General features: G+C 35.2%; 2 protein-coding genes across 2 annotated transcripts in view; one reads left to right on the top strand and one right to left on the bottom strand.

Annotated features, from left to right (window-relative positions):
* Nucleotides 1-6455: 6455 nt before the first annotated feature.
* On the bottom strand, nucleotides 6456-54193 carry LOC129262575 (laminin subunit beta-1-like). The gene is made up of 49 exons (XM_064099621.1): nucleotides 53591-54193; nucleotides 52875-53105; nucleotides 52209-52322; nucleotides 51651-51867; nucleotides 50849-50980; nucleotides 49245-49423; nucleotides 48713-48818; nucleotides 47836-48097; nucleotides 46349-46478; nucleotides 44786-45091; nucleotides 43761-43870; nucleotides 43049-43269; nucleotides 42681-42817; nucleotides 41917-42132; nucleotides 41331-41471; nucleotides 40569-40859; nucleotides 39626-39831; nucleotides 38729-38855; nucleotides 37928-38069; nucleotides 37009-37189; nucleotides 35878-36071; nucleotides 35092-35379; nucleotides 34188-34340; nucleotides 33393-33649; nucleotides 32224-32544; nucleotides 31498-31647; nucleotides 31053-31149; nucleotides 30374-30614; nucleotides 29703-29947; nucleotides 28821-28946; nucleotides 28101-28289; nucleotides 27436-27889; nucleotides 26633-26783; nucleotides 26100-26291; nucleotides 25506-25623; nucleotides 24643-24749; nucleotides 23791-23969; nucleotides 22993-23140; nucleotides 21327-21476; nucleotides 20816-20964; nucleotides 18531-18719; nucleotides 17585-17851; nucleotides 16803-17001; nucleotides 13299-13475; nucleotides 12345-12421; nucleotides 11583-11677; nucleotides 11187-11317; nucleotides 10567-10786; nucleotides 6456-9980 (listed from the first exon to the last, which is right to left on the bottom strand). The coding sequence occupies exons 1-49, from the start codon at nucleotides 54110-54112 to the stop codon at nucleotides 9826-9828; spliced, it is 9390 nt and encodes a 3129-aa protein (XP_063955691.1). The 5' UTR covers nucleotides 54113-54193; the 3' UTR covers nucleotides 6456-9825.
* Nucleotides 54194-65342: 11149 nt separating this feature from the next.
* Nucleotides 65343-65649, top strand: part of LOC129260603 (aqualysin-1-like) — an 8729-nt gene continuing 8422 nt past the window's right edge. The window contains exon 1 of the mRNA XM_054898565.2: nucleotides 65343-65488. Coding sequence (XP_054754540.2) covers nucleotides 65381-65488 — 108 coding nt within the window. The 5' untranslated portion in view covers nucleotides 65343-65380. The remainder of the gene's footprint in view (nucleotides 65489-65649) is intronic.

Here is a 65649-nt window from a genome sequence, read left to right as displayed (position 1 = left end):
CTTTTGCCAAGGGCTAATTACCCCGTTAGTTATATCCCCTATGTCCTAACCTAAGTAAAGCTTTACGCTGGATAGGTTTACCTTAAAAAGCTTCATGTTTACTTTGGCTAAATTTCCAAAGCTAGTATCACATAATCAGAATTTCATTTTAAAATCATTTGAAAATGCCAAAGTTTTTTGGCTCGCTTCGCTCTCGCTGGCGACTTTTTACAAATATTGCCACATTTGCTATGTTGTGCTGCCTCAAAATATTTATTTTATTATCCACAACTGCTTTGAAGTTAAGTGTTGTGTATGCATCCGCGGACTGATAATGAGGTGGCCATCTGCAATGTTAAAAAATGTCACGAGGTTCCGGGGGCTCCGCCCAGGACCAGTGAAGGCACCAAGAGGGAGGCATGGGGGGCATTTGCTCCAAGTGAGTTGGCTCTCACTTGCCCCCCCCAAAAAAAATTTCGAGAAAAAAAAATGTAGAGTAAATGTTGTCATAAGCATCCTTCTAAAGCTGCAAAGTGCTCGATCAAAACAGCATTTACGTTCTTTAAATTTTAAAGACTTCCTCATCCATTCACTGTTAGCTTCCAACAATTTTTGTCAACATAAATCTTTCAGGTCACTATATAAAATTTAAAATTTCGCTCGGGCTACGCGCTCGCAGTTACTGTTCACATGGGGCTTAATTGTCCAGTGGTTAAGTCAATATACTACTCGAAATTAGAATTTTCATTATTCGTTTTAGCGAGATACACATCCCGCGTATTCATAATTTTCATTAATAAAAATTGTCAGCATTCGCTACGCGCTCGCATCAATTTTTTAGTTAGATAGCCATCCAGTTTATGATAACGAAAAGTGCTTAGAACGTCCAGTTATCATCTCAGGATATCAAAAATTTTCAGCTCACGCTCGCATTATTTATTTGATGAGATATCATCTTCATGACCCAATGCAAACAGCTAGTCATTAACATGTTCTTTTGCCTCCCCCTAGGTTAAAAATCCCGGTGCCGCCACTGCCCCGGACCCGATCCGCACAGCACTGGCCCCCAAAAGTTCTACATCCGAGAACACAAAAAGAAAAGATGAAAGAAAAGGAAGATGTAAGATATGATGTTTTTTTCAGAATACCATGTCAAAATCAATCTCAAAGTTAGATTATCATGAAAGGTTTTTTTTTTCTCGCTCACTTCGCTCGCTCGGGACTTATATTAAGCAGCTTTTTGCCGCGCACGCCTTGCTGTGCCCCCTCTTTTTTGTGCTTATCACGCATTGAGCTTAGTCCTAATGCTTGGGCACAATCATAAAAAATCCTGTTCAGACCATGATATGACCAGGAAATTTTTGCTCTTGCCCCCCCCCCCCCTGGCCACCGACCTGTTACGCCCCTGACTGTGTTGATAATGATAATATCAGTCTTTATACAGAACAAATTGCATTCTCTTGGCACATTGCGATTGGGAGAAAATCCAGAAGTGGGTATGAAAGTAGGAATAATTAATATCATTAAAACCTAATGACAATAATGATGAAAATGATAGTGAAAATGATGATGGGGAAATTCAAAATGATGATTATTAATGTAATGACCTGTTTAAATGGAGAAAATATGCATATTGATGTTTCCATTCCAAAATTCATCTTAGCCCGGCTTTACAATGAACAGATTTGTGATTAAACTTGACTCTTATCTGTATACACACTTGACATTAATCAGAAAGTTACAATTGATCTGACCTAATCACAACTCTTTATAAGGCATGCCCCTGCATTACATCAAGGAATATAACATTTTCATGTGCACTATATGCATATTTTTTTCTCTGTACCACTTCAAGAAACCATACATTTTGGGTAGGATGCATACATGAGTATTTAATGCTCTTATTCCATCACCTCATCATTCTTGAATTTCATAGAAAGTTTGACAACATAATTCATAATTTAAACCGTTTTATACTTTTGGGGCTATTTCTTCCGTAAGTTTGGCATGTTTTTTTTTTTTTTCAAAATGCTTGCATCAGGATACGTTTCATTTCAAGAGTTGGCACCCAGATGTAAGATTCCCAAATTAAATCCATATGGTTGCTACTGTGAAAACATTGTTTGGGGTGATATCCAACCCATCCAATCCAACCTACATTTACTCCATACTTAGCAGAACAACCCCCTCTCACTCTTTCCCTCTTAGTACTTATTTTTCCCTCTTAGTACTTATTTTTCATTGAGCTTTGCTGTGTCTTTTGCTGAATGAATTGTGATAACATCTTATTTTCCTTTTCAGATGGAGTTTTACTTGGTTAATATAAAATTAATTCACCAGTTAGCCTATCATGATTTCTTTATGAATCAATCTTTATCCGACAATTTTGCATATAATAAGTAGAAGAATGGGACAAAGACCATATCTGTATTAGACTAAATGAAAGTTAGACCAACTGAGTACCAATAGTAGACCAAGTGGATTCAAGCCAATGTAGCAAGGGAGTGGAGGGGTGATATAGAGATTGTCAGATATAACAGGTGAGTGAAATGAGTCTAACTGCTCTTGATTTAGATACCAGCATACAGTTGTCATACAATCTAATAAGCAAATCTGGGTCATAGGATATAAGCTTCAAGTGAAAATGTGCTGTACCTTCTCATTAAGATATATGACATTGAATTGTCATTAAAGATCTTACATCATTTATCTCCTTTATTCATTTGTTCATATTTCCCATGTTCGAATAATGACTTATTTGAAAACTAGAGCGCATGAATAGGATCGGGTGTGTGTAGCATTAAAAAAAGATGTTGGAAAAGTTCTCTTATCAGTGGTTCCAAATCGATACAATCTAAAAAAAGAAATGTTAAATTAACAATTAAAAGGTTGGAGGAGTGACAGCCTTCTCCAATATTATATCCAACCTTGCATAAAGCTGAATCCAACAATGTAAGTTTTGGTTCGAACCATTTAAAGTGGTAAATGCAATGATTTAAAATTTAATTTTTTTAAGGTGTAATATTTTGATAACAATGGTCTTCATTAGTAAGTGAGGAGAAGAATACCAAATCACCAACAATAATACACTATAAATGAGATTCTTAGGTGTTAGAAATACACTATGAAGTTTGAACAGAACACCAATGGGTGTTGAACTAACATTATGAATTCATCACTGCTGTAAAATGTTTAGTGTAGTCCTCTCAGAACGACTGATGAAGTTTTAAACACAACTGTTTTGCAGTTGAGTGACAGAATACGACAAGATCTCAATAATCACATTCCTTCAAATTACATGTAACTCATTCAGATAATTTTTCTTTTTTCTTTTTCAGAACAACATCTTCACGAGCAAGAAATCAGAAAAAGACAATCAAGAAGAGAAAAATAAGCTTCTTGCTGTCAAATTGCATCTCAAAAACATTAAATTATATTTCTGGGAATGAGTGTCTCTGCTGATGTATAAGATTTTACCCGTCAATCGTTATCATACCCAAGGTTGATCACTATCTTAGTTATTTAGTCACAATAGACAAGTATGAAGGATAACCGACGATCGTGGGCCAATGACTGTGGTTCATCTTGTGACTGGCTCCAACATGATAATCCGAGGGGCTCGCTGAAATATGATAATAAAATCATAACAAGAGACGCACCCTGAAAAGGAATAAGGTTTATGAAGTATGAACTGTCAGACTCAAATGTGGAAGAAATGCCTTTCTGGTAGTTTGCTTATCAATTATTATTTTTGAAAAGCTTGAATTTAAGATAAGATTAAGTATTTAACATAAAAAATGATTGAAAACATAAATTCTCTACTTTTTTATTGATGCATATTAATCATGTTAATGCTCTAGCTCATTAACTTTATAAATTCTTAAAAATCATATTTTTATCATTTCAGGGTATTAAAAATTCACTATCGAAATAAATACTTTAGTATATCTGAAATATTGAAGCAAAGAAAAAAATGTATAATTTTGACATCAATGACATTGAATCATGGCATAAAATCATATAGATTAATACAAATTAATTTAGCACGTGAATCACAATCTTTATCTAACAGAGCCTCACTTCCTCTCAAATAACCATAATTATCCCAACGTCATTCTAAGATTTAGTAAAACCATCCTCTTTCCGGAAACAAATCAATATATATATATATATATATAGCAATCACATTGTTCATCAAGTTCTAATGAAGTAATAGGTATTGTGCATTCCTCCAAATCGTAGACATGAGGGGGTTTTAAATGGACTTATTTTCGACTAATTCAATTTCCTGCCAATTTCTCAATTGTTCCAGACAGGCATAATTATCCACTTCACACTTCATCCCCTTTTTGGCAGATTTCCTGATTTCTGCATCTCAATTCCAACACCTTGAACATTCTTAAAGAAGCAGTCAGGCGTTTAGCTTTATATTTTATTGCCAAATCAAGATGGAATTCCAATTAGCATGTGAATAAACTTTTTATATGAAGTGTAGCCGATACTTCCTGCTCATATCTATATCTTTTAACATTTTAATAAGCTAATATTTATACACGTATACTGAAGTAATACGAAAGTAATTCGAACCCCTCTCTTATTTTAATGAAAAATTTCTGAAAATGCCCAAAACTGTATTTCTCATGAATACTTTGAGTAGTCTTTAAAATATAATCTTCTTTTCTCCCCTTCATCTCCACTGCCTCTCCTACTTCCTCTCTCCCTTTCACAGTTTCACTCCGCCCCCCCCCCCTCACCTCCTACTTTCTATACTGCTCTTCCTCTCTATCTACCCTTCTTTCTTTTGTCAATCTTCCTTTCTGTTCTTATTTTCTAAATGTTACTTCATCTCCTGACGCTCTATCACTTTTGGGTACTTTACCTTTATACATGTCTTTAAAGGAGAATGAAACCCTTGAAACCAGCTGAATCCATATCAAAGAGAAAAATCAAAGAAACATATTGTTGAAAGTTTGAGGAAGATTGAATGAATGATAAGAAAGTTATGAGCATTTGAATATTGAGATCACTAGTGCCATGTAGATCCTCCCATCGGCAATGCGACCAAGATCTGTGATATCACACACGTACAACTCCCTCATTACTTTAGTACTTATTTCACGTATATTCTCACTTTTATAGAGTCTATCACAAGGTGAGGTGTTCTCTTTATGAGATGACAAGTACAGAGGTTTCACAACATTATATCATTGATGAATCGTTTGTCATATGATTAGAATGAGCAAAAAGATATGTTTTGGGGTATATTTTCAGTGTCCAAATGGGAGAGTTGTACGTGTGTGACATCACAGATCTTGGTCGCATTGCCAATGGGAGGATCTCCATAGCATTAGTGATCTCGACATTCAAATGCTCATAACTCTTTTATTGCTAGTCCTATTTTACTCAAAGTTTTGTTGATCTTATTCTTTGATTTTTCTGCTTTCACAAAAGCTAACTTGCTCCAAGAGTTTCATTCTCCTTTAAGGCAGGATAACTACTACATGTACCTAATCATTTCATTACTTTTGTTTAGGGTAGTTGAGTTTAAAGCCATGGTAATAATGTACTGTTTATAGCCTGAAATGTCTTAACATAAATCATAATTTTCATCAATACATTATGGCTGATACATTACACGAATTAGTACGGAATAAGATGACATGGAGTTAAGAAAAATACAAATTCTGAAAAAAATGATTTTTTGGTAGTTTGCTCAAAGATTTTATTAAGACTAAATTAGATATTCAGCACACTTACAAAACAGACATTGCTGCCGCTTTAATATCAAGGTGAAAGACAAATCTTTTCAAGGCTTTGTAAATGGAATAAAAATCAAGGTGAATATATAATGTTCAAGGCAATGTTACATATTAAGTACTGTATATCTTCCTTATTTCTCCTCCTCCTGCTCCTTTTCATTTTTCCTGCTGTTTTTCAGCAGTAAATAATCTGTATTTAAACTGTACTTAACAACTAAAATGCCTAAATGCTTGTCTTAAAAAAATCTAGTAAATATATATTTTTAAGTTTGGTTTTTCATCATATCAACATAAATTACACTGGGTATTCATTCACCAAATACTAGTAGTAATAATCTAGGTTTTGAATATGTTTTAGTCCCCAACTACGGTGGTGGACAGATACAGAAACATCACAACTTTGGTAGGTAAATACAAAGTATTTGAACTCTGCAGTAAAAACTTGCCCCCCCAAAAAAAAAAAATTAATAAAAATAAATGAAATAAAATAAATAATCATGTTATGAAATGAGGAAAAAATGATATGTCTGAATATTTAAGTGTAAACGCATCAAATCCAATCACCATATATCACCATCCAGAAAATAACAAATGTATAATGTTGCTAGTTTATTGAACATTGCTTTCCTGAGAAGCAAATATCCTTCATTGACCTTTTGTAACCCGAAAATTCTATCCTTCTTTTCCTTCCATAATCTTTACATTCATGATTTTATAATACTTTATTACTTACCAACTCCAGATGCCCATAAGTCATTCTTTATTGTTATCAATACTTTCATGAACTCTATTTTACTTTAAGTACACTTTTGGATAGAAGGATAACTGAATTAGAAACATGATCAAACCTTTACAGTGAATTAACCCTGTTTGGAATTCAATGATAAAGGAATAGACCAATGTTGATCTGGTGCTGCACAGTGGCTGCTGAGCCAACGATCAATAGGGCAAAATGAATTTTCAAAGTATTTCTACTTTAGATAATATATGGATTTTCATTTAAAACCAAGAATTATTATTTTTATTCAATTGCTTGTACTTAAATATGGAATACTGACATATGATGGAATATTTCATATCTATATCATTGATAGGCAAGGTTGTATATAAACGGCTGAAAACAAGCTGTAATTCAGGCAATGTAAAAAGCAAACAATTGGAGAGAATACATAATCACTCCCAAAATCAATACATACAGCACGTCCCAAAACAAATGTCCCTCTGATAGGAGGCTGAATTACTTCCAAACTTGAAATTATTCTCAATTAAATGTGTGGATATAGGAAGCTCATCTCATCTTCTAACTTCTATAAAAAATTATTTGGTCTCGCTTCAGTGGTTTTGAATACACAGTCTATAATGTAACAATGGTGCTTTTCAGCCTATTCCAAGTTTACATGCATGCAGCACTGCTGTATGTTCTGCACTTTCGAGCATTATTAACTCCCACTGATCATTCTGACCAGGGAATTTCCTGACCTGACCAGGAAAATCTCTATGATCTAACCAGGCTCATCAAATCACAACATTGAGCATGTTCAGAAGTGTTTGACAGTTAATTTCATGTTTGACAATGAGAGATGCACGATGATGGAGACAACAGGTCATGTCTGTTTCATGGTTATAGGTAAAGTCAACCCCAGAAAAAAGTTGATTTGAATAAATAGAGAATAATCAAGTATGAATAATGCTGAAAACTTCATCAAAATCGGATGTAAAATAAGAAAGTTATGAAATTTAAAGTTTCGCTTATTTTTCACAAAACAGTTCTATGCTCAACTCAATGATATGCAAATGAGAGAGTAGATGATGTCACGCACTCACTATTTCTTTTGTTTTTTATTGTTTGAAGTATACAATATTTCAATTTTTACGAATTTGACAATTAGGACCCCCTTGCATGAAACACAAAATGTTAAAATAATGGAATTACATCTGTTCGGGGAGGAATGAAACTTTGTTTAACATGACGGTGACGAGAAAATCAAAATATTTCATATTTTATATAATAAAATACAAAAGAAATAGTGAGTGGATGATGTCATCAGTCTCCTCATTTGCATACCTAACAGGATGTGCATATAACTGTTTTGTGAAATTAAGCGAACCTTCAAAATGTTATAATTTTCTTATTTTACATCTGATTTTGATTAAATTTCCAGCGTTATGCTTGTTTGATTTTTCTCTTTCTATTCAAATCAGCATTTTGTTGGGGTGGACTTGTCCTTTAATTCAAAGAATATTGCATTCCTGTTTTCATTACCTTTTTTTTACTTAAAAGCTACTGAGGTCAAGTTAATTCAATGTACTCTTTTAAGGACGTTCCACAGTTATGTTTGTGCGCATTATGATCTGCGCATAGTTTACACTCTGCGCGCTGACGTCACAATGGATGAACAGGTGATTAAATAGCTGCGGGTATGAGCTGATTTTTCTCATCTTCTGCACTTTAACTGCAGATCCGATGCGTTATTTCATGAAGCTAAAAAATGTAATTATTTCATGGACCATTAAAAAAAAAATCTCTACAATTTCAAAATACTTTACTCTGCAGTGCTGCCAAGAATCACGAATATTACCCCGAGTTTGAAAAAATGGTAGAGTGGTTTTGATTTTTTCTTCACATAGACACAAAGCATTCGGCGCATTTTTGGTGTTTTAAAAAACACATTTGCTCTAATAAAAATGCTGATAGTTTAAAAACAAGCACATGAACCCCTATTTTTTAATGTTTATACCTCTTATGTATACGATCTTCTACAACACTGCAAATTTTGGTGAAAATGACATGGATTTCGAATAAAGTACAGCATTTATTGTACTTCTGTAGTTTGTTACTGAAATTTCACATTTTTTAGATTGGGACTTTGTTATCTTTTACGCCATTTTTAAGAACTGACAGTGCTGTTAAACTTAAAATTGCAAACAAATAGCACTATAAATAGATTCTCCATTCTAACGATACAATTATTAACTCTCTTGCAAAATTTTATGACTTTTTCATGTATTTTGACTGAGTAATAGAGGTTTAAACTCATTGTAGTAATCTTGGGCGGTCTAAAAATTTCAAATTCTTTTGAATGCGCAATTCTTAATAACATCAATTTGGGTGAACTTTGAAGCTCTATAGCAAAAAATCAAGCACATGGACCTATGTTGATTTTTGCATATTTCGAATATCAAGGTTCTAAAGTATCTATGTGCAAAGTTTGGTGAAAATGACATGGATTTCACTTTAACTGTGGAACGTCCTTAAATGATTTTTTTCCCTCTATTACACTTACGCAAAGTGTAACTTGTAGATTCCCCTTCATTGTTCAGCTTATTTTACTCATCCATCATTCACAGTTTCTTTCAAGTTGGTGCACTGATTCCCCTTAATCATCAAACAAACTTCATTTGTTATGTTTCTTGTCCTTCTGAACATGCCCAAGTTTATGATTTGAGGAGTCTGGATAGGATTAGGGAAGTGTCCATGCTCAGATCCTGGATGTAAAAATGGGGGTTATCATCACATAGACAATACAGAAATACATCAATGCTGCGAACTTGGAATGGGCTAAAATGCACCACTGTTATGTAACAAAGTGTATATTCAAAACCAATAAAATTTCCATAGAAGTTAGATTATGAAATGAGCTTTCTAATCCCGTACAATTAATTGAGAATACTGCCACATTTTGGAATTAATTTGGCCCTCTGTCAGAGGGACATTTTTTTGGGACGTGCTGTATTGAATGATTCTAGACACAAAATTTCCATATATCATGTGCAATAAAATGCACATGATATCTTTGATCAAACAATAAACAATTATGCTGAAATAATAATTTTTCTAAAGGTGTTGATGAATAAAGAAGCACATGGTGCACTGCAACATAAACAAAACAAACATGGGAGAGACAAGTGTACTTGAACAATCACACTCATAACATAACAGAATGTTTGGAAAAGTAATTAAGTGCTATATCATAGAATATAAGTATGAGTGTGATTCTCCTCCGGGGAATTTCATGAGGTGTCTTATAACAGATATGGGTGAAAACCAGTGACAAACAGCTTCCGGAAATACTCTCCTGTTTGATCTTTAGATAGGAATAGGTCTAGGGCATCCCACAGTGTAACCGCTACTCTCTTCATGAGTCGTGATGCTGATAGGTACATCATTGATTACCAGTGATAACAGGCAACCAGTGAAGGATGTTCTGATGATTCCAGGAACAAGAGGAATGTTAGCAGCATCTAAGAATTAAAAACAAAATATATATAAATAAATATAATGAATAGTACTATCAAAGCTCTTCAAATGTTGTTGGACAGCAATCTCTCTCTCTCTCTCTCTCTCTCTCTCTATATATATATATATATATATACATGTATACTGGAAAGCTTGTCTGAGTAGCCATGTTTTCAGTGAGATTTTGAAGGTGCTATTAAGAGAGGAAATATTATGGATGTCTTGTGGGCATCATTTCATAGGAATTGCCCAGCATATGAGAATTAGACACTTAAGTTATAGAATCCCCTACTTTGATTGAGCACATATTCAACTAGAGTAGCTGGGGCAATAGAACCGAGCAACATGATTTCAGACTTCACATCGTTAGAGTGTGAGCACATTACATTCTTACTACATGCTTCAAGCTTTTCTTAGCTGACATGTTTTCTGATATAATGATTTTTGTTTTTCTGTCTTTACTGAGGGTTGGGTTTGGGCATTTTCTTCTTAGTGGTACATGTATATTTCAAAAGTGTGGATACCAGTTAATAGCATACATCAAAATATTAACATGAAATGAGTATTGATCCATCTTCACTGGCTACTTACCAGAGATTCCTCCAATGTAGAGTGGTGTGTCATTGATGACTGCAAAGGTATCACTACTGACTGGTAGACTGTCTGTTGGGTTATCATCAATGGTCATCTCAATCAAACCCCTACGAACGGCCAATGTGATGGTGTGTGGGTTACCATCGCAGACACTGGTCATCTGAGTTGACCAAAGGATAACAGACGATGGGGTTCCGAGACCAACTACTGCTCTGGCCTATTGAAGCAAATAATCAAGGTATACATTTTGTCAAAGTTAAGGTGGAATACTATATCTTAGTTCATATACAGTGTATTTTCAAAATGTTAATTGTGCATTGCTTTAAAGAATAAATCGTAACATTTAAATATATTCTTAAAAGTGTTTTGTGTGAAAAGCAGTATTTTCAATTTTTATGCAATGTACATGTGTGCAATACAATACTAGATAAAAAATGTTTTTTATCAATCTTGCAGCATTTTTTAAGAACAACAATGTTAAATGTTGCAAAAATAACAGTTGGCCTCTGTGCTTTAAGCTGATGCAATTAAAAATTAATTGAATATCTCACCAAAACAATTTTACAAGAATAAAATAACAAAATGAACTAAAAGATAATCTATTACTCATAACTTACTGTTCCATCCACTATCTCCAAAGTGATGAAATTTTGAAGGTCGGCTGAAAGGGCAAGTAACAATGAATTTTCATCGGTGGTTGAGATGGTCATTGAAACTGACCAAGGACTGACCAATGTATAGGATGACCCTATAAAAACAAGAGAAAAATCATCAGAATAATATTTACATGTAAAAACAATATACTACATAGGATATACATGAGGGTGATTCACCCTCATGACAGACCAAATTGCCCCCCAAATTGCATTCTTTGTGGTGACTATTTTTACGAGATCTGCTATAGACGTTAAGAATGTTTACAATATTCTTACAATATTACATTTATTTATTTTTCATTATTATGATTATTATGATTTCTATGATTATTATCAAATATAGATCCATGCACTTACTTAGCAGGAGCCATCCACTGCCATCAAAATGACTTCCAGGACCGATTGGGTTAAAACGACATTCTGTGATGTTTGCTGAATCGCTGACTGGAGAACTATTACCATGAACAATAAGAAAATAATATTTACAGTGCACAATCTATCTTGCATTGTACCAGATGAGACAAATCCACCAAATAGTGATATTTTAGTTGACATTTGAAGGACAGATTGCATTTTACGTTTCATAAAATGAATCAGAATCATATGTTTCATTTCAAATAAAAAAGAAAAAAAATAATTATGTAAACACAATTTGACCTGAAAGGTTGAACAACAACCACCTAACGTATGTTTATTTGCAAATTTTGAATTATTTCAATTAAACTGGAATAAAACTGTTTTAAAGTGTCTATTTGCCAGCTACAAACCAATTCACACAAATTGGAATACATATATAACACATTTGAAATATCTATCATGTATGCTAATTTATGGGATTATATGGTTTGTTATATACACCCTTTTCCTCACCCTTTTTTATTGTATTCTAAATATCTGTTTTACCTCCAGACAAAACGATCCTAATAATTCTTTCAGTAGAACTTCTGTACATGATGCACTTCTTCCAGTCTTAACCAAAAGAAATTAAATTGCTTGACAAATCAGAAAGGAAACATTTTTTTTTCTGTCCAGCATGGACAGATAGATGGATCCATGGATACAATTTCCAGTCTGAAACTAAACTGATAGGACCAGATCTAATTTCAAACTATGACTTACTTGAGCGGTATTTGTACCCGAGATGAAGACTCTGTACTGATATTCAATTGTCGAATACAGCCATTGAAACTCCCCAGCTGTTGAGAAAAGCATAGATTTTGATAAAATACTAAACTTGTACGAATGTATAAATATATGTATATGATATGAATTGATGCCATGCTTTACAAATTATAAAAAACACGGAGCATGAATCAGAGAAATTTGAGATTAAGCCTACTGGAATATTTAGAACAAACATTCTAAAACTTTATAATGAATATCACTTTTGCTCATCCAAGAAGAAAGAGCTGCCTAATAACTGAAACGGTAAAGGACATAATCTCAGTCTTTATCTCTGATTTTGGTCTTCTCCATTTATATCTGGTTCTAGTTTCCTTGATACATCTACTTCTTTCTCTCCTTTCTTACTACTATCCTTCGAGGTCACAGCTGATGTGCCCAGAAATGTAATATAAAAATAGCAATTGAAAAAAAAAGGAAAAAGAGCCTGCATAATTTTCTCACTAGTTTTTAAATTACTATAAAAAATGAGCATTTTTCAGTGTTGAAGTGTGGAAATTCATGTGAATATTACACAAACCTGGTGAAACACTCATATTTCCTACAAGTAATACTCTTTTTTTTCTTCATAAATCACCTTTTATTGATAAAGAAGGGAAACAGCTACATGTACAACAATAAGCCATGGTTATATGTTCTTAACAAACATGATACAGGGCAATATAAAATGAATACAGTATGGTAATTTACATAAATAAACATAAAACAAAAAGATAATATGCACATATCAAACAAGTGTAGAGTCCATCAAAACTGTCCAATCATGCACAACTGATCTGGGAGAACACAATCATGTGAAAAATATAAATTTCACACAAATCATGAAAATAGTCATCAGCAAACTGACAACTTAAGATTGAAATTGATGAAGAAAAGATATTGTTCACTCACAGTACGGTTGAGTGGATATGACCCTTCTCGGACCTGTGGTCCAAGTCCACCAATGTAAAGTGAGGTCCCTACTTCAAGTCTAGATGAGTTATTAATGAGACCATTGTCTAGACCATTATAGTCCTTGGACTCTGGAACAAATAGTACAACGAATCCATTGATCTTCAGAATGGTTGCCTGGAAACAGATAGTGAAAACAAATTATATTCATTTTCATATGATTTTTATCATTTTGAATTTGTAAAATATTCAAATTCTTATATATTTCAATTATATTCATATTGTGACTACTCATATACATGTATCTATAAGGACATTTCTTCATATACACATCACTTTAAAAATGAAATCATTGAGATTATTCATACAGACAAAGAGAAGAAAAATTGTGCTTACTACATTATTACTTCGATGGTTTGTATACAGGTCATGGAAAACATAAATGATAATCTGCTGTTTAACTCTTTAAGAGCCATTGGCAGCTATGCGTGCCCTTAGCCCTCTAGTGCCATTGGCACGTATACGTGCCCAAATATTTTTTTTTGTTTATCCAATTTTACAGCCAGAAAATCAACACCATATTCTGTGTTTTTAATGTTGTTATACTGGCAATTAATTCACAATTCATTTTATCATATAAAAAATAGTGGTTTACATAGACATTTTTTGAGTAAAATTGTATTTTTGCATCATTATTTTGAAGAGTTGATTTCGGATATTGCCGCGATCTGAATCAAGATTTCCCCTATAGACACGTGTGATATAACGGTTGTGTGTAGCAATACACATACTTCTATGGGCAGAGCAAAGGCGAATGTGCGAAGGCATTCAGCTCGGAATTGACCAATGACAGAGCGGTACGATGTTCCTCACCCAACACTACTCGCCCATTCGCTATTGTTACATGAATATTCATGAGCTATCGATCGGGTGTTTTGCAGGCCCGTATGGTAGTATTCTTGTGTCAAGGCTTTTTCTGCCTGCAAATGTGCACGGTTTGGGAGTTTTTTTTTGGGGGGGTGGGGGAGGGGGCGGGGGAAAGGTCTTATACTTTGTTTTTAGCATTCTCACAAAAATGTTCTCGTTATAAATATATGAGTAAAGAAGGCTGTCATTTCCAACTCTCGTCTGCGCACTGCAATAATCACACTCATTATTTATTTATTCATTTATTATTGTTATCATTATTATCATTATTAGTATTACTATTATCATAATCATTATTATCATTATTTTTATTGTTATTATTATCATTATTCTTCTCCTTCACCTTCTTTTTATTATTATTAATGTTATTGCCATCAGAATTATCATCATCATCATCATAATTATTATTCAAAAATAATTGTTGTAATCATATCAATTGCATTCCTTCTGCAGCCAAACTCTCTCTTCATAAACTTAAGATCAGGTAAATAACGGTTCATATTCGTTTGTGTTTTTATAGCCCAAATCATTAAAAAAATGATTGTTATGCTTATCAATATCATATTCAAACTTCTCAAAAAAAGATGAATCGTTCAATATTTTCCTCGAATTAAATAGGAAGAAGCAGAAAAATAAATGTAATAATTAAAACGGCCGATAATACCGCTTTATTCGTCTCAAGATTTTTTTTTTTTTAAGGTGGATGTTTTTCCTTTGCTAAATCAAACCATTGGTCAGAGAAAAAGTAAACGGAGTTTATAAAGTGATATCAGATGTTTTTAGGAAAAGAAAGAAAGGGATACATTAACAAAACCGATTAGACCGACCTGTTAGTTGCTGCATCATTGACGTCACTATCAAAGGGATTTTAAATCGACTTTAGAGAGTAGAAATGGAAATGATAATGATGATAACGGGTTGAATATTACAATTCTTTATACCACGCATATTATTGTACACTATGTTATCTGAACAAATTATTTCTTTTACCATGGATAGTGCTACGAGCTGGGGAGGCCCTGGGCGGATGCAGGATTTTTCTGTAGGGGGGCAAATTGTTTTCTCTTTACCTGGGTCACCCATAAGAAATCAATACCGGAACCTTTGAAAGTATTCAAAAGTCAAATCAAAAGACACGCGTGAGCCCCGATTTCTATGAACATCCTGTGCTAAATTACTCTTCTTTTAGATAATAGGTCAGGAGGGAGCGCGGATTAGAGATTCCTCATGAAAGAGAGTCTGGGCATCTATTGTTCATGACTTGGTGGCATGAACAAAAGAATGTACTCACGTAGAATGTTAACAGGTGGCTACTTTGGTCAGACCAGTAATACAGAACAAATAGGCCTATTTTATTTTTGAAAATTTGTATTGATTTTTTTGTTTGTAACTGATCTGCATTCCCTCTTCTTTGATTCACAAAAAAATTTAAACTTTTTTTTTCTTACTTCTGTGCACTTTGCCAAGAACGCCCATATTATTTTGTGGGATTTTATACCCCAAACTTGTAAGTATTGAATCTGTCCGACCCCTCTTTATCTATATTTCAATATATCATCTTTAGTTCTTTTATACTTTGTCTCCTTCTGACTGGCAATAACTTTGTTTTTTACACTACGAATAAAAAAAATTACAGAGTCTTATTTTGAAGACTACACGAATGAAAGGGTATGGTTGGCCGCACTTTGAAGATACATGGCACTAATATATTATTGTGTGTGTTTGCGTGGGGATCGCAGCTGTGCTGTGATTGGTCACTTGATCGAAGACAATGCCTTTATACATACTCTCTCGTACTTCAGAGGAAATAACTTGAATAGCAAAATAGTATTTCATTCAAAAGAGCATACTTTTTCGTTATTTCTGTTTGTTCAATTTCATAAATAGATACGTCATTTGAAAGGTTAAACATTGAACTTTCATTTTATCTTCGTAATTTCTTGGTATCTCTACAATTCCTCAGGTTATTTACTCTTTGAAATGTTCATGAAATCATTATTTTCTAGGTTTTACTTATTGAAAAAAAAACGATGTAAAATATTACATATTTTCTCATTTTTTCCAAACGCGAATATGAAAGATAATAACACGATTATAAAGCCCATGAACCATGCATCATTTCATGTGTAGAAAGTTTTATCATACAACGTACGGGTAAAAAAATATGACCGTTTTAAAATCAGTCGCTGCTCACGTTTCGGTCAATTTAGGATTCCATCGAATACCCCTGGCAGTCAAGGGGTATTCGTATTGGCACAGTAAGAGTTAAACAGTGTTTGGAGTTTGAATTTTTATTTGTGGATTGAACTTTATCAATCTTTTGAACTATGAACCTTCTGATAACATAAGTACACACCAATCTTTGCACTTCTAGGACACTAAAAAGGATATTATTACCACAGCAATGTTAAATGGCAAGATGGATATGTTCCCAAAATGAATCCCAAATATTGTTATTATCAGTATGCTTTTTTGCTACAATTTGTTGCTATCTTCTGTTACTATGCTTTGTTGCTAGAGTTTATTGCTATAGCTCGTTGCTATAGTTTGTTGCACCATGTTTCAACAAGCCCTTACCGTTCTCCACTGAGCATCATTGTATTGGAAGGCTGAAGTCAGATGTTTATATACCCTGCTTTGATCAAAGATGAAGAGATTGAGGAAACCATTCTGCATGACCAAGGCCATAAACTGATTGGGTCGACTGTAATCATTGGCTACATACAGCAGGATACCGTTGGAAGACAGGGCACGGAATTCAAATTCAATGATAAACCTGTCAAGGGTCAAAAGTCAATAGTAAAACAATCGTTGAAAGAATATCAAGGTAATACCAACAACAGGTACATAAATGATACAGGAATGATAAAATACTGTCTTGTTGAAATAATGCTTATGGGATGGTATGAAATAGTGAATAAATTGTAAAAGGTGATAGTTTCATTGAATGCAATCACATAAATGAATGGTAAAAGATTGCTGAAATCTGTAAGATTTTCAGATAGATTTATTGCTGAATGAATATCAAAATGTAAGTAACAGGTAAGGAAATAGATACTAGAAAACTTGTACAGTGATCGCCGCATATTGATAACAAAAAATAACTAATAAAAATACAAATGTGATGTAAATTATTATATTTTTCAAGTCACTAATCTAGTTAGATTGAACGGTTTATCTTAAACAAATGCTTCCAACTGATTCAAAATTATTCTTTTAAAATTAAGGGGAGGAAGATGATAATGAATATATCAAATTTTTAGCCATCACTACTCTCCAAAGAGATTCATCTTCAAAACTGAAAAAAAGCAAGTCTGTACTCTGTGAAAAAGGTAGCTAAAGGTCATGAATGGACTCACTTTGATTCAAAATATTTTCTCTGCTCACTGTTCAGCGCAATACCAAGATAGCTCTCCCTCGTCAATCCAAACCTGACTACCCCCTCTGATGGGGGGTATGTTATCACCTGGATGGGGCTAGCACACGCCCCTGGTAGACCATCATCTGTGGGTGGAGGTGGGGTAGAGTAGGGGAGTGGTGGTAGGGTCATGACCTCCGGCTGCACCCCTGTCAGGGTGACTCCCAGGGACCCAAGGACAGTGTTGGGATCGTTGAAGTGGGGTGAGCTATTGAAAGAACACAATCATTCAGAATATTTCACTTCAATTGATATTTAAAGTAATTTAGGAATTTAATGTTAAAACACATATTTACAGGATATAAAAAAAAGAAGTAACAAATACCCCAAAACACACATATAGCTTTGTGCATAAAGAGAATATGATTGAAGACATTATCAAATTTCAGAAGAAAAAGGATAAAGATGAAATTTACAGAAAATCCACTGATAGAGGGTATGGGAGCACTAAATGTTTTGACTTGATCTTTCATGCCACTATTACTCCACAGACAGAAGAAATAGAGATAATATTGTCTAGTGGTTTGATCATTTGACTCTCTGTCATAAGGTTTAGAATTCAAATCCAACCACAGCATTTACATCCTTTAAATCAATCTTTGCCACATTGCACCAAGTACTTATTAACCATAAAAAAGACAAAATTTTCATCCAGGTGAGAAATAACTTAAGCAACTTGTACTATTTTTATAACTGTAAAAAGAAACTAATTTTATGTCCATGCAGTTGATAAAGCAAGAAGCAATGACAAGAACATCATCAAAGAAAATACATTGGTAGACCAGAACAAATTCCTCTGACGATTCAATATTCAAAAGAATAATATTTCACTTCTAGGAATAGAAAGGAGCATGTAATTAAGGTAACTATAATGTAAATAAACTCACACGTCATTAATGAGAAGGTCAACTATGTCGCCCTCTAGAGACTGACGGACAGGAAAGTCTCCACCAATCAGGCCAGGGATGTTCGCTGATAAACCTCCAATGAATAGGAGGCCCTCTATGTCGATGCTTGGAGAAGTAAGCTGTACAGCTCCGTATATCATTGGTAGATCGTTCACCTTCAATGATGCACTGAGTGAATGCATAGATATAATTATAATAATCATGATAATAATAATAAAGCCCAGATACTTTATAAATATATTCTAATACACTGACTACAATTATATAATATTGACTGGCCTTGAGGGGAACATCAAATATGTCGCCCGCAACAGAATCATATTGGCCCGAGTCTTTAGACGAGGGCAATATGGTTCTTTTAAGGGCGACATATTTGATGTTTCCCGAAAGAAGAGCCAGTCAATATTATTATGATTACCTAAGGCTGTACAATGTGTAATTCAAGCTACTATTTGGAACAATTTATATGCCTGATTGCTCATCACTATTTCTGATTTCAGGTTATTCACGACCTTAGCGAAGTAACCCTTAGTAAGCAATTGTGATGTAATTGTGACGTACATTGCAGTCGCGCATCATGCATGGCGTGCACATACACTCAACGTGTAGAAATCTTTTGCTTGGGTTACGTTTGTGTATGCACTGGCCGCGCACTATATACAATGCGTTGGTTCATAAACTGGTTCCAGCCAGATTTCTCAAATACTGAAACTAGCCATCAAAATCAGCTCCTAATGCGCAAGCGAACTAGCAGAAATATGGCCAATATTGCCCTCTATTTTGTACAGGATTCCTATGGGCAAAGCCCAGGGAGGGCAACATGGCAAATGTTCACCTCGTCGGTCTCGGATTGAAAGTAGCGAGCGAAATATGACTTTTATTTATCTCCTAATCAAACATGCCAAATCTAACAAGAAAACTGCTCACTTTACGTGGTTTGATTTACAGGATGCATTTGGCTCAGTGCCTCATACATTGATTGAATATGTCCTTAGAAAATATTTAACTACAAACAAGCTTATTGATACTACAACTCAGAAAGGTTTCATGAAAGGGGTTTCAGGTTGTGTTGATCATATGATTGTACATGAAGTAATCAAACATGCCAAATCTAACAAGAAAACTGCCCACTTTACGTGGTTTGATTTACAGGATGCATTTGGCTCAGTGCCTCATACATTGATTGAATATGTCCTTAGATAGCGTATGGGCCTTCCGACTGTTGATTGATAAAATGCATTCGTTTCGTGTGCAATTTTCTTTGTCCAGCGGTTGGTGGATTCATGTGTTGACCAGCCCAATACTTTTTTTTTCTGAGAGTGTATGATGTGTGGAGGGAAACAAATATCCATTTATATGTATCCAAGGAAGGAAGAAACGTTGTAATCTGGTCATTTGCCTGTGTCGGGGTATATGTGCAATCATTTGGAATTTATGTAATGCCCTGGAAGTCACATGTTGTTTTTCTTTCTCTTTCTCTCTCACACCCCCCTCTCTCTCTCTCTCTCTCCTCTCTCTTTTACTCTCCCCCTTTCTCATTCATTCTCTCACTCCTATTTTTATTTCACCTTTGTATGTACCATCTCTCCCTTCTTTTATTTCTATCTCTCTTTTCTCAACTGCTTTAGTTCTCGTTTTTCTTCTACATACTGTACTTCTTTATAATAATTTCATGCTTCTTTTACTATTTTGATTTGGGGTAATTATAGTAATGTATTGTATATGCTATTATGTTAATATAATATATGTTATTTATGTATGCCCTGCTTGTTCTGTTACTCAGATATGTCCTGGGCGTTCCTTTCTTCTATGTTTGTATATATTTCATTCCTTTGTTTGAACGATTTGAATGTTAATAAAGTGATGAATTACTACTTGTATAGGTAATAATGTATAATATTATCTCCTTGATTACTAACAGCTAACTTAGAAACAAACCTTCCTCTAACATCTAGAAACAAGAGAGACTTTAGTTTGAGGAAAGCACACAAGGCATATGAACAAAGTGAATGTCAAAGGCTTGCTGCCCAGTCTACTCAATACTACAGGAGTAGTCTAAGTCAGTGTTGTTTTATTAATGAAAAGGCATAAATCTACAAAAACTTATTTTCAAATGTCTTCTTTAAAATATATTTTCTTCAATAATAATAATGATAATCATACCAAGGTTCCTTTACCCCATGAAATGTCTTAGTGCGACAAATAATAAAGTAAGGCTATATGACAGAGCTATATCAAACTGCTGAAAGATAAATGTAACTTACGTGAGTCCATTGAAAGAGATGGTGATATCTTGCCACTGGCCTGTATTGAGTTGAAGTCCTCTAGTCTGCATTGGATCTGATAAACGACCACCAAGATTGTACTGAACAAATACGTTTCCATGGTACAGGGTGACATAAACTAGCTTGTTCTGAAAGATAAATATACACGAAAAATACCACGTTTAGAAGAGCAGCAGCAGCTAAATTTGGTAAAACAGAGGCTGAAGATAAAGTCCAATTGTAGTAACAGTCCAAAAATGAATGATTACAGGAACCAGCAAAGTGACCTGCAGAACACCATTAACATGAATTAAATACTTTTTTGGTGTCACCTTTAAGTGCTACGGTTCATGGTGGATGGTTCATGTGCGATGGTACAAGTATTGTATGTTAAGCCTTCTATTTGCCTGCATACAACAAGCTTCCTTGTCATATAATACAAACTGGCTGACATATATACATAAATTAAGAGAATATGAAGGTTAATAAGATGACAATAAATGCTACTTACAAAGCTGACTGTATCATAGCCATACAAGAGTAAACCATGTGGTTGAGTGGTCTTGAATCGAAGCTGAATCGTCTCTATGCCTAGTGGGATGATGGAGGTACTTAACGAAATGTAAGCAAAATCACCAGCAAAACCAATGCCTCGTACAACCTATGGATTATAAAGAAGAATGTGGATTACTTCTCATCACACTCCCTAGGGAGTGAAGAATGTAAAGGCAAGCCTGATAGATTTCAGTGACTGGGGTAATCATCACAAAATCCAGTCATTAGTAAATTTTCCTGTTAATTAAAATAAATGGTTGGTCATGTGATGTCGGTCAATCATTTGATTTGGATCCATATCAACAATAATTTATATTATTAACCGTATCAGACATCTTAGCAGGGCAACTTTAAAACATTGTTGCCTGCTTAAGACTGGGATCAAATGGCCGGTCAATAAATTTTCAATTGTTTATCCACGGGCCCAATTTATTGCCCGCTCAGGAAAGTCAATGAGAAAATGCGTGGTAATGTAGCGGGCAATAAAGCAGAGCTAACATCCGGGTATTCTACGCGTTTTTGTACGCGTCCTTGAACCGCGCAGTGCTATACGTCATAATGGTAATCAAGTTGAGACAACGCTGGATACTGCGTCCCTTGGCCAGGGACGCGTCATTTCAATTACGTCACAATGGTAAAGTTCAGAGGCCCAGTCTGCTCAACACGACAAATTAGATTCTCATTCTTAAACTTTAAAATATCTAAATTTGAACAATTTTTGCTCTAGATGTCTGATTTGGTTAATAATAGCAATATTGACTGGCCTGGGGGCGAAAGGACATATATCGCCCTCACTAAATTGATATCACCCTTGTCTACGACTCGGGCGATATAAATCTAGTTTGGGCGATATATGTCGTATCGCCCCGAGGCCAGTCAATATTGCTTTATTATTATTTAGATGTAGGGTCTTAGAGGACCAGATATTTTTTGACATCTTGCGAGGTTGTTTCAAAGAGACAAAATATCAAAACTGATTTTTAACGTGTATGCCTATGAAAACCATCCAATATGGAAAATATTGGATGGTTTTCATAGGCATACATGTTAAAAATCAGTTTTAATGAATATCATATTAGAATATTATAATGAAATGAATATTTTGCCCCGCCCACAAGATTATCATTGGTTAATAAATGATTGTGCGCATGAAGCTATTGTTACGTCACAATGAAATTGCATTGCGTATTAGTTGCCAGGAGGTGTGGCAAGGAGCGAGATTGCGTCAATTTACTTAATTCAAATGCGCTTGTACTATACGCTAGCGCATCTTTACAGGGATTTCTTTTTTAAAAATATGACAATACCCAGTCGCCATGCTCATGATTTACAAGATTGACATAAAATGGTGAGTAAAAACAATTTTTTTGCTTTATTAATTTATATTTGCTTTGTGGGGGTATCTAAATGATAATAATACTGGATGACCAATTTTCGTGGGATGCGTAGTAATATTATTACTCGCTGAAGAACAATATTGAATTCGTCCCCGACTCATCCAATATTGTTCTTCAGCTCGTACAGTATTTCTACGCATCCCACTCAAGGCCATCCAATATTCCCTAAATATATAATAGCTTGCTATTGATTTATATGTTTGATAAAACAGGGATTAGACTGACCTCTTCAGGGTATCCATTGAATGAGATTCCTTTGAAAGGGAAGGAAGATGTATTGGTAATCTCTCTAGGAACTAACTCAAGGGAAGCACCATTAGACAAGGAAAGGTTACGTAGGTTTCCTGCAAAACTAAGTCTGGTTGGGCCACGTCTGAAAAGATGATGAACAAAATAATAACCAGAAATAGAAAGAAAAGCCTAGAAGAACATGAACAAAAAAATACTCTTGTGTCAGATATGCCTATTTTTAATACTTTGATGATTGGCAACGTATCAGGTAAAGCTTATCATGTTTGATTCATCATCAACCAAAACATAGGTCATACAGTGTGACAAGTTTATTTGTAGTTTGCAATCCTCTATATTTGTTGGCAGTGACTTTGAAGATTTATTTCTTTTTTGTTTTGTAATCATCATCCAATCATATTTTCCATCAAGTATAATAAGAATCATTCATTATCAGAGATTTATTCATGCAAAAAAATCCCATTACTATAAACACATAATTAATCTTGAACATGGTGATAAGTAATAAATTCCTTCTTTTCCACCCTTTCTATTTTTTTTTCTTCTCCATCTTTCTCTTTGTCTTTTTCTTCTTCTTCTCCTCATCATTCATCATCTCCTTCTTTTTTTCTGTAACTTCTTATTAATGCACAGTTTCACTTTTCCTTCTTTTAATTTTAAATTCTATCTCAGCAACTATGAATTTTGACAGGTTTCTTTTCTGAGGTAATCAAGAGTTGGTTTAATTTTTCACAAATATTTCAAAATAAGATATAAAAAGAAGCTGTTATTTACTTGATGTTGCTCAGTTGGACAGGATCTGCTCCACTCAAGAAGATCTTTGGAGAGAATTGAAGATTGGGAAATGAGAGGGGCGCAAGGGAACGTCTGGTTGATGCTTCTAGTAAGTCATTACTTCCATTGGCATAGCGTATCTCAAAGCTATAATGAGAACTGTTGTAGCCAGCTGTCACCTTTTAAGTAAAGAATCAAAGAAAAAAAAAGTGGAAAATGAGGTATGGTCAGACCTGCTACAGTGACCATATACACCATATACAGGTTCATTGCAATTGCTGAAGAGTCAATGCATGTTGTGCACACTTTGTTATTTCCAGATATATTGTATTGTAATTTCTTAATTGTCTCATTATCAATGTTTCATTTATCATATGAAATTAGAAATTTAATCATTTTCTGTTCTAAAAATATTATATGTCATTTTGCTCCTTATTGGATTTATTACACCACTGCAGTAACATCATTACTTTAAAATTATTTCTACATATATAACCTATCTTAATATAGGAGAGACAATCATAAAAACAAATGAAAATATATGTGCATACGAAGGATTCAAGTGAGCTTATGACATCATTAACTCAGCTGTTACCATGCAGTGTATGTTACATGTATGTATAGCAACATTTCAGGAGAAAAAAATATAATTTGATAATTGCTATAACATTTTTATTTTCTCTCAGATTTAATGAATCTTGATCTTATCTTTAAACTGTTTAATGAACGATAATTATATATTGGATGGACCTGTCCTTTTATTTGTTCTTCACCATGTACAATAAATCTCACTTTCTTCATATTTTCTACTTTATACCAAGAGAAAACATAGATCAATACTGTTTATCTTACCTTGTACCACTGCCCATCGTTGTATGTACTAATACTAGGTACTGAATACCTGGTATTTCCTGCTGTGTTCATTTCAAAGATCACCTGACCATTTATCATGAAGATACCTTGATTGACAAACAAAGAACACAAGAACAACGAGTCCAAAATGATGACTAAAAACACTTAAAATCAAACAACCTTTGTAATTCGTTTTCAATACTTATTTCATGAGAAACTGGGTTTTGTACCACAAACTACACATTTTTATCCAAATTCTATACATGAAATGAGTAATGAAGCACTCGAAATTATAATGAACCATATAAAACCTTACAAATATTGAATTATATAAAACATTGAATGAAAATAAGAAGTTTATCATCTCATAAAATGTTGCTAATGAGCTATTCAAACAAAGTATAGATTTGGGCTCATCACAGTCATGCTTCTGTATAATATTGGTAGATTACTTTATTATTTATTAAAAGAGAAAGAATAGACTCAAATGACATGTATCTTAAAACATATACAGTTGTGCTAAAAAAATAGTGCACCCCACCACAAAATAGACCCCTTCATGCCAAGTGTTGAAATTAGACAATAACACTACAATGTTCAGAGCCCAGAGAAACAAACTTTATTGAAAAAAATGTAATATTTTAAAACCTGATTTCACAATTAAATATCTAAAACATGGCAGAACTTGAACACTGTAAATATTTCATTTTTTTGGTGGGGATCACCACTGTATGACTCGAAGTAAGAAAGTCTTTTTCCTAGAGTTTCAAGGCTAGAGAGTTTACACCTACATTACTATTCTTTTTTTCTAGCTTGAGAACAAGCACCAATAAAATGTAAATAATCACAAATAAAATACAAACCAATGAAAGAAATGAGATCTGGTCGAGTAATAGCAAAGAGCACACCCTCTTTCAATACGGTCCGGAATTCCAAGGTTATCCTACTTTCATTATACACATCAAAGTTCTCTTTGGGGACCTATGGAGACAGATAACAAGGATGACGAAATATTCTGAATGGTTCATTGTGATTGATGAATATTCAAAATTTATACTTTAAGAAACACAATAGTACTAAGGTCTGTTAGTAAGGGATTGATAGATTGTGGAAAAGTTCCAATTAATCACTTTTAGTGAATGTGCTCTCAAGCAATTTGAATGCAATCTGGATCTAGTGATCCTTTATAAAGTAAAGCTAAAAGAAGAACCATACACATTGAGGTAAAATAAGAAGTTGTCTTGCCTCTAACCATCTAAAATAAGGAGATTATTTGCTTTGTTTTCTACATAAAATAAAGAATTTTATATTTATCTACAAAAGGACTAAAGATCAATATAAATCTAAAAGAAGTTTAAAGAAACCATAGAGAGTACATGGATAATGTATAAGACTTGCATCACTGCAATATATATTTGACCAAGAGAATAAGAACAAAGATATGAAGAAGTCTTTACCCTGTAATAGCCAGAACCATCAAAGCTAACCCCTGGTACATAGTTGACCTCTGGCTCTGGAATGGTCACTGGTGACCCACAGCATGATTGAGATCCCTCCTGACTGGTTGGTCGCCACATGTCAAGTTTTTGACCATCAAAAGTTACACTTCCAATACAGCCTTCAAAGTCATAACTTGTGACTTCATCAATCTGCAAAAAGGTATTGAAATCAATTAGAAAACAGATGTATACTCATGACGTTATCAATGTGGCAATGTAATTCACAGAGGTTGTGATCTATACCATTTTCTTTGTGCTCACATGGGTATTCTGTGCATATTAAGTAAGATATTTTAAATATGCTTTATAGTAATAAAATTTTTCCAAATTTGATTCACATGAATTAAAGCTATGGCAGATAGTTGATTATGTTATTAAAAAAACGGAATGCCTAATACACTAATATACCCAAAAAATAAATCAATCTTTCTTCATTGCTCAGAAGTTCATAACCTCAAAAAGGAAAATGCTGACATGATGACCATACTTACTTGATAACCTGTTGGGATACCACCAATGAAGAATGTTGATGTTTGTTCAAGTATCAAGTATCCATTATAGACTGATAGAATCCTTGCATAGTTGGTAGATGACCCACCAGTAGACAGCAGTGTTACGGTTAGCTCACCACCATTACCATACCTGTCAATAATAATTCAATTTTACTAAGTTTGGGTGTTGTATGATACAATAATATAAGTTTTGATTGATAAAATCAAGCACAACTATAGAAAGACAGCAATGCCATAATTTGTCATAGAAAAGTAAAAGAGGACTGTCGATTGGTCATATTGATAATGGATGCTTATGTACATGTATATCAGCTCCCAAGCTCATGATATTCTAAATTAGGCCGTTTTTATCTTTCATCATGGAAGAATTTCAATTAAATATAACATAGCATGCACTATTCTTAGAGTGCCATTAGTTTCCATATCCTTAAAGCAACATAATGGGGCCCAACAATCAACTAAAAATGCTGCAAAAGATGTAATGTGAATCTGATAGAAACTGCTTGAATGAATTAAGTGCTATTCAGTAGCACACTTCCGTGCCACTAAATGGAATGTGTGTACTAATGTTTAACCATATCTACATTATGAGGTCAAACATTAGAGCAGTAGGTTTTTACTGTACAAAAAATTAACTTTACTTTGCACAGTAAATTCAATGAGAATCAATGTTCACAAAATTGCAAGAATGCTCCCCTATAGTGAAGTTAAATGAATACCGTTTAGGAAAATCATAACACTTCAATGAAGAGGTTGTAATGGAAATGTGAGAGTGTACAAACCTTGTTGCAAGTATGCGGTACCAATCTCCACAGCAGACATCAATAGGACTGCTAACGGTCACTACATCCTGGCCAGGGGTTGTCACATCCCGATTCACCCGGAACTTAAAGTTGACCCTGCTTGCGATGATCTCAATACTCATGAAGACATTATTAGTAGGATTCCCCATGAAGAAAAGCAATCCATCCCTTTGCTCTGGTTTCACATCAAGCTGGATCTCATTGGAAAGTGAGAACGTGTCAACCGGTGTGACAATGGTCAGTGGACTTTGGGCACCGAGACGCACTGGCTGGTCTGAGTCAGCGATGGTGGTTTGTGCTTGCTGTAATTTCTCTCGTAGACGGGCAATCTTGTTGGTGATGCCGGAGCGCAGGAAACCGGTGTGGTTTCGGAGAGTAAGAACAGTGTCCACGTTGGTACTAAGAGTTTCAACGTCACTTTCTATTTGACTCACTGTGAATAGAAAAGAAAAATGTTGCAAAATGAATTAAAAACTCTTCAAATGATTTTTGCCATGCACTTTCCCCGCCCCCCCCAAAAAAAAAAAAAAAATCAGAGCGTATACCACAACCTTCACTACTTTCATCACTATTACTCTTATTCAACAAATAAAAAAACTGCATACAAAGTCTTCAACATCAGTAACATACAGAATTTTCTTTACCTCTTGATGGTAATCCTGTGATAAGGGTCGATGCATTGCGGATATTGTCTTGAATGAATACAATAGATTGCTCCTCTTCGGTAAGTCTCTCTGTCAACAACGCATTGCTTTCTAAGATGGCATCCCCTGCAGCGATTGTTTCATTGGCTACCTCCATGCCTGAATCAATGGCTGGTTGTATTTCAGGATCTATGAGAGAGAAGTCAAATAAGAATTTATAATACTTACCCAGGGAGTGGAGTATGTGTGTATTCATATCTACATTTTATGTATTTGTCTGTCCTAAAACTGTGGAAAATGTATGCAAGAAAGCCAGTTTGAATGTGATGACACAAATCTATTAAGTGTTTTGATACTGATGATGTCATGAATGTTATTTTAGTGCAGAACATGGATATAATTTTTATGTAGCTTTCAGATAGGCAATCACTATCATTAAGAGTTCAAAGGACCCTTTTATCAATGAAAAATACAGAGAAAGGCCCTAAATATTTCCAAATTTAAAACTGAAAATTTGAAAAAAATGAATTCTGAAGGAAAAAAAAAGGTCACTACACTTACATACCATTTGAATAATAGATAATACCCCAATATAATTCCCATTATTTAACCTTTACCAACGCTGTAGGTCGGTTTTACAGGAGAAATTAGAATGTAAACACAGAAGAGGTCCCTCATGGTAATTAAAAGAAATAATATTATTTTACAAAATAAACTCACTTGCAGCAATCTCTGAAAGTGTGTTGACCTCAGCTTCAAGATTTGCTACTTCCTGTCTGATATTATCCCATGATTCAATAGCAGATTGTAATGTTTGATTGGCAGAATCCAATGATGTCATAAGAGCTGTGAAGAAAAGTAGGGTTTCATGCAGCTACACTTTAAATTTATGACTAAAGCAAACAAAAAGAAGACTTTAAAACTATTGATAAATCAATTACATCAAATATTAAATGTTAGTTTTTTTTAAAGACAGTCATACGTCCATTTCTAAAGCAATATCACACTTCACAATGTCATATCTTAACTCATGCAGGTAATTTCTAAGGTTTCTAGGACAACTCATCCTTTGCCCCAATGTAATTTTTCACTAGGTGACTCAAATATAACATTTTAACAAATAATACAGTTTTGGTCGGAGACTAGATTCCAAATCCTATGAGTGTGTTAAATAATAACCAGCAATAGTACATGAGTAAATCTAGTCTCCTATTTAAAACCCTGCTTTATGCAGTATGCAAGAACCAAGGGTTTGTGCCTGCAGGCTAGCATAACCAATTCAATTCATTTCAATTCAATGTTTTATTCAATTCCAATAAAGATCAATACAAAGTATAGAATAGAGTAAACATAAATACAATGTACAGCAATGATAAGGCAAGAAAATTGTGAGATAAAACAAGACAAGATATCATTTAAACTGGGTGATCATAAAAACCTATCAAGGTTTGTCAAGATAAACACCCTTATATAAATAAAATAAGTCACAATAAAACTACTATGTAGTATAAATGCTAATTCAAGTGCCAATGTAAAATTCAATGATTGAGATCATTTGACATTTGGTATTTAAACCAATCACACAAACACACAAGGGCATACCTTGAGTATCAACCAAATTGCCATCAATAGTATCCACAAGATCATTGCTTAGTTGAAGTGACTGCTGTGCCTCCTCACTGAGTATAGCTACCGGCCTGGTGATGAGATAGTCCCGTGTTGATGCAAGGGAATCCGTAGCATTCTGGTTAGTAGCTTCAGCCTCTTGGAAAGTTGTCACAACACTACGATAATTCCTCACTGTGTCAACCGCTAGTTGACCCTGGGGCTGTGCTGACTGAAAAAAGCTGTTGAAAAGGAAAAAAATATAAAGTTTAAGAAATCTTCAGATATTTTTTTAATGAACAACAAATAAAAATATTGTACCACCTTGTAACATAATGAAAAAAAATGTATAGCTGCCACGTACTAGAAAAGAGTTCTAGATGATGAAAATGAATCAAAATATATTGAATATGTCATGCTGATTCAGATCAAAATTGCTCTTAAGACCTGAAATCGTTAATATTTCTGATATGCGCCAAGGAACATATAAGAGATAACAGCAGTTTCATAATAAAATAAAACATTGTACTTAAGTAGATAGATTTAAGAATGATGTCTCAAATTTCATTAAAAAATCATTTAGAAGTGACAAATGGTCACTACACCTTCACAATTCTAATGTCTCTTCACCACCCCATCAAAGCCCTAATTCCCCACAAAAGTCATACCTGAGCGACTGTGCCGTATTCTCACTCAGAAAGAGAGCCCTGGACTCGGCTGCATTCAGAATGATCTCCAGATTGGCCTGTAAACCCTGAACGGCCCCTAGTTGACCTCTGACCCTAAGGTTACCATCGAACCAACCATTGATCCCTCTGTCATCAATATCAACATCCATGGGGAGGTTTGCACTACCAGAAGAGCTGCCGATGTAGATGGCATTTGCATCCTGAATAGCTTGGTCTGCTTCTAATTCACAAGAAACAATATCACAAGAAAGGATGTAATGTAGAAATATTTTTGATCACCATCATTTGATATAGGTTTTTAAAAGAATTATAACTGATGCACAAACTATAACAAGTAAATACAATTCTATATTATGTTGACATAATAGCACAATTAAGAGAATTAAAAAAAAATGAACTGAACATGACTGTAGCAGAGTCTTAATCCTCATGTTATATACATGATTAATTTTTCAACAAAATTTTAGCTAATGATATTTTCATATCATCCAGTGTGTTCTGGGCCAATTTTTTTTTATAAATACTTGGCCACCTAAAATAACTTGGGAAAAACATCATGGCATTGAAGCAAATTCAGTACTAATTGGAAGATACATCCCTCTTTCATAAAAAATGTTGCATAGCTTCAGCTCCAAAGTTTCAAAGTTGTAATGTTTACCTCCAATAGCTTGCAAAGCTTGTATGAATGTCTGTATGATTCCTGCAAGTTGAGTCTCAGCCTGGTCTAATAGCCTGTTACTGTACGCTTGGTTGGTCTGCACAAGAACAACATAAAAAAGAATGTACATAAATAAATTTGACAATAATGATTATCATATAAACAAACATAATTGTTATATTAATATTCATCATTATTTTAATTTTTTTTTTCAGTTGATCTTCAAAAAGGCCCTACATTTATTGATTTATTCAACCATTCTTTTATTCATTTGTTCATTCATTCTTTCTTTCATCCACCCATCCCTCCCTTCATCCCTCCCTCCATCCATCCATCCATCAATAAATCCATCCACCCATCAATCCATAAATCCATCCACCCACCCCCCACCAACCCCCCATCCATCCATCCATCTTTCCATCCAAAGACAGCAGATATAACGTACCTGTGTGTGGTTGATAACTATATCTGTTTGATCCAGGATAACTTGGACAGCTTCTAAAGCAGTGTAGGTCTGTGATATCAACTCTCTAGTAGCTTGAAGCTGAGACTCTGCAGATGATACCAGGGTCATCAGACGATTCAACTCTTGCCCCTGCAAGATTTACAAGAAAGAGAAAACAATTATATTAACACCAAAATTAACAGCTAAAAAATCAATAATGCATTATATTAGCTCATGTAATGTTCTTAGCAACTTTGGTTGACTAAATGAAAAATTCCTTTACTTGCGAATCACGATCTCTAGATAATAAGCAAAATCTCTAAAAAGTATTGAATTTAGTTGCCAAAATAGTTTATCAAAAAGCAAAGAGACAGAAAAAAGCAACATTCTACCTGCCAAGGGCTTAGCCATCAATTAGTAGCAAGAATGCAGTGAATAATTATCCACTGTGATAACTATTCAATATGAGACTGAATCTCCATTAAATGTGCACATAGCCCACAATACACCTGTAAATAATGGGTTCTGTAAACAGGATTTTTTTTCTGTGTGATAATTTTTTTTTCAGTGTATAAATGAAACTTTGAAATAAGAAATATGTGCTTCATAAAACCTGCTGCATCAAACTGCTTTACAAATTTTATTTGTATTATTTGTCATTATTTGAATCAGATCCATCAAAGAAGTGAATGAAATATCAAATATAGAATAAAATTAGACACTAACCTGTACCAAAACCATAGTGAGAAGGGAATCAGCTTCCATGGTTACATTCCTAATCCTTCCTAGCTCAGTCTCAATTAATCCCATCTGTCCAGATACGGTCAGCATGGTCACATCATCTCTTCTGACCAGGGCATCAGACATGAAGATGGCCGCACTGGAGTTGTAGTTGGTCAGTGTAGTGATGTAATCTTGGACAGTGGAACTGGCAGAGAGAATGTCGGTCATTGTCTGAAGGGCTGCTGACCGGTAGATGGTTATCTGGTCAAGCTGGCTGGAGGCCTGCTCATTGAGGATGACCATTAATCTTGATAGGTTTGATGCCTGCGGAAAAGGACAAGATGAACATATTCAAAACATATTTAAAATACTTGCTCAGATTTGTCAGATCAAAGCTGAGCAACAGACCTCTGCATCATTTTATGAACAATCCAATAGTCAATCAAATAAATGTCTGTGTAGCAAGAGATAGATCTCCTTGTTACAAAAGCACAACAACTTTTGACAAATCAAATACTTTAGTTAGAGCAAAATATGATGTATTGAATATTTTGTAACTTATTGAGAGGTGATGTGTCACAAATTGAAGTGTAAAGTGAGCAGGTGATTTGTTTCACCATGCCTGGATACTAGACCTGTTGCAGAGGTTTATTGTTGACATTGCAAAAGCTGGGTTTGAACAAAAATGTAAAGGTATTAAAAGCTAATCTATAAACAGCATGCCTTTTTTGAAAACATGAATTACAACTACAATTTTGTTTTCTCATGTTTATGAATTGACGAGGCTCTATCCCTTTAATCGTTGAACGACAAACAGGGTAGCAGCAACTCCCATCTTTTATCGTCTTTTGGTCTGACATGGCCGGGGTTTAAACCCCTGACGGACGGACGCTCTACCAACTGAGCCAACACACCGGTGTTATCAAATTTATATAACTGTTAACAAGAAGTGAAAAAGATAAGGAAAATTTACATTACAGTGAAACTTGTTCTTAGATGCCACTTATGGGAAAGAAAGGAGATGTCACTACAAGCATGTGGTCTATATCAATTTGCAGATATGGTTCCTTAAGTATATGTTAAAAAAAAACCCAATATTTTACAGAAATTTTAAGGATGCTGACTTAACAAATTACAGACAGTTGATCGTGAAAGAAGAAGTAATTATTTACTGTTCCAGCTATAAGAGAGACGTTCCTCTCAAAGGCCCCTATATCAATATTTTCTATCTGTGTTCTCAGAGAGGTGTACTGGTCTTGTAGGTTATCGAGAGCATCGCTGGTTGCAACCACCATTGGGTCCACATTACGGAGCTGAGTATCTTGTCTCTGAAGCTCCTGGATGGAGGCTCCCAGAGCCAGGAGCTGGGTGTGGAGGGTCTCCAGGGTCCGGGTGGAGTTGTAGAGGGTGTCTACACACTGATCACATTCTGTAGAGGTAATAAAATAATATGACAGCTGAAACTGCATGTTACCATTCAGTACAATGCAAAGCTCCTAAAACTATTGAATTAAGCACAGGCCAAGAACTCTGTACAGAGGACTGAAGGGTTTTGGCACAGTTGTACAAGTGTTATAATGGTACAGTTTTTAACTGCATGTTCTAACTACATGTCATTCAGAATATCACCTTGAAGATGAACTTATTTGATATTGCAGCTCCTTGCACCAGGACATGTGTATAAATATGCAAAACTCCAGAATGGAATGAATTACAATCATGGGGGAATTATTGAAATACATACCAGAGATTGACCCTATAAAGATAACAATTCAATAAATCTCAACTATGAAAAGCAAGAAGTGCCATAATTTATTCTCACAAATTCCTACACAGTACCCCTATGCAATAGAAACAATGCTTTGAAATTTGACAAATTCTTCATAAGAGAGTGCTCTGATAAAACATCAAGCAACACATATCACTCCACCCAGCATTAATGAAATTCAATTCTAAATTCTACTCACTTGTGCATCCATTGGAGCTGAAGTTGATGAAGCCTGGACGGCATTCATCACAGAGTCTTCCGGTGATGCCTATCTTACAAGGACACTGTCCTGAGCGGACATCACATACAGCCTGGGAGCCACCATTACTACCTGCTCCATCACAACCACAGGCTGATAGAAGATAAGAGAAGAGTGTGCAATATTACTTTATCAAATAAAAAATATAACACAATAGTACTACATTCTGTGGGGCATATGTCTGATATTGATCAGGAAATTAACCAATTAACCTCCAATACTGCTATTGCATTGAATCCATTTTTCTATTACGTTTACCTGTCTTAATTCTGGAAGTGAATATTGACCTGGCTTTGATAGTTAAAATAATAGTAATACACAAGACTTGTATAGTGCACTTTCCATCTTGATTAGATGCTCAAGGCATTTAAGAGCATTAGAAAAAGAGAAGAAAAAAACAACAACAAAAATAACTTACATGTTTGAACTTTAACAATGAAAACAATAGGTCGATGTCTGTCAAAAAGAACTCTCATACAGGTATGTATACACAAATTCATTTTAATGAAATAAAGATGTAATACTAATGATATCACAACATGTGAAAAAAGGGGGAAATACACATATATCTTTTCTTCTAAATCTTTAATACATCTAATTTGATCAACAATTATATACAGGTATATTGAATTAGTCAAAGATTGTCAATTTTACTCAACATTTTGTTATAGAAACATGTAGCAATGGGTACAATGTTCGTATTGAAAGTTTTCTATTAAAAAAAATCTATTCATAGAAAGATCAACATTTTGTTATAGAAATAGCAATGGGTACAATGTTTGCATTGAAAGTTTTCTAATTTATAAAATCTATTCATAGAAAGAATCAAAGGAAGATTACCCACCTAGGCAAGACTGATCAGGGAGTCCATAGCTTCCATCCTCACATGTATCACACTTGACCCCGAGCACCCCAGCCAGACACCTACAGACCCCACCACCATCACACTGAAGGTCCTGGGATCCATACTCGTTACAGCCACACTCTACACACCCAGATGAGTTGCCGAAGCCGTAGTAGTTAGGAAGACAGGCATCGCATTGCATCCCTCCTACTCCAGGTAGGCAGGGGCATTGTCCGGTCTCGTAGTCACAGAGAAGGTTGGTTGATCCTTGGGGGTCACAGTTGCAGGCTGGGTATAAATAAAGAAATGGCAGTATGCAGTAAAATATGTAAGTATGGAATAATTTATTTATCAATATTCTTTTATTTGGTTCAAAAACACACTTAAACAATGAGTATATCATAAAATATACAGGATTAAAGTGAATACTTATGAGGTGTTGTGGATCAGAGGGCAAGTCTGTTGATGGTGAATCATGAGGTACAGGGTTCAAATCACTCTTTAAAATCACAACTACCATTTGGTAAGATATCAAAAGTCATTTGCCGCTTTCCACCCAGAGGTAAATACGACTGTCAGGAAGAAATAGCCCTGAATGCTATGAGCACTATAGTTGTATCAACTAGCTAAGAAATGGTAGTACCGGAACTTCTTGAACATCTTTTGTTTGGTACATGTAGATACTTGCACTTCACACTATATACAGATCTATCATTATGATCACCATTGCCATCTCCCATATACTTATCAAACTACTTATCAATATTTGATCAAAATATGACTTACCCTGGCAGTTCTGCTGGTTAGCATTGCCATAGGTGAAGTTCTGACATTGTTCACAGTTGAATCCTGTAGTACTGAACCCGCATCCTATACACTGGCCTGTAACAGAGTCACAGGTGTCTGTGTTACCGTTACACTCGCACTGCTGACAGAACCTATCAGGGTTAGCTGGCTCTCCATAGTAGAAATCAGCACATCTATAACAAATTTTTTTTATAAAATTATTATTTCAGAGATTTCCAAGAAAGGGGACAGGAGATTGTGTAGAATAGATGATGTACATGTACATCTGTCAGGTTTATACCAATCATGGAAAGTTTGTGAATATTTGTAGAATCAAACTGCATAAGATCAGTGTATGTATAACCCTATCATTTGTGGGGGCGTCATGGCCTAGTGGTTACGACTCTCATCTTTCAATCTGAGGGACATGGGTTCAAATCCCAGCCATGGGGTGTTTCCTTCAGCAAGAAATTTACCCACATTGTGCTGCACTTAACCCAGGTGAGGTGAATGGGTAACCGGCAGGATTAATTCCTTGAATGCTTTAGCGCCTATATGGCAGCTCAGCTACAGCCGGGGTAATAATATGATACCAAGTATCAAGCGCAGTAGAGTATATGCAATTATAGTAGCTGCGCTATACAAATGGAACATAATATTATTATTATTTTTTACATTTAACTTCAAACACTTTCTGTGCACATATGGGGAAAGGAAAGCCCCCCCCCTATCCCTGTTTGTGAATCTATTACCCACCCCCTCTCATTTCTTTTTCCATACATTCATTCAAAATAAAAATTAAAAAAACACTAAGTCAGCTGCATATTGTTAAATGTCGATTTAAAAAAAATCAATACATTCCTGGAAGCGTTTCATGCAGGAATTGTCAGAGGTTTGTCAGAAAAATCGGTTTTATAGGAACTGCACTTCTCAGCCGACCAAAATCACGGGAAGTTGTCAGATCTGACAACTTGTCAGGTGACACATGATGACAAAACATTCCCCTCCTCTGCATACTCTCTGAAATATTGTGTATATCAAAACATAAAAAAATCTGCCTTTGGCCTTGGTTCCTTATCTATCTGTAAAGCTAGGTTTTATCAAGAACAAGATTGAAGACTTTCTACTCACATGTTACACAGAGGGCCCAGATGACCTGGTAGACAATCTCGACAGGTCACGACCCCATCAATCTCAGAACACTGGTTGGATTGAGATGTAGGTGGCCCACATGGACATTCCTGACAAGCATCAGGTGCACCTGACATAGCATCACCGTAGAAACCATCTAAACAAACTTCACAGTTGAAACCTAGGAGAAGAGAACATTTTAAAGTTTTTATGATAACCCCTATGAAAGTTTGCAATGCACTTAACTGGCACAATTCAATCTGACTAGAATTTAAATGTGTTGAGAGCTTTGACTGAAAGTTCAAGACCTATGGTGGGCTATGTGAATTAGATCTGGGCAGTGTAAAACAAAAAGTGATAGGAGGGCTGGTTTTTATGCTTCATTACAATGACCATTATAAGTAATCAATTGTACAAACAAACTGTATAATCAATCACTAAGCATTGTATTACAAGCCTCAGTGTCCCTCTATTTTGATAGGAATTTTGCAATCGATTCAAATCATCCTAGAATTCTAGAAATGCAATCTACATGGCACATATCCAAGCAGCTGCCACACAATGATTCTAAGAGTGAAGAAGCCCCCCCCCCCCTCCTTCCCCAAAAAAATCTCATTTTAGAGGTAATTTTCACATTTTAGTAGACAATTGCTGAAAATAGTGGGGAAGGGGCAGAAGTTCAAGCCTGCCTCCCCTCCCCATTCCAATTTCCGCAGCCCCTACCAAATACCATGCTCTTTGAAGATGATAAATAATTATGCATGCATAACCAGCATGTTCTGTTTTGATAGCAAAGGAGGAAAGTGGAATATATTTAAAACAAAACAAAGATCTTTAATAACTTACAGTGGTTGTCTGTTCAGCCATGAAATGAGAATACAAATCAAAGAATACTAAATTGGGTCCAATCATAGCTTACCTCCTGTGTTATTTTGACAGTCTAAACACTGCCCATTGGTTGGATCACATGTTGAACTATGTCCATTGCATTCACATGCAATACAAACACCAAAGAATGGATGAGATGTTGTGTTCACACGATAGAATCCCGAGGCACATTCCTACAGAAAGATAATAAACTAATTGAATCATTCTGAATAAGGTTTGCCATAGAATTACAATTACATGTACATTTAATCACTAATTTAATTGTTTCTTTTGTTATTAGCACCCACATCTGGTTAACATGGAATAGCTGCCTAATGAGATGTATCTATAAATATGTATGAAATATGTGTAAGTTATAACTTGAATTGAATGGAATTTATCAATTGTTATGCACAAAACAAAATTTGCATAGAAATCATCTTATAGCTCACATTTCATAATAATCCCATACAAACGAATACAAAATAAAGAACATAGCACTACACTACACATTTCATATTTCTGCTGAGGGCCAGGGGGAGAGAAACTTAGTAAGTTGATATCCCCTGGCCCCTAGAGTGAAACTAACTGAAAGACTTTAACAACTTTAAATTAACCAGAAGCCTTCTTAATTATGACGATTGATGAATTTGCATAAAATACCAAATATAATCTTACAATGGGGAATGCACAAACAGTATCAAAGGTTACTTCTACTCATTGCAGTTTTTTTTAATCTTCTATTAAGAGTAATTTCAAAGTAGTTTTAATCAGTTACTAAGAAAAAGTCAAGATCTGATTAATAAAATTAAGACAAATTTACAAGAAAGTTAAAACTGTAACAGCTACCTACCTCACAGGAAAGTCCTGAATATTGAGGGCCACATGTGCACTGCTCCACAGCCAGAGCTCTGGGGGCAGTCTCCTCATAGCTGGGGGAATCTTCAGGGGTAGATTTGTCGTATGATACAATGCCAATACTGCAGCAAAAAGGGTGTAGAATAATATCACATAATTGTACAAATGCTTCTAATACTGGGTAATAAATTAAGTCTTTGCAAAATACAACAATGATCCTTTTGGGAGATCTACATGTATGAGTAATGCAACAAATATGTCACCCATAATAGTGATGTTACAGTGGGAATCCTCAAGACTATCTGATAATATGCTAAAGTGGGTATTGGACCAAGTGCTGATTGGACCAAATAGCAATTTAACCAAATTAAATAGAGAAAATGGAGGTAGCCATTGTAGTGTAAGAAGATGTTAGAATCGGTTGCTTTTTTATTTATTTATTTTTTGCTTATTATTACAGATGATACATATTTTCTGATCTACCTGTACAATTATATTCATATCGTAAAATTTGAAACTTTTATGAATATGATACATAGAGTAATTAAAGAATGTGGACCCTGTTGTATGAAAGTATGTTACAAAAGTTGTGACATACATGAAAAGTTCATGATTTATATTTCTGATTTAGTGTCAAAACTTCTTCATTATATTTGTATTACCATATTACATTGTTGTAAAGGAGAAAAACAAATAAATAAAATAAAATAAAAACAAATCAAATGGTAACTTCCATGGTAACAATGCTCAACAACCAATCAATATCTAGGATTCCTTGAAAATTGACATTGGATGGTTAAAGTCACAATAATTTTAACTTTTACATAACAGATTCCTGAAATAAAACCAACTGGCAGTATACCAATGGATGTAAACTCAACTTTATTCATACCTTGATGCGTGTGCAGCTGAGCTGAGTGTAGCAGAAATAAGGACACTATTGACATTGGTGAGAATGGTCAAGAACTGAGATCTGCTGACCGATTGACCACTTAGAGTGGACACCCACCCAGACCGTTCACTCATCTCAACAGACGTAGTAGTAGACTCTCCAGGCTGTTGAATACCAAGCTGGTAGCTTAACTCTCCTTCTTGACTCTGAAACAAAGAAAGACATCAGACACTTACTTGTAAGCATACTTAAAGCAAAATATATTCTCATTACCTTATGATGTCTACTTTTATGCTATTTGATCTATTTATGCTTCATGGGTCTACTTTTAGGGGTTGGTAATTTGATACATACAATTAACACTAAATCAAATAGAATCCTATCAGTGTTACACCTTTCATAATGGGTGCATCAAAGATAGGATAAATTGACTTGACATATTCACTGTTGATCAGATCACATATGTCTCCATATCTGGTCCCTGTTTCATAAAACCTGTTAGGCCTATCGATGGCAAGTTACAAGCTATTGTTATATAACACTAAAATTGTGTCATATGATTGGCCAAAGTGAATTGTCACAGAACACTACAATTGTCACAACAGGGCTTCATCTTACAAAGAGTTACGATTGATCCGTTCATCCTCAGCTACATGGAAATCCATCAATGTCATAATTACTACTACAGGAAATTTGCACAATCTCCTTTGTAAACAAAGAGAAGCACACTGAAATTTCAAGAGAACAATGAATGCATAAATATGCATCATACCTGGAAAATATTTTGAACAAACATGCAGTTTAGATGTTGACATTGCTGGCTCTCCATAGTTGTGGTTGATCTGATTGATTGTAACTCTTTGTAAGACGGGGCAAAGTTATGGATTATTGGAAAAGGGGGGTAATAATACTAAAACATGCATCAAACAAATGGAGTAAATACCTGAATAGACATTGTAGCTTCTAATGGATCAGCCACAGAAGAATTAGTGTTACCTTCCAGGAAATACACAAGGTCAAATGTCACCATCTGACCATACAATCCTAACAGATTGCCAGAAAAGTCGGATGCGGGTAGTCTCCAGAATGCTTCTATTCCTTCATTCAGTATGACAGACACATACTCCCTGTTAGCTATCACAGTGGAAGTGACTGCTGGTGGAGGGTCAAGGATGTTTGTGGGGACAAAGACTTCCCACATGTTGATTGAGGCTAAAGTAGTGGGTATGGTGTACTGAAAAGACAAAGTTGAAAGATAAAAAAAATGAATTTCTGTTAGCTTGATTCTTCAATTACTATGAAAGTGTCCACTGGCGGAGGGTCAAAGATTATTGTGGGGACAAAGGCTTCCCACAGGCTGACGGTGGCTCAGTTCTTGGTATGGTGTATTTGAAGTACAAATTAAAAAGAAAGACAAAATGCACTTCTAGGTTTGCTTGATTTTCAAAAAATTTTCATAAAGAGTCACAAGGAAGTTACAGTAGAGAACACAGAAACTTTGTATAGCTTGATTGTTGTCATGTTATTATTGATGGAAATTCATAAATGACAAATTACAAAAATATAAAGAAAAAAAATCATTGACCTTGTTATTTTTTTTTTCAGGCAACATAAGACTTAAAATTACTGGCAAAGTATAATCAAGATTGTTTGAGGGGAAGAAGAATTCATTTTAATGGTTGAAAAAACATGTCATCATATTTACCTGTATAGATCTCTGTGCAGTGCTATCACACTGGTTTGTGATTCCCATACATACACAGTCAAGACATCCTGCTTGATGGGATGGGTTGATATAGAATGATCCGGCTGTACAAGAATCACACTGAATACCCTCAGTATTAATCTGGGATAAAATATAGATGAAACACAAAATGACATTAATATAATCTGAAATGTGACATTTACATTTGCCGCTCTTCACCCAGGTATATAAAAGTGTATAACTGCAGGAAGAAATTCCTGAATGCAGAAAGCATTCAAAATTGGTAGCCACACTTAGTGCATTTTGCAAATAAATGAATATCAAATATCTTATCATTGAAATCAATATAAAACATGAAATATACGTATACTTCATCCACATCACATGTCTACAAGGGCTAGATTAAGGAAATTCTCCCCCTATAAAACTGCTATTTCATCCTCTTTCATATTGTATCATTCTTTCTGACAAATTAAAATTGACAAGAGTCATCTGAAAAAAAAATAGAATTTGGAAATTGTCTATTGGAATTAAATTTACAATCTCTTTTACAAATTCTCTCATTAAACTTTATCCCTAAACATACCTTGCACATGCATTCTCCAGTTACAGCATTGCATACATCACTCAAACTTCCAGCTACATCACAGTCACATGGTAAGCAACCCTCATCAGAGAGGTCCTTGAAGCCTGGTAAACATTCTGAACAGTCTCGACCGGTCACTCCTGGTTTACATGGACACTGACCAGTCTCCTGGTCACATTGACTCCTGATTGACCCTGTCGGGTTGCACTGACATTCCTATATTAAAGGAGATGAGACAAGAAAGGTTTCTCATTTATAAAAATAAATTACATGTTCATGTTGCTATTTTAGATGTTAGCATCTATTGAATCAGAGTCTTACTCCTAAGTGATTGGCAAAAAAAACCTTCATGTGATCATATATATTCAGCTATTGCAGAAGGTTAGCATGAATGTATGCTATTTGGGAAATGACATTGCTTTTATGCGACATTTTTTTCTGAAGTGGAAGTGAATTTTATCAACAAGCCCTCATCAGACTCCAGTAACAGTTTCCAGTATATCTGTTTTATATTTTAGATATAAATCTACACAAAGAGAAAAACAAGAATTATAGCTAAACATTAAACATATTGAAGCTATTAACATGTGCTGTATCTTGCTGATACTTGGTTGCTTTGAAAATTATGAAAACAGGAGTCACTAGACCACATGAGTATTAAGAGGGTAATAGGTAAACTATATTTCTATTTTTCTTTTTCTCCTTTGTATAGAATTTTAATCCACAATATATAACAAATATACTTTGCAGAATGATTTCCTAACCTTGCATCCAGTGGTACTATTCAGTCCCCATGTAAAGGTAACACAGCGGTCACACCGACGTCCAGCAGTGTTGGTAGGGCAGTTACACTGACCGGTTGTAACATCACATACTTTGTCATCTCCAAAGCAGTCACAGGCTACATGAACGGATAATGAATAACAGATCAGTTTCAGAAAATAAACAAACATTACTATAAACATTGTTTATAATAATGTTACATATATAATAGGGTGTAATTTCACTTCTGAAAATACAATGCAGCTTTAGTCCTGATGCCTATCTCGGAATAGGTAATTTCTAGATGTATACAATATATTACATAAAATGCCTGTTACTATTATATTACTTGATAATAATGCATACTTACATGTACAGCCGGTGCTCCTAAATGAAAAGAATTCTGGGAGACAGGAGTCACAGGTGCGACCACCTACGCCCCCCTTACAGGTGCACTGACCCCCATAGGAGGCGCAAGATAATCCCACGCTACCAACAAGGTCGCAATCACACTCCTGTGCCCCGTCAAAGTAATATGTGGTCAAGGAGAAAACATTAGCCAGACAGAAGGATTCATCAGGACTACCCAACCTGTATATATGAAGGGGGGCAAGGGAAAAAGGTAAAGGTTATTAGAAGTTTTGTTCTTGTTTTTCTTCACCCGTTCTTTAATTCTCTTGCACTTATTACTAACCAATCAAATACAAGATTTTTTTTCCATAATGCAGTAATTCTAGCCAAAAAATCTTGAATTATTTTGAGTCTGAGGCCTATTTTAGGAAACCAATATTGTCTTGTCATCAAGTCTGAATCATGATTATGTCATAGAGGATTAATAATTCTAAGAACTGTCTGAGAAGTTTGATTATTGAAGGCTTCAACAAATGGGACAACGATATGACTATCCACTTTGCTTATTTGTGCTTATTGGGGTACAACTTTAGTAAATTCTTGTCTTTCAACCAATGTGGATCTGAAAAAAAAAAAAAATTCTGAGCTTTTAGTGATTGATAAAAAAAATCAATAATTACTACATTAAATACAGAAACCAAAAGAATGATTAAGACCCTGTATTTCTTCACCTCATGTTATTGGTCTGAAGATCACAGGTGGTAGTAAACTCAATGCCACGCCCATCTCCAAGAAGGGATCCTGGATCACTGTACTCTACAGGTAGAGCTACAAGTTGATCCTATAAACAGAAATAAAATATGGAAAAGGGAACCAGATGATAACTAATTAACCAGATAAAAACTTGGGCATAACATAGCTTCTAAACTTGAACAAGGCACAACATTTAAAATCTAATACAGAAACATCCACATAACAACAAATTCAGAGCTTGTTATTTTTTACTCAGATGAAGACAGCTGTTGCCAGAGAATGTTACCATGGCAATCAATCACAGTTTATTTGCATTATGTGAAGCAGGTGTCTCACTCATGGAACAAGCCAATATTTGCTTCCAAGAAATCAATAAAATCAATTTACTTTCAGGTCTTAGAAGAATGCACACATGTAATGTTATCTCTACCATAAAATCACGGTTTGGGAGGGCACTAACTCTGTGCTATGCTTAACAAAAATACTGCCATAGAGTTCCTTAAATATAAAACATGTAAATGTACAGTGTTTCCTTTAATTTGCAATACACTGCTAATTCAATGGGAGTAGTGAGCAACAAGAGAAATTTACAATGTATGATATTGTAGGATTCCTGGATATGAGTGGTTTAGCTTTCTAGATGCATTGTTCATGTAATCATTGTATTTTTAATTTTCAATTCAATTGATTTTGAATAATGACTTAAAGTTGGTTTCAAAAGGATACATCATTTATCACATGAACTACAGCTAGGCATAAGAAAAATTGTGCTGCTTCCTTTTGATAGTTATGATTTATCAATCAATCACACTCTTTATTATAGAGAGAACTTACATGTATATGGACCATTTCCTTAAACTTTTCATCATTGTCAAGTATCTGATAGTACTGCCAGATACATGTGCTCCTTCGCCAATCAAAACCACAGAAAGATGTCAGATCTGGCAGCTTGTTAGACAACAAATATTAAAGACTTGCTTCTCTGAATGTTACCAATACTTACAAGTAAAACTCTAGCCCCTCCTTGTGTATTAATAGCAGCAGTAATCCTCCAGTCACCGGGAGTAAGACCAAAGAGTCCCTGAAGCTCTGGTTGACCAGTATTTCTTAAAGTACCATCATAACACCAAACTCCTGAGCACACAGGTAGGGTAGTCTGGCCCCTCATCACAGTGCTTGGGCTGTCCTCCCCTATGGACTGAATGGTGAAGTCCACTTGGCTGATGCCTTCTGTAATGGCTCTGAGGACTAGTCGGAATTCTCCACTGAATTGGGAGGGAGGAATTGTCAAAATCGTGGAGGTGTTCACCTGAAAAAAAAAAAGAAATTCAATAAGTTATCCCTATTCAACCTTGCAGAATTACAATATACAGCTGGTTACTATTGCGAATATTTACAATGTCTTTTTTTTACTCACAAAAGTTTGCGAATTGGTCCTTAGAAAATTCAATCTTCTTTATTATATCTATTGACAGTAGCAAAAATATCATACAATTCATAAAACCAAACCCTTGCAAACTTGCCCACCCAGTACAAAATCTTAGCAATGTCTTAATGCAAAATGCATGTACATGGAATCCTACAATCAAATCTACCAATAAGCATAAACAGTCATTTGATTTACAGTATAAATATATTTCTTATTACATTCAACACGACAAATTCTTTCTGTATGAATAGTGGGATGTAATCAATTATAATTGGTCTTTATATCAGTATGATATCGCTTTTACATGTATGTCTTGCTGATAGTGTTGGTCCATAGAGTAATACATTGTATACTTTGACTTTTTTTAGTATATAGATGTACAACACTAAATTGCATTGAAAAATATTCTGCATATTGTCCTCATCATATACATACTGTAGCTCTAAGTAGTGGTGTTCACTGAGAATTAAATTCATCCTATTTTCAAAATACATGAGAAAGTGAATTAACAATGGCAATATGACATAGAGGTACATGACAATGTTTGCTGAAATTCATTCTAATTTTCTGAAAACCTATTGCAGTATATAATTTGTTCTGAATTTGTTGTCTTAATTTAGTCAAATATTCAGTCAAATATCCAGTCAAGAAGTTTCAAAAACAAATTTTGAAAAACATAGATGTAGAATTAACAAATATATCGGGAAATTGATTTTATAGAAAAAAATCAACATTCTTTACCTTCTTTAGATTTAATCAATTACCAATTGATACAAACTTGAACTTAACCAATCAAATCAAAGGAATTCATGAATTAAATAGCATAAGCATGTAACTTGACATTGATAACAAGCTCAATAAATCTGAGCCATGTTAACGAAATAGAAAAAAAAAATTCTATGACAATGTTCTTACCGAGCTTAACACATTTTGAAAAACATAGATGTAGAACTAACAATTATATCGTGAAGTTGATTTCATACAAAAAGTCAATATTCTTACTTCTTTAGATTTAATCAATTACCAAATGATACAAACTTGATAAGCATGTAACTTGACATTGATAACAAGCTCAATAAAACTGAGCCATGTTAACGAAATAGAAAAAAAAAATATTTTCTATGAAAATGTTCTTACCGAGCCTGATAGTTCAACATATCCAATGCCACTGTAATCAGCCACTTCTCTCTTCCAGTAAGGGTTGTCCATTGACTCAAACTCAGTGTTGATGGAATGAAGGGTAGGGTAGAAAGAACTGGAGCCAACACTTTAATAGTGAACAAATCATACAAAAGAAGAGAAATAAGTAACATTAAATTGCATTTCCATTCTGAATAGAAAAAAAATGATCACTCTTTTATTGTCAACCAGTAGCCTACATGGAAAAATTTATATCAATAAAAAAAAACCTAAAAGATTATTCCGAGCAGTGAGTATACAGATGTGAATTTTTACAAATAATTCCAAATGAGAATTCTTGATATCACCAACACCATGTCATCTTTATGCTAATTATTGAATGAAGTCAATTAAGAGAAGATCCAGATATAAATAGGATATTCATGTGCATTATAAGTACAAGACTATTTACACTTCCCACCCTGTCAAGTTCCTACTTTACTTCTCCTCGTTGTCATCATCATCATCATTGCAATCTTTATCACTATATCATCACTATCAACATTCATCATTGCCGCTATCGCCACCACCCACCAGCAACACCAAGAACATCATTACCACCACTACCATCAACATCATCATCATTATCCCATCGTAACCATCACCATTACCACCACCACCATCACCATCATCATCATCATCATCATCATTACCACCATCATCATCATCATCATCATTTATCATCATCACCATCATTATAATCACCACCAATATCATCATTTTCATCACCATCACTTCCACCACCACCATCATCATCATCACCACCACCACCACCATCATCATCATCATCATCACCATCATCATCACCATCATCATCATCATCATCATCATCATCATCACCATCACCACCATCACCATCATCATCATCACCATCATCATCATCATCATCACCATCACCATCACCACCACCACCACCACCACCATCATCATCATCATCATCATCACCATCACCATCACCATCACCACCATCATCATCATCATCATCATCATCTCCTCATTGTCATAATCATCATTGCAATCTTTATCACTATATCATCACTATCAACATTCATCATTGCCGCTATCGCCACCATCCACCAGCAACACCAACAACATCATTACCACCACTACCATCAACATCATCATCATTACAAATATCATAATTTCCATCATCACCACCACCATCATCACCATCATTACCATCACCATCATCATCATCATATCATCATAACCATCATAATCATGGCAGGAATCATTTCCTTGAAGTGCTTGTGCACTGTAAAAGGCTTGCAGGGCTAGAGTCAGGGACTCAGGGTAATAATATTTAATGTGTCTTTGAAAGCGCATAGAGATGTTATATGACATCATGATGTGTATTATACAACTTTTTTTTAATTACTATTACCATCAACATCATCATCATCATCATCACCATCATTACCTTCACAACCATCACTGAAACTCACCTGTCACACCGACGATCAATCACACGGTTTCTGCAGGTGCAAACCCCTTCGGTCTTATCACAGACTAGGTTTTCAGCCCCTCCTACATCACACTGACAGTCTGTACATCCTTGTTGACTGCTACCAGACAGACCATAGTAGCCATCTTGGCACTCATCACACCGTCGTCCCTGTGTGAATTCCTTACAGGGACACTGACCAGAAGCATTCTTCTCACAAACCTCAGAGCCTTGTATAGTGCCATCCGTAAAGCAATCACAGCCTGTGGATTTCAGATGAACAATAACTTTGAGGTCTCTTTCTTTGTTTGGAGCTCATTCATTCTTAAATGGTTATTCCTAACATATCATAATCAAGGGCAAGAAAATAACTACCAACACTACTTATGGCTAAACTTCACTACAAAGATTGGGAAATAAAATTATTAATGAGATACAAGATCTCTAGAGTGACTATAAAGTCCATTATTAAGAGACATATACCCAGATCTTAGACAACACTAAACACTAATAATTACATAGGGCATTAAAGATTATACCACACAATGACATGGTAAATAACCAATTCACAGAAAGTATTAATTAACTCAGTTCATATTTTCCAATTATTTGAATTTTCATGGAATAATGATTGGTACTGAGTTTCCTATTTAATTAATTCAGGTACTAGTCTCATCCATATGTTTAAAAACCCTTTCAATCCACATTATTTTTCAGCAATTAAAAAAAAACAAAAACTACTAGATGTACATAGATAAATGATGAATATACTGCTGATGCATGCAAATTATATCAAACAAACAATTGTATAAAGAAATTTCAAGCTGTTGAAAATCAAATATTTGCCTAGTAAAGATAGCTTTCTTTTTTTTACTTACCCAGACATCCATTTGTATTTGCATCTGTGAGATCAAAGAATCCATCTTTGCATTCATTACACTTTGATCCTTGTACATTGACCTTACAGTAACAATCACCAGGGGACTGAAATTTAAAGAGAAAAATTTAGATATACAATTTCAGAAAATTCAGTTCAATTTTCAAACATTTCAAATAATTTTATAAATATACACTATACTATGTTTACATCACGACCAGACAAAATTATCTTAATACTTATAAAGCTGAAGCAGCCATTTTTTGTAAGAAATTTGAGAATACAATATTTACACTATACAATATTATATCATTGTGCAAGAAACAATGTAATGCTGGTCCCGGCAGATAGTAATTTGTGTATTTTGATCTTTTTAAAATCATCAAAAGCCAGTGATGCCTCAAACTTCTGTCCATGCATAGTGCCCATTTCACCAATTAGGGTACTCTTTATTTGATTGCACATCTTCTACATCACAACTTATGACATTGAAACCACCAATCTTCACAAGATAACATTTGGATCGTAATTACCATGCCAGCAGGATTGACGTCATCATCATTCATCACACACTCTCCTTTAACAAGACCAATAGTAGGATCTTCTCTGGTTCCAGGAAGGTAGCAGTTACATTCCTGACAAGCATTCATATCAGATTGAAGTGTACCAGTAGGACGGAAATAAAACTGGACACACTGGTTACAATTGATTCCTGGGATTGCAAGGGAGAAAAAAAATGATTTTTGGATAATCCATTAATAAACATACATGAACAATGTTCCCCTTGTTACTTATCAATAACCATGTCATATCAAACAATTTTTTCCCAAAGTTACTGAGCAGATTTAATAACCGTCTTATGAATGAAAGCCCTCTAATGTTCAGTCTTCAAAGGTTAAAATACATGTAGCATTACTTTGTAGGAATTGAAATTCACATTCACTTACCATAAATAACTATGCCACCTATAGGCCTATTAACTTTCATAGCAACAGGGTTTTGGCTTTGAAGAGCCAATAAAATCAAGAATTCCATCAATAGCAAAATTACCTTATACAAAGGAACCATGAATTTCAAATATACTCTAAAACACATCTGAGGAGTATAACAAGAACAGCTCAATCTTTTCTCAGAAGCAAAAGACCGAGTGAACATCATAAAACTGTCTAAGATATTACTTCAGCTCATATAGGCTACATTACTTTCTGGAAGCATGGACCTATGAAGAGATGGACATTCATCACTTAGATAATGAATTGACTTTTAGGGGATTGTTATTGTCATCTGAATAACAGACTCTTCATACTTGTCTTCTTTGGTCCTATGATCGTTACCGTGAGAAGCGCCTGAAGCAGTTCGTGATTGAACTTTATATTTCACAGATTGAATGTGCAGTTGATAACAAATCACTTAAATCATGGAAAATCGATCATGTGTAGTTCTTGTTTACCTTTAACCTTAGTTCCATGTGTTTTATTTGGGAAAATGTCTGCATATTTTAATATAGAGGCAAATTTGTCATTGATTGTTTACCATTTAAAATTTTCTCCATAATATTCCAGATATACATGGCACCATAACATGTATAGATCGTGTATCTCTCAATGTGATTGAAGTCCTTACGTGCATCCGGAAGTGTCCGGATCAAATAATAGAATATTTTATATCACAGAAATCGTCTGCTTCTCAAGTTTGCTGCTCCAAAAATGAAGCATGTTGATTGAAAGGCACATGCTAAAACAGGGTATCAGCCAACAAAACTAAGACCGGGGAAACTTATCTGTCTTTAAGATCAGATACGTCTTGGTAGTCATGGTAATTGCTACTGTCACAACACCTGTATGTTCTTATTAAGATGTTCATAACCAGGTGACGGTGACTTTCATTAGATCAAAAAAATGTTCGCGTTGATCGTCCATCTCTTCATAGGTCCTTGCTGGAAGCATGCTAAAATAATTGCTACTGACCCTATCATCTATCAGTGTATTTACAGTGTAACTCTAATATAAAGAGATGAATTAAATATTTACAATCAATAATATATTTTTGGCATCCATCAATTCTGAGAAACAATGAATTGGACAATATATATCTTTGTTCCAAAGTGAAGGTGTACGGAAGGAAGTATTGACAGTACCTGCTGTGTTATCCCTGCAATCAAGGCAAACACCACCCCCAATGTATTCTCCGGCGGCATTCAGACTACTACCCATGGCTGCAACAGACTCATTGTACTGACACACATCACTGTGATTGAAGCAGTTACACTCTGAAAATAGGATGGAATATGGAATTGATGCACATTTATAATTAAATCAAAATATGAATTCTTATCACATTATTAGCTACCTTCATTAGAGCTAAAGAGGCACTGGAATGTCATTCTGGTTTATCATGACCTAGAATATTTATAAAACTGGAATAAAAAAGAATTTGAAACATTTTTTTTTAATAAGCTACATGTAGTAAGCAAGAAGAAAGTAAAACTAAGATGCAATAATAATTTGTCTTATCAAAATGAATAATAAACAAATGGCAGTATTTTATTCCTTATTGGGCTAATTACATCTCAGTTGTACATGTGTAAACATAAATGGAGTTCTCTTAGTCCAATAAAATAATACAAACCCCTGCAAGTAAGTATTATTGTTTACAAACTGTTTACAACAAAGACAGAGAGATATAGAAATTATTTTTATGTTAGAATATGTAAGACATGGAATAGTCTAATTAATGAAGTTGTCACTGCCCCAGTGTGCACAGTTTAAAGCTGCTTCAGATTGATGCTGGAATTACAGAATATGACTAAAAAAGCCCTTTTCTTAAAAGTGGGTAAGCTATCTTAAGGGGGACAAACCTTGAACTGAATACAGAGGCACAACATGCCTGCATTCAGAATTTTCTCTAGGTACCCCTTGGTATCATTCTCTTATACTGACCTTCACAGACAAAGCCATCTGTCCCCGGCTGGTACGCAAGCTGGTTGTAAAAGGGCAAACACTCGCTACATGTATCACCCTGGGTGTTGTCACCACAGACACACTGATAGGTCATTTTAGTGGGGTCAGAGGTCAAAGGTTGAAGGGTGCAGCTGGTAGCATGACCATTACACTCGCACTGTGCCATTACCTCAAGGTTACGCACTGTGTAGTGATGCTAAAATTAATAGAACAAGAAAAATATTGAAGTCACAAAATGTAAGTTCCAATACATGTAAAAATTATATTACGGAGGGTATGCAAATATGCAATACAGATATGCATCAAGTGACAAATGTTTTAATGCATCATTAAAAAAAAAACAGCGACATGTAGCAATAAAGAAACTATTCTGTAGGACAAAATTTATTTCAAAACATGACAGGTTCAGTGTTATCCTACTATTAAATATTAAAAGGTAAAGAGTCAAAAAATAATTTCTAACAACACATCAGTCCAGAGCAGTTGGAGATTGTCTTGAACTTTTGGAAATCACTCATAAGAGGCAGTTTTACTTACAAAACTATTAGAAAAGAAGCCAAAGCTCCTTGGCATATTGTAGAAATCGATCTTGAGAAACCTAGCTCTCTGCCACTCTTGAAATTCAGTAGGAGGTGATAAAGGGAAATTAATCTGAGAATGAAAACAAGAATATATAAAAAAAATTAATTATGGTGAATTCTATGGTACTTGGTAATGTCAGTCTTAAATGGAAAAAATACCACAACACATGACCTCCCTTTTCAAATATCATTTAGGGGGTTCAATTCCAAAGCATTAGAGTTACAAATAATGTAGATTATCAAAATGTCTAAAAAATATATCACCAACAATGATTTCACCACAGTTTCAAACAAACTTAACTCCTGACCCATTTTACAAAATCATTTTGATAATAATGATACATCAAGGCTTGTATACTGTAGGCCTACATGTATCACACATTGCCATGATTATCAAAGTACCATTAAGAGATTTAAAAAAAACTCAGGACTTTCAAGACAGAAGTGAATAAAATTACATGTAGATTACCATTTTCACTACTCTATGAACACTCTAGTTGTTAAATCACTAAATTTACTCAGCAGTTTTGTATGTGCTCTAGTAGCATGACAGATTGAGCAATGGTCATTAAAAAAAAACAGTTTGAACATCATATGTCGATCATATCATAATTTTAATTACAATTTCATTCCTTTGTTGAGCATCAGACAGGAAAGTTGAGCAGAGGACTGTGTTTAAATCAACAATAGCTTTGGTGGGTGAAAGATCAAATTCATCGGAGCAGTCTGTCTCTTCTGATACTTGATACAAGAGCTGTCTAAAGATAATCCCATCTTGAGATGTCTTGATTCCTATCTGACCCGGTCGAACAGAATCTCCCATCTGAATGCTGATACTCTCCACAGAATGCACCTGTGTAAGAAAAAAAAATGAAGTCACAAGATAATGAACTGAATAAGAAAATATATAGGGAAAAATATGTATTACTACAATTAGCAAAATGATGCCTACTTATTTGAAAATAGATTAACAATCTTTGTTGATGGTTTATCATCCCTAATATATTTCATGCCTGGTTCAGCTCAAGCTGAACTTCTGAAGTTCTAACTTGTAATTTCTTTGCCAAACGTGAATATATCCTTTTAGGGCTAGAGTAAAATCATTATACAGTTTTCAGCAAGAGTTCCACATGTACCCCCCACCAAATATGAAAAAAATATATATATCAATTTTCTGGATGTCAGTCTTGAAGTATATTTTGACTTGAGCTACATGTAACCTCGCATGAGTGACTAAAATGCATGTTTTATTCTTGAGTAGGCTAACATTCATTTTTTTTCTCAACGTTTTCTTAGCTTAGACTTTTTTTTTAGTTTATCAATATTATATAGACATACCTCTTGCAAATCAAGCATAATCTCTGATTCAGGGTCACTGAATCCTGCTGCTATCAGGTCACTTCTAGATGTGCTCTGCCACCAGGTATAATTGACTCCACTCGAAACATCTTCATCCACCATTAAACCCGGAGGATGAGCAAGCGATGGATTTGATGCATTACACAAAGATGAAACACGGTCTTCGGCTGGTATAGTCTGCTGGATATGAGCAGTGAACAATTCTGGTGGATCTCCACAAGTGATGTTTGCAGATATTGGTTTGTTAAGTGCGACATTCACTGGCATTAGCTGAGCCTCCACTCCAGCCAGCTCCAGTAACAAAGTCAAAGACAGTACGCAGAATACCACTCCATATTGCACGCGCGGGACCGAAGAGAAATTTCCTTTGGTTTGTCGCATGATTTCTCCTCGTAAAATCACTGTTATTAGTATTAAGACATTCAAAATACGGTGTCTGGCATTCAAAATGTATACTTTAAGTTTGAGAATTATAATAAACCATGTAAGAGTAGATAACATAAATTATCACCAAATGAGTAGCGGTCGATTCTTGTTTCCAACCGACGCCAAAGAGCTTCTTCGACTGCTTCCAGAATGTGAATCTAATATACACGGTCCCGTACGTAATTTGCATATTTAATTGATTTTTGCAACAGGTGTCATGCCTGAAAGAAGGGCGTTCTCTCCAGCTGCTGTGGATGAAATGACTAATCTGGGAGAAAACAGTTATATCTCATGTTCTTGTGTACAACTGAAATTAATAATGGGGTTAAATATGAGGGATTCATATTGGCAGTTTAAATGCCACTGCCTATCAGATTACATGTACCGACGCGATCAGGTTTAAATGCCCGAATCGCTAGAACGCGTCACGTTGTCATAGAAATAGATACGGTTAGGTTAGTACATCTACTCATAGACCTAATAGGTCTATGATCTACTCGAAGGAAATGAGAAGGGCTGAGAAGCAATAGGGAAATATCGGTTCAACGACTGTCATAGAAATATCCTCCTGTGGTGTGGGGATTGCGTAAATCTAAACTGTAGCCCAGTGGCGTACCTAGGATTTTCCACAGGGGGGGGGGGGGCAAAACCGTCCGCCCAAAAATTTGACAAGCAAAAAAAAAAAAAAAAAAAAAAAAAAAAAAGGTCTTCAATCACAAATAAAGGATTTCGTACCAGAAAAAAATTGACAAGCAAAAAAAAAAAAAAGGGGGGGGGGGGCAATAAAGGTCTTCAAGCTCGTCGGGGGGGGGGGGGCAAAAAAGGTCTTTCAAGCTCGTCAGGGGGGGCAGGTATACGTCCTTTGCATTGGTTGTGGCTCGTCAGGGGGGGGGGGGGCAGAGTGCCCCCTGCCCCCGTAGGTACGCTAGTGCTGTAGCCTATATTTGAGTTGATGCCCCTTGATGCTCAGATCTGCGCACCTTAATTCTTCCATGTGTAACATTTCATCAGGCTCACGTTAAGTTTTACAGTTCATGGGGTAGACAATTTCATGGTTTTATTGTGTGTATGAATGACGTGCATGAAAAAAAAGTGAATTGTCGATGAAAAAATTATTGAGAGTAGGATGGCCATAGAGAGGCACAATTAAATAGAAATTCGTCAAAATCAATTATAAATCCAAAGAGTTCTAACAATTTCAAGGGTCGATTATTCTGACAATCCTCGTTTTCTCCGTTGTTTTTCCCAGGGACCATGGTGCAGCTTTTCTCCTTACTTAGAAAAAATATATAAAATTGATGGGTAATAGAGATAACTAGTAAGCATCGTTAGAGAAACTTCTGTGTACACATCCAGGTTTCGATTCCTGCCACAAATTATTAATTGAAAGTATGCTTCTGAAAGTACGCCTACCAAGGAATTATTTCCTCTAAACTTCTCAACATTAGTTGAAGTGCACATTACTTGCATTTAATCATCTACATGTAGTAATGAAGTAATTACTTATACAAGTACCGTACCTCGAACTAAAAGTCAGGATTCATGAGTTTATAATCCAAATAAACGCCATCATTTATATCACTGCTTCGTCTGAAATGTAGGTACTTCTATACTCTTGACTGAAGTGCAAGAACCGAAAGAAAACGTCTAATTGGACGAAAGCAAAAAAAACTTCCCTGATATTTACACATATTTCACGGGTTCTTCAGAGAATTCGACATCGAAGACGATTCAAGCCAATGTCAATAGGCTGCGGCAAATTCACATTCACAATATTTGGAACATACACCTCTCGTGACTTTACAATATAGGCATAATTATCAATTAATCTGAAAGTATCAAGCTCGATTGTCATTTTCTCATACAAATCTACTCTAAATTGTCGGAATGAATTATTCATTATTTGTCGCTGTGCTTGTTGTAAGTCATTCTGTTTCTGGAATTGTATTTACTACGAGACATCATGCAAGACATGCTAAATGTGAGTATTTTCTTATTGCGAATCAAATAATTATAATTATTAAATTAATAATTATAATTAAACGTGAAATAAGCCTATAGCTTGATAATTATGTCAATGAGAGATAAAAAGAAGGCATGTTCTCTTTTTATTTATAAGAAAATTCATTTGTATGAAAAAAATCAATTGTTCATACTGTAACACAAAAATGTCATGCTCTATGAGTTTCAGTGGCGGAGGCAGTTTTTTGGAGAGGGGTGGAATGATAGCAAAATGGAATGCCGAAGTCTTGATATTTATCAGAAGATGTTAAAAGCTTTTAAAGTTCCTTAAGCCTTTAAGGTGTGAAGGGGGAAACAAACCCTTCGGGTCCACAACTCATCCCCATCCAAAAATAAAACAAAAATAAGTTTTTGAATTAAATTATTCTTCCAAAACGAAAATAACACATAGCTAAATATTTACAGACAGAGTTGTCGATCATGGGAGAGGGTGTTGGATACATCCCCAATAGTTCAGGAGGGGGGGGGGGGGTCTATGTTATCCCCCAATTAATTTCCAGTCGAACATAACATAACGATATCTGTGATGAATTATATGACAAGTATGATCATGATGATAAGGAGGGAGAACATGATGATCATGGACATGGTGGTAATATTGATTGTGGTCTATACGAATGATGCCCATCATTTTTTCCTCGGAATTTTCTTACCATGCTTATGTTTATTGTTATTGAATGAAACCATTCCTATAAGATATTGTTAGAAACAGATAGACGGAGAGAGGAAAAACAACCAAGATGAAATAGAATAACACGTTCATGATCTTATAAACGACATTATATTTTTTAACTTAACCCCTCCCCACAACCAAGCGCATTTTACCACCCTTTTGAGTGTCACTTCATTTTTGTTAGTATTCTTTATCCAGTGGAGAACATACAAAAAATGATGAATGAAATCTAAAAGAGTGTATAAAATAACCCTGAAAACCGACAAAAGACCTCAAAATTAATCATTTTCAGGTCAGTTTTCAAGAATTTTCTCTGTTTTCTCGCCCCCCTCTCTCTCTTCGCTCTCATTATTGATGGCCATTCCAAATGTTAGAGTAATTACACTACTCCCCCCTAGACTAAACGAGAAAAAAAAATCACAGAAAACAACTTTTGTGTCAGTCATCCCCCGACCATGAACACCGCGATCAACACCCATGGTTACAGAATTTTACAAAACGAATCTCTATTCAATTTTCTTGTTTCATCGATGACAGATGGTTATTACATCGGGTGTTACATCAACGGATGTTTGAGATCACCATACGACATCGATGATTTCGACTATCACAACTCGACCACCACTACGGCTTGTACAGCTGTTTGCAGGAATCTTGGATACCTATTGGCTGCAGTGTATAATCAGACAAAGTGTTCGTGTGCCTGCTTCCAGAACTGCCTGCCAGCCAAATTAAATGATACCCAATGTGGTATGCCTTGCCCGAACAGCATCAAGATGTTTTGCGGTGGAGCCAACAAAATTTCCCTCTATTTCGGTAAAACTGGTCTTATTTCATTTATGAGGTGGAGTGGGATAATGGGGGGGGGGTGTAAATAGTGTTCTTCCTGGTAAGAAGGAATTTCGCAAAAGAAAATGAAAGTGGGGTTCAGCGTAGACCAAGTTAGAATAGATATACATACATACATGTATTGTAAGTGATTTCAATACCGTCTTTGCAGATCGTAACTTGCATAGAAGTGTATGACATAATCTTTATTATTTGCTTAGCTATTAAAATTCCCTCAAGTCATTTAAAGTATTCTTTGTGCAATCCTTTATTAACATTAATGATGGGCCTAATAAAAAGTGAATGGAATTCACTGCTATTCAGTGGCGTACTGTTACGGTCACGACATGGGGGAAGGGAGGGGGACACGAACAAAAATTGTGATACTTTGACCTGAAAAAAAATCAAAAGTTTTCAAGGACTGTTTATAGGAACTCAATAATCAAATAAACCATACAGGTGTCGATTTCTTGTGATGATTGGTGTCTGAGTCCCGGCGAGAGAGCGAAGCGACCGAGCAGGGAGGGTGTGGGAATGGTATATTCCCCCTCCAACGGTAGGGACTGTTTAAGAACTCGACATGCGAAAATCGCATTTAGAGCATATCAAAATCACTTTCTAGGCCATGATATTGTAGTCCACTTTCACTATTAAAATATCAACCATTGTAACACACAAGTTTCACGTATACAAGTATTATATTTTGGATAGCACACTCTAAAATGGCAGGCATTTAGATATAAACCCATACGGCTGTGAATAGTGACCAGACTATATATTAGGATTCAAATTTTAACATCCTTAAAGATGTAAATATAAATCGTAACATTTGATTTTTAAATCTGCATTTAATAACATTTAAATCTTTTAGCATTCATTTTAAATCCTAACATCGACTGGTCACTATTCATAACCGTAATGGGTTTATTTTTACAAATCCTTGTAGAGTGTATAATTTTCGAGTTGAAAAGTGATATGAATTGCATTGGCCATTGATTTCATCGCAAACGATGCCACACTTGATTGACCTCACTATAGGATAGTGAGCAAAGGTATTTAAAAACTGATGAAGCTATATTCCCAACCTGTGTAACTTCTGCTGAATTAATAAGAACTTATAACATGCATTTGCTGTAAAAACAATTTTGCTTTTATGCACCATCGAAATGAGAGAGGGACTAAACATATGCATTTATTCATGTCTCATAAAATTACCTTATATCGGCAAGCACATATACAGATGTGTGCGTTAAATAACTGTTTTCAAAACAGACTTGTCAACTTCAGATAACCCTATAATAACGGTTAACTAATTTGAGGAACGATTTTTTTTTCTTTCGTTTTTGTATTTCTGTTATTGATTTTATGTATTTTGATAAATTAATCGATTTTTTTTCCTGGAGATACACTGTTTTTTCATGCCCTCGAAATATTTGCTGGATGAATGTACAGGCCATCCTCCCGCCTGAATTTTGTTGGGGATCCCCCCCCCCCCCCCGGGATCGACACCCGTAAAATAAACTGATTTTTTTTTATTCTTCAGACCTGAAAACACTACATGTACTAGCTTTTTGTGATCGTGCTACGTATCTCGGTAAATAAACAAGTGCCAAGCGCGAGCTGATTTTTTGTATATAAATTATTGACCCGAAAATGATAATAATAATGATGATAAATAAAAATAACACGAGTTGCGAGCGCGAGTTAGAAAATTTTATATTCTGAACTGAAAATTTATATTTTAAAGATTGTTTTAGGAATCATGGAGAGCATACGTATCTCACCATTAAACTAAGCCCAGTGAGAAGCCCGAGTTAAGTGTGTTTGAATAAGACCTTAAAGGAAACGCACTTTTGATAATCCTGAAAGGATACTTATGTAACCAAATGAAGTAGCTCGAAGCGCGAGGAAAAAATTTTGTTGTATAAGCCTATTGACTTCAAAATGGAATGTTTTAAGCGCCATTTAATCTTGAACGGGAATTATATGCATGCGTCGAGTGAACAAAAGCAAATTATGTTTTATCTAATTATGAAAAAAAAAATTCTTGTTTACGCCACTGTTGCCTTTTAACAAAGGAAGTAAACATAGAGGTTTAAAAAATAAAATGTTTAGTCAACATTGCACATAGTCCCTTCTTGTACACTGTAAAAACTGTGGTGTTAAAACTGACACCAATTGGTGTTAATAGAGGACCACACCCTGAGGTGTTAAAATAACACCCAAGAGATTGAACATAACACCAAAGAGTGTGAATGTAACAACCATAGGTATTGTAATAACACCTCTAGGTGTAAAACTAACACCACCAATTTAACACCGGTGAAAAATAACTGGTGTGGTCCTCTATGTACACCGGTTAACACCACAGTTTTTGCTGTGTAAGGTTAATTTATACATGTATGTGCTACACTGAAAAACGTTCATTTCCTTTGTGAATCGCGTACACGTTCACGTATTGAAATTGTTGTATTTTTAGTCATGAAAATCCTTATCTTTTCGTCTTTTTTTCAGTTAAATCTCCATACAAAGCAGCATCAGTTTGTAGAAATAAGATAATCAACTTTTATGAATTGGGTAAGAACACATTTGTTGAATAATAATTTTATGAATAACTTATTCGCCGAAATTCACGATAAAACATCACTGAACACAGGAACACATAAAATCAAAGTACAACTTATTAACATGACTGTACGAAACAAATATATTATACAAAAAAACAAAGCAATACACATTATAACCAAAGAGACATACCGAAGAGACATTTTCAATCCTGATGATATGATATAGTCTGATGTCGGCAAGAAATAAACAATTTAAAACTATTAAACCCAGATATTTGATGAATATGAATGAATGAATGCATGCATACATGAATGAATTATTAATTGAATAAAGAGAATACCGGTAGATGAATAAACAAATTCATCAATCAATCGATTAATCAATCAATAAATCAACCAATAATCAATGAATAAGCCAATCAGCAAAGAGACATATAATTACAAAAATTAATCCATCAATTATTTTTTTTTGCCGTACTCTCCCTCTTTTAATAAATATAACCAACATAATTATGCTAAATTATAATTATATCATCATCCTTATTACAAATTCTATTAAGGTAGTAATCGTCACGGGAATCCCCGCAATTTCCCTCCTGCTATGTTTAGGGAGTGCGATCATGGTTCGCAGACGACGCGGTGGCAGTATGCGTCTACACCATGTTTATCTATCAAGACAAAGAAGAGGAAGAAGTAACCATGACAACGGAAGCCGTGGCAGTGCTTGGAATAGAAGAGGTTCTCGTGATCAGGCAGCTGTGGGACCGGGACCGGATCTAAGTCCAGTATCGGACCAACCTGATGAGACGCAGAATCCTGCAACTCCAGGGCATCAAATGGAGGCGAACGTTCATGATTACGCTACATCTTTCCCTGCTTCATCTCCCAATGTTTATGCGCTCTGTAGTTCGGTACTCCAGGATCAAACGAATGAGGAGGAGGAGGATTGGGAAGAAACAGAGCAGAAGGAAGAAAAGAAAGACTTTTCTGATAGTGAAGTCGGGTACATGGTCATGTTATAATTGAGAAAAATATGCAGGCCCTTCCACCCCCCCCCCCCTGTTCAGTGTGCAGGGACCTGGGAACGACTTTTGACTAGGGGTGCTGATTATTTGACAAGCCCCCCCCCCCCCCCAAAAAAAAAAAAAAAAAAAAAAAATGAAATGAAGGTTATTTTTGTCCAGAGAAATGTGAAAAGCAAATTAAAATGCAATTTTTTTTCTTTACAAAATATAGATACTATAGGTGCGTTTCGTTACATTTCTCTCTTTTTTACACCTACCTGCAGAATTCCTGGGGGTGCTGTCTATGGAAAATAATATACGCAGCACCCCCGCTTCCCAGGACCATGTCAGTGTAAAAAATAATACTTGTACAACAGCTTTGGTAACTCTGTTTATCAAAGTGTTGTGAAAGAAAGGGGTAAGAGAAGAATATATGGCTAAAACCATTATCCAAATTTATACATGTTGAGATCGACTCCTTTAGGATCAAAGTAACATCAGTTTTCGGAGCACAACAATTGCCCGCATCACACTTCTTAAGGCCACCGCACACCTTACGACTGTTTGCGATCCGATTTTGGAACAAATCGCATTTTTCTCATTTTCTGAAAATGTGAATGGAACATATCATTTTATTTGAGGTTAAAATTAATTGAAAGTATACTAATATAACCATTTTGAAAGATTGCAAGCCTTTATTTTGGAGTAAAGGCCAAATTATTTCAAATCGTAGCCAATCGTGCGACTGCTATGACGTCATTACTACTAGATATTAAATTTGCTATTATTCTAAGAAGCAGGGGCCGCGGAACGGTTTTCAAAGTGGGGGGCTGAGCCAAAAGTGGGGGGGGGGGCTGACCATGCTAAAAATCACAATCATATGGTCATTTTTACGTTTTTTGTACACGGTTTTGGAAAAAGTTGGGGGGGGGGGGGCTGAAGCCCCCCGGTTCCGCGGCCCCTGAGAAGGATGACAGCATAGTCACAGATTTGAACATAGGTATTCGTTTGATGATTTAGAACATTACACAGTAAGATATTCCAAGTCTCAATATTAGCATCAAATTCTATACGTTTTATTCTGAAGTCGGGTCGCAGACCAATCGTAAGGTGTGCGGTCGCCTTTATATGTCTCCTATTTTTAAAAGACTACTAAAATTGTACGCGACATCTTTTGATTACGATAGTCAATCTCCTTTTGGGGCTGTTGTTGTTGTTGATTAGTTCTTGATGGCGCTCTCATTTCCCCGCTTTTATTAGTTTTTTGACAGATAATTGCAATCATGAAAGTTAGTTGTATAAAATGACAGATGTCTTGTATCCGAGGGTATATCAAAATTAGATGTAAGTCCCCTTGTCATTTTAGAAAAGGGACACGAGAAAGATTTATCATTTTGAAGCACTCTCAGTAACAAAGAGTATCGAATATAAATGATCTGACTATATGTGTTTTTTAAGATGCAATAAATTTATCTAATAGATTAATAGTCAGATTGTAAATAGTCATCTTCTCTGATTGGTTCTTTACGAGATTCTATATTTAAAACAATACTAGATTCTAGATTATCAGAATTCTGGTTATTGGTGTTTTACTAGTCTGGTGTAAAATGCCCCTTGCACATTCTAGTTTTCCTCTTTTTGAGAACAGCCCCCCCCCCCCCTGTTGGAGAAGTGAGATTCCTCTGTAGAGATCTGAGTTGAAAGAGTGACGGAGAGAGGAGAGATAGGGAGAGAGAGAGAAAGAAAGCGCATACTCCGTCCACCTTTATCATATTTATTGACCGTTATTAATTTAATTACATTCCTCTATGTTGTATTTAATAAAAATAATACCGATGACGGATAAAAACAAATAAATACGGCTTTTGCTCAGGGCCCTGGGAACGTTTTCTATATAAAATAATATCTTATTTTGCTTACATTTTTCAATTTTTTAACACCTACCAGAATTCCAGGGGTGCTGCCTATGGATAACAATGCGCAGCACCCCCAAGAAAATCAATCTTGGGGGTGCTTCAGCACTCCCGCTTCCCAGGGCCATGCCTTTGTTCGGAGGTTGGTCCGCTCAGTGACGTGAATGCGACCATTAATCGGGACTGCGCCTCTCAGGAAAATAGCGCATACTTCGGGAACCATCTCCTCTGGCAGCCGTGTTAGTTGTTCACTATCTTTACAGGGAAGAATAGCAAGAAATTTCGGCTCGCGCTTTGCGCTAGCATTATTTTTCTGTGCCTGGGTGTGTGTGTTTTCAAAATAAAAGTACCCCTCTTGTCTCTATCAAACTAAATAATATTGCATTGCTTGATTAAACGACACAGGGTAGCCCCTTCCCCGACGTGATAAATAATCATGTTTTTACAGGGTTTTTTAAGGCACCACCAATACGCAAAAACGCCGCCCGACCCGCAAGCCCTCCCTTTTGCCAAAACCCGGTTCCGCTTATGGTAACAGGGCTCATCAGCCAATCATGATAACTCTCGGGTGATATAAAGGTGCTTCAAAAGTTCAAATAGTAAATTTTCACAGATATACTCCCGACATGATGGAGCTATTTTAAGATTATCGGCGGAGGCAACGAATAATTATGGAATAAAAGAAATAAATGGCATGCTTTTTTACTAAAACCGAGGTGTGTTTAGACGTGTTTTTTTTCTTCTCTCATAATTATATGCTTATTTACGTCAGAAGCAGACGATCAAAAAGACGTATGAGAGGGCTCGGACCTCCAACCTGCTCACCAGTGTAAGTTCATGTACATGGGAACACAGCGTTGATTACAGGCGTACGCCAGAACAATGAGTTAGACCTTTGCACTTCACTCGTTTTAAGTGCATGTGAAAGTTACATCTGTAACGGGTGACAATCTGATAGGGGAGGTTCTGGGGTGTCTGCGTGTGTATGTGTGTGCAGGGGGTGGGTGGAGGGCGATGATCATCCAAACCATTTGTTTTATTTTATTTACAATGGTATATACATGTAGTTACACAAACAAGGGATCTCTTTATAGCTTTATTCCACGTTTTCTTCCTTTAATTCATTAGTATAAAATAATGAAGGTCGGGATAGAGTGGCGAGGAAACGATTTTTCAATAGGGGTGCTGGATTTGAAGGGGAAAAAATTAACGAGCAAAAAAAAAAGGTGTTCACTCAATAATCAAAGTGATTTGATTCAGGAAAACATATTGAAAAGCAAAAAAAGGGTTCCCGCTGCAAACAAACAAAAATTAGATGATTTTGGTTAATTTTTTTACTTTTAGCATACCTACTTGATTTCCTGGGGTGCTGCCTATGGAGAATAACATACACTGCACCCCCAGCATCCCCTCCTTCCAGAGCCATGGAGAAGGCTCTCAACTCAACCTGAATCCCTATCTAACATGTACTTATCCCTATAGTCAGCAATCTGTTAGATATATATCAAAGCTTTCTTGAAAATCATTAGAATAGTCAAAGGCTAAGAATCTGTAAGTTGTTCAAATTCTCATCTCTTGCTATCAATTTGTTATCAGGTGATTATAATGAGCTTACACGCATGTAAGTAAGCTCCAAGTAATTAGAACTATTATTAATGAGTTCATTAAATGTAATTTCTATTATCTTTATTGTCTATTATTGTACTATGAATTTGAACTTTTATTGTAAATTAAAGTTATTGATCATTTAAATTTGTGTTGTGAATTGCTATTGTTCGTGATTGTGATGTTAGTGCAATTATGAAATTAATATTGTTTGATGGAGATCGTCTATCATTTTCAGTAATGGCCTAGGCTTTGAAAGGCTTGTTTCTTAATCCACCCTCACTAATCGTTTATTCTACAAGTGCTTTCCCCTCTCCACTTCACATCATCACTCGGATTCTACCGCGGGAGACTAGCTGCTCTACCTTATTACTTTCGATCCAATTCACTTGGTAATTTTCATTAAAAAGAATAAATGTATAAATGATTTAATACAAATGAACGAATTGATGAAAATAATGATTAATGAATAAGTTGATAAATGAATAAATTAATGAATGATTTATTGAATCAATATTCTATATATTTCAAATTTAGAAATTTATACCTATATAACATGACCAAATAGGAGCAAATGATGATATCTGACATAATGGCAGAGTTACCATTAAAATGCAGGTTGCTGATACACGTCATATATCCCTCTTTTATAAAGAAAAAAATATTCGTTAATTTCCTTTTTTTTCAATATAGGGTAATATTTCCTATAGATTTAACACTTTTCAGACAAGATGCGTGCTTTACTTCTATTTCTCTTGGTTGGTGTCGCCACGTCCGAGCTGTCACCGTTGTTAGAAAACGCCGAACCTATCCCGGGAAAGTATATCATCCGACTTAAGGTATATATTCCGCATCTCATTACATGGCAAAATATAATGGTCTCAAACGTAAATCGAAGAGTAATGAATGGCTGTACTTCCAACGTTATCATCAATCTTTCTTCTCATTTTCCTCATTCATCATTTTCAATCATCGTCATCATCATCATCATCGTCGTCGT

This window comes from Lytechinus pictus, chromosome 5 (genome assembly GCF_037042905.1).
Source record: "Lytechinus pictus isolate F3 Inbred chromosome 5, Lp3.0, whole genome shotgun sequence".
NCBI classification, from domain to species: domain Eukaryota; kingdom Metazoa; phylum Echinodermata; class Echinoidea; order Temnopleuroida; family Toxopneustidae; genus Lytechinus; species Lytechinus pictus.
Note: the sequence above shows the minus strand (reverse complement) of the source record. Positions and strands in the feature narration are given on the sequence as shown.

What these genes read in the sequence shown, in the direction of transcription:
- LOC129262575 (XM_064099621.1), bottom strand. Translation starts at nt 54,112, where the DNA reads ATGTTATCTACTCTTACATGGTTTATTATAATTCTCAAACTTAAAGTA. An exon ending in ATGTTGAACTATCAGGCTCG is followed by an intron (nt 45,092 to 46,348) that starts GTAAGAACATTT and finishes TTTTTTTTTCAG; the next exon opens with GTGAACACCTCCACGATTTT. An exon ending in TCTCTCTTATAGCTGGAACA is followed by an intron (nt 32,545 to 33,392) that starts GTAAATAATTAC and finishes CCTTTTCCGCAG; the next exon opens with GCATCAAACCTATCAAGATT.